General features: G+C 41.3%; 3 protein-coding genes and 1 long non-coding RNA gene across 5 annotated transcripts; 2 read left to right on the forward strand and 2 right to left on the reverse strand.

Annotated features, from left to right (window-relative positions):
* Positions 1-10,366: 10,366 nt before the first annotated feature.
* LOC307036861 lies at positions 10,367-14,295 on the reverse strand. The gene is made up of 4 exons (XR_013807496.1): positions 14,083-14,295; positions 12,321-12,434; positions 11,821-12,028; positions 10,367-11,187 (listed from the first exon to the last, which is right to left on the reverse strand). It is a non-coding gene; the product is annotated as an uncharacterized lncRNA (long non-coding RNA).
* A 926-nt stretch (positions 14,296-15,221) lies between these two features.
* On the forward strand, positions 15,222-22,574 carry LOC307037179 (uncharacterized protein). Of its 2 annotated transcripts, none has more exons than XM_079677957.1 (6): positions 15,222-15,337; positions 20,770-20,847; positions 21,429-21,488; positions 21,870-21,926; positions 22,090-22,227; positions 22,336-22,574. In XM_079677957.1, exons 1-6 carry the CDS (start codon positions 15,226-15,228, stop codon positions 22,428-22,430), a joined length of 540 nt encoding a protein of 179 aa, XP_079534083.1. In that variant the 5' UTR covers positions 15,222-15,225; the 3' UTR covers positions 22,431-22,574. The 2 variants fall into 2 exon arrangements, with proteins under 2 accessions (XP_079534083.1, XP_079534084.1); XM_079677958.1 differs by having other exon boundaries at positions 22,093-22,227.
* A 4,828-nt stretch (positions 22,575-27,402) lies between these two features.
* LOC307035770 (uncharacterized protein) lies at positions 27,403-57,587 on the forward strand. Its single transcript, XM_079675462.1, has 5 exons — positions 27,403-27,517; positions 41,442-41,539; positions 42,521-42,643; positions 42,749-43,039; positions 54,808-57,587. Exons 2-5 carry the CDS (start codon positions 41,516-41,518, stop codon positions 54,931-54,933), a joined length of 564 nt encoding a protein of 187 aa, XP_079531588.1. The 5' UTR covers positions 27,403-27,517; positions 41,442-41,515; the 3' UTR covers positions 54,934-57,587.
* Positions 47,004-53,021, reverse strand: LOC307035769 (uncharacterized protein). Its single transcript, XM_079675461.1, has 6 exons — positions 52,402-53,021; positions 51,414-52,039; positions 50,808-51,126; positions 50,298-50,352; positions 49,797-49,950; positions 47,004-47,607 (listed from the first exon to the last, which is right to left on the reverse strand). The coding sequence occupies exons 2-6, from the start codon at positions 51,422-51,424 to the stop codon at positions 47,481-47,483; spliced, it is 666 nt and encodes a 221-aa protein (XP_079531587.1). The 5' UTR covers positions 51,425-52,039; positions 52,402-53,021; the 3' UTR covers positions 47,004-47,480.
* Positions 57,588-72,089: the final 14,502 nt, after the last annotated feature.

Genomic DNA, 72,089 nt, shown 5'->3' on the forward strand with positions numbered 1-72,089 from the left:
CACGAAACCTGACAGGAACCACAATCTGACACACTGGCCCACCAATGAAGCCCTTCCCACGTGACCACCACTTTCTGACCAGCAATCCCCCTTGCAGCTGACAACCCCTGGTGACACCATTTCCATCCTCGGTGGAGCGAACCGCCTCAAAAAACGGACTGAGGGAGACATCCGCTTTCTGCTCCATCACCAACTCACTGCGGGATACCGACAACAAGTCAGGAATAATCACAGAATCTCTCGCACTGCCTCTTCACCCTGCTCAGATTCCTCCTGTGCACGGCTCACAGCCCGTGTCACAGAATCAGCCACAAACACTGCAGGAGAGCACTTGACCTTCTCCTCTGCCTTACCAATCACAGTATGTGACGATGACTGCATGGTAGGTGGTGGACCCTCAGCCCACACACGGCTGCCAGCCAGGCCGTTACCCAGGATCACGTCCACCCCACCAATCGGCATTACAGGGCGGACCCCCATGGCGACCTCACCCTGCACCAGACCTGAGTTAAGCACAACAGAATGCAGAGGAACAGACACAACATTCATTCCCATACCTCGCATCCGGACAAAATCCCCAGTTCCAGATTTGTCCGAAAACGGTAACACAGAGCTCAGAATGTATGAGTCATATGATACAGTGTCTCTCAAAATCTTTACCGGCACGCTTATATCACTTCCCATCAACGACACGTATCCGTTTGACAGAAACGCAGAGAAATCCGGTTCCTTCAACCCGCTAACCTGCTGATAGGGAGAGATGACAGGTAAGGGTACCACAGACACAGCACAAGCAGCAGAGTTAACCTGGCCTACATGGTTCCCCCTGCTAGCCTTAGCTTTGGGAAAGTCACCCTTCCAGTGCCCTCTCTCCCTGGAGAAATTACAGATTTCCGAATCACCCTGTGGCTGACCTCGCATCTCACGTTCACCCCAGTGTGGATTAGCTTTCTCTTCCCATCTCCCTGCTGCGCGATACATACCAGCTTCATCCTGGGCCCTGAAGTCACGACCGCCCCTGTGCGTTAGCACATAGTCATCTGCAAGAGCAGCAGCCTCTGCAGCAGTTTTCACCTTACGCTCGCTGATATAAACCGCAATGTGGCTGGGTACAGAATTTTTCAATTGCTCCAACACCATCAACTCACATAATGCGACATACGTATCCACTTTCAACGAGTTACACCACCTACCGGAGGAGGTAACCAGATCCCTGGCAAACTCCACATGAGTCTGCCTGCCAGACATCTGCCATGACCGAAACCTCTGCCCATAGGCCTCCGGGACCAACTCGTACGCCTTCAACACAGCAGTTTTAACCATCACATAGACTTTGCTGTCTGCCACCGTTAAAGCAGAATAAGCTTCCTGGGCCCTACCTGTTAGCAGACACTGCAGTAATAAGGTGATATTAGCCTTTGACCACTCTCTGCTCTCAGCCACCCGCTCAAATAAGGAGAAAAAGTGTATCTGGATCCCGCTCATTGAATTGAGGCACAACCCGCAGATTACCGGCAACGTCAAAAGGAGCAGCTCCACCAGGGAAATTAGAGGCCTGACTTGCACCACCAACAGGAAAACCCAACCTCCGCTCCTCTAACTCAAGCCTCTTAATTTCCAGCTGCAACACCAACATTCTCTCTCTCTGCTCAAAAGTTAGGTCCGTATCACGGCAGCCAGACATGTTGAAACGGTCTCTGCCAGTATCTACAGTATCTTTCCCCCCTTTGAAAACACCTTGCTCGAACAGATTTTCTCTAACAATCCCTCTTATGTTTTCCTTCATCCTTTTATCCCCAACATCGAAACGAAAATGTTCAGCAACACTAACCAGCTGCTCACGTGAGAAACCCTGCAGTAGCTCATCTGTAGGCGCCCTCAAAAACTCCTCCACACTGTCCATCATAGCACACTTTATGCACGTTAACGCTACTACACAGCCTTCACGCTACCGCAGCCTGTCCCTCTAACTGCCTCACAGTACCTGGCTAAACTCCCTGCTAGTCTTCAGGTGCTAGTTATGGCGGGTACTTACGCACTAAATACCGTAAGCTCGGCGAAGCGACCAGAAAACCGGCAACTTCACCTGCAGCCTCGGCGTGCTCCCGAGCTAATAGCTCTAACCACTTTCACACTGCACTAACAGCCCCCCCTACGACCTCCAAGGGAGACCGTACTATACCTAACAGGGACAGATTCCACGGTAACTAATACTGATACTGTGTTCGTACTCGCTGCCATACAATCCCTGTGCATTAAAACTGCAAAACACTCACCCCCGTAACGCTACTCCCAAACAATCAGCTGCACTCAATGACAACAGCAGCTGCGCAAAATCCGTCCCCACAACGGACATCCAGTTTGCACACATTTCCCAGGTCCAAAGCAACGAGCCCCCATCTGTTACAACCCGGCTCCTGGGCTGTAACATAAAGCAGGGAGGCGAGACGAGGGTTGTAAATAAAGAAGACGTTTATTTTAAATGCCACACAATGATCCAGCAGCACCAGTAACAGATCCCCGAAGCTGGCCCGGCGTGAGTGCCCAGAGGAGTGAGACAGACGTAACCGGCTGGGCTCCTCTTGAAGGCTTCCGGCCAGGTGTAGCTTATCAAGCTTCATGCAGCTCGTCCACAGGTGTAACTCATCAACAGCTGCAGCTGGAACCTGCAATCAAACACAAACACACACACACATCCAGACGGCACCCCACGCGGTGTGGAGGGGTCGTCACACAAGGCTTCACATCAGACCCGCGCTGGCCTTCTTCGCCCCCTTCCCATTCCCCACCGGCCCTGGTACCACATTGCGGTGGATTTTGTGACTGGTCTCCCACCATCAGACGGGAACGACACTATTCTGACCATCGTTGACCGTTTTTCTAAGGCTGTGCACTTTTTCCCCCTGCCTAAACTACCTTCTGCCCTCGAGACTGCCACTCTTCTCACTCAGCATGTTTTTAGGCTGCATGGTATCCCTCAAGATATTGTTTCAGACAGGGGTCCGCAGTTTTCCTCCCAAGTTTGGAAGGCCTTTTGCCGGGCATTGGGGGCGTCGGCCAGTTTGTCCTCTGGGTACCATCCCCAGACCAATGGCCAGACGGAGCGGGCAAATCAGGACCTGGGAACGGCTCTTCGTTGTGTTGCCTCTCGAAACCCAGCCTCATGGTCTCTTCATCTGCCATGGGTTGAGTACGCCCACAACTCTCTGGTGTGCTCTGCCACAGGTATGTCACCCTTTATGGCTTCCAACGGCTTCCAATCCCCCCTTTTCCCGGTTCAAGAGAGAGAGGTGGCGGTTCCCTCGGTACAGGGGCATCTTCGGCGAGCCCGCAGAGTGTGGCGTGAAGCCCGGGCAGCTCTTACCCGCACCTCCAATCGGAACCAGAGGCTGGCGGATCGTCACCGACGACCAGCTCCAGATTACCAACCGGGCCAGAAGGTTTGGCTTTCCTCCAGTGACCTCCCTCTTCAAACTGAGTCTCGGAAACTCACTCCCAGGTACATTGGACCTTATGAGATTGAACGTGTCATCAATCCTCGTGTGGTTAGGCTCAAGTTGCCTCTTGCCTTGAAGGTGCAACCCACTTTTCATGTGTCTCTCCTCAAGAGAGATTCCTGCAGCCCTCTTTGCCCTTCGACCGAACCCCCTCCACCCCCCCGGCTCATCGACAACCACCCGGCTTTTACTGTACGGAGGTTGCTGAACGTTCGAAGGCGGGCCGTGGATACCAGTATTTAGTGGATTGGGAGGGGTATGGGCCAAAGGAGCGACAATGGGTTTCTCGCTCGCTCATTTTGGACCCTAATCTCTTGAGAGACTTTTATGTCTGTTACCCGGATAGACCTGGTAGGCCGCCAGGAGGCGTCCTTTGAGGGGGGGGTACTGTTGTGTTTTGCTTGGGGTTTTTTGTTGTTGTGTTTTACTTGTTGTTTGCTCCTTTTACTCCTCACTACTCTGTCTTTCCGTCTCTGCAGGGCTGGTGTGTGACTGGGAGCGTGGCTGGTTTACTCCTGGCTGCAGATGAGGCACACCTGTCCTCACTCACATGATCAACCTGCTCTTTAAGAGCCTGGCCCTCACCTCACTTCTCTGCCAGAGAATTACATGCTGTTCCGTGGTCCGTAGTGCCTTTCTGCAGCCTGGAGTCTGTTGTTGTTTCACTTCGCAGTTTGTTTAGGAGTTCTTTTTGAGTTTTTGTCGGGAACGTTTTCCCGCAGCTTCGTTTTTGGACTTACTACGACCAGCTAGCTCCCTGTCGTCCGTACCTGCCTTGGACTACCTTTGTCTATTAAACACGTTGAAACTTTATTTTTGTCAGTCTCTGCTTTGGGGTCCAAGTAGTATCCAAACGTCACATTTATTTTGCAATGCTAACTTCCATTGTGGCCACAAAAATATGTCATCACTGCGCCACTCTTTGGACGTACACTGAAGCTTTTTTTTGCCACAGACCGATTGGTATTGGTCTGGCAGTATTATACAAAACACCCTGAAAAAAAATGAAATGTTTTCCTTTAATTTTCACTTTATTTTGGTTTGTTATTCTTCCTCTGAGAAGTCTCGCTCTGAGATCTGGTCTTACACCCACACCGTCGATGTCAGCGAACTAAACAGCCATGGCATTTAAAATCTTTAAGAGAACATTAATCGTAGCTTTTGTGTATCAACACAGCAATTTCTTACAACACCATTCCTCCTCTCTTAGACAAAAAGATCAAGTGAAAGGTAATGAAAAGCCTTTATTTCTCCAGGGTCCAATCCATAATGTTGCCAGACACTCATAACACTAAAACTGAGCCTGTCAGAGGCTAAAACACATTTTACTGGATGTTCATTGACAGTGCGATTAGATGCAGCTGTTTTTTTTGCAACTGTCAGCTACAGCGTTTGCACAATACTCCAATTTACCAATACCAATTTCCCCAAAATGTCCTAATTTGTCACTAAAACATGAAAAATAGGTTTGAAAATACCAACCCTTCAAAGATGAACTGCAGCGGTCAGACTGTATAACCACCACAGCCCCTGGTAGACCCCCACACACATAAAACATATTTTGTGCAATATATATACTATGTACACAATTCTACTAATTTGCACTTGCCAACATCTGTAATATACTGCAATATACTGTGTACATATATATTAGTAACTATAGTATTTAATACCTTCATCTTGCAGCTACTTTATTACTGCTACTTTATTACTTCTACTTGTTTCAATACTTTTTTTGTAATGCTGTTGCACAACTTTTTATACTTGGAATGTGTAATTATTATTTGATTGTACATTTTTAATATGTGTGCATGCCACTTTACTAAATATAGTTTTAATTGTGTCTCTATCTTCATGGTCTCGTTGCTTTAACGATGTACATTTCCCCTCTGTGAGACTAATAAAGGAATTCTGATTCTGATTCTGAACATTGCATTCAAATCTCTGCAGATATCAGATTCTGCGCTGTGACCTTTGAGGTGTCTGGTTCTGGGCTTCTCCTGCTGTCTCTCTGCAGGACGTTCGGTCATCGGGGACTTCAGTAATAGCCCTCAGTGTGTACTACAGAGAACAGGAAGCATGCTGACCATAATCATATTAGGCAGCACTTCGCTAAATAAAGCAAAAGGCCTTTCTCATCAAATCCACACAGCCACTAAGTGGGCCTTCGAGGCACCCCACTCAGGTGTGTGCGCGAGCGATAGTTTGATTAAATGAGTTTTTTTTAGTGTGTGCGTCTGTTTGTGTCGGAGGTGGAAATCAGAGAAAGAGAGAGAGAAATGCATTTTCCAGAGCTTATCAATTTTCTACAAAAGTGTCATTTATTGTTTTGTTTGGCCTATATTTGCGTAATATGTAACAGAAATGTAAGCAATGTATGTACAGGCACAGTATATAATGCATACATAGACAAACTCCCAGTCTATTAATAAACACCTCATCGCATTTTGAGTAGCATGTCCTTGCAGCCCGGCCGCTCAGGTTTGCTGTCCAAAGCTGTTTCAGACTGCAGGGAGTTTCTGCATGAGGGAAATCTGAGCTTGTTATAAAGAGAGAGAGGAGCTGTCCTAGAAATCCTCATGCTGTTTATTAGAATGTGGCTCTAGGGGTCCTTTCCAGGTAGCTATTCTTGGACAGCTCTGAGGTCAGCATATCAACAACTACAGGACCTCTACGGACCCTATCAGACTGACAGCTGTACAGCACACTATCTGCAGAAACCTCATACTTTTTGCATAGCAATGCAATATAGAAATGTTCCAATGGACACTTTAAAAATAGTCAAAAGAACTGTAAATCCCGGGAGCTTACACCATTTTTGCATGCCAACTTTTATAGAAATATTAAATATGGATTATCCTTGGTACACACCTAACCCTAAGAAACAGAAGGAAGAGTTTAATAAATGGCTTTTGATTAAAAAATGTCAAGAGGTCTACATGTCAAGATGGCTATTTTGCAAAATGAACAATACCAATACAAATCACGCGTTACAGGCCATCTCTGAGCTTGGTTATTACAACCAGCTTCGCCAAATATCTCAGTGGTTAGAGCTGGCGTCATTAAATGTCAGACAAAAATCTCACAGGGGGTTGTGTATTTTCTTACCGTTGTATTTGTTTTATTTTCAACCATTGGTCCCTCTCAATCAAATTATCCTTATTTATCAATGGTAGATTTAACCAGAAAGGTGGGCTGATTTGGATTCATTTTGGGATTCATTTTAAAGTTCTGGTGGACACAAAAATGTTAAGTTTGTACTAAATTGATTCAAAATCCTCAATAACATCAAAAGTCAACTCAAAATGGCCCAAATCGGCCAAGTCATTTTTTAGCTATCGCCTGCATATGCTAACGAATGCTAATTAATGCAACGTATGCTGATTGTGCAAATCACCAAACCAAGTTAGCATCCGTCAGTTTCTATGTGCTGGGGACCCGTACTATACATTTCTAACAAAAACATTTGGGATACTCAACATTCCCGGGGTCACTATGCTGGCAAGTATTTATCTTATACAGTAGTTATTGAGTTAGACCCTCCAGAAAAACGCGGGCAAAAATCCTTGATTATGCGGGCTAAATTCCTTGATTATGCGGGCTAAAATCCTTGATTATGCGATTAAACATGCAGGGTTTTTATGTGATTTTATGCTGTGAAATTGCGGGAAGTAGCGAAATATGCGGATAGTTGCAAAATATGCAAAATATGTGGGAAAAAAGAATAACAATTTTTTTAAATATTGGGCTGTCTTATTTATTCTCTCTCACACACAACCTGCCACTAACGTTAAACCCCTTTACTATTCAATTAAAGACATTCAGTGTTTATTTATTGAAAAAAGCAATTGGGCTATTTTAATCTCACATACACACACACTTCTCCGCCTCATTCTGTTTTCATTTACTCGTTCTTTATCTGACCAGCTTCAATCTTGTAGGCTACTCACTTCGTTTCTTGTAGCCCTCGAAAGGGTTTTGGAGGTTGATGCCTCGTGAACGTGAGTTGTTTGGCTTTCTTGTCCGCAGCAGCAGAAAGCATTTTCGAATGTTTGAATGAATCAAAGCGGGTCGTCACCGTCGATTTTCTCTTATGCTCCAACACACAGTTGCACGGGGTGCAGAATAGTTTCCCCCCACTTTTTGCCCGGTCTTTAGTAGAAATGTTCGTTGGTAAATGAGATGGATTAGATTTTTTCATCTTGGTATTTTCTCTATCGTGTGAGCTCCACACGTTCACTCTATACACAAGTTATTGAGCCGTTTCCGCTCTACATCCTGAACTCCTCCCTTCGATGCAATGCACTTCCGTTTTGGCGGACTGGGTTTGTTTTGCTAGCTAGCTCCGTTGTGCCGACAAAGCACTGATATCGCAGAGACAAAGAGGATATAACAATTACAACATGAAGAAAAGTGGTTCGGGAACTACGTGTGCGGTAGTTGGTTGCAATCACTCGAGAAAGCACCTGAACGAGTGGTTAGATAGAGAGTGCTAGGACCACAAACCAGCACCCAGCACCCAGCCATGTTGTTCATTAAATACAGATAAACACAACAAATACTGCATGCATTGTATTTTTTAATATTATATATGAATATTTTCATAGTGATGTAATTGTGTGGGCTGCTTTTATATTTTAATTTGTAATACCTGTTAGGATTAAACATGTGATCTTTCTTGTTGAAGCCATTTCTTTAGTTTCCTCTAAACAATTAATTAATTCAGTGTTATTTATGTACAGTATGAGCTTAATATGAATGATGAACTGTGTTAAAAGAAATTGTAGCACTCTAAGGAACATATGAAATGCAATAATGCAATAACAGTGCAATAATGAAATTAAATTACATCAAACTTTATTTTCACTCAAACAGTACAGGCACATATGATATATTGCACAGCATAAAGAGATCATGTAAATTGTGCATTATGTAAACAACAGACAACTGTTGGCAACTGTATTGCTATGGATTGAACGAAGTAGGAGCAAATTTTGCTGTACGTTATGCTGGGCCACGTCGTCATGTTATCCTCCCAGTTTTGCACTGAATTCGGGTGGGGGAGAGTAACGCCATCTCCAGTCAAAGAAGTAGAATCGTGTTCCCAAGCTAGCATCACTGTTAGCATCGAAATCGCTGTGTTTACACCAGTGCCCGTCTGACTGTTTACACCGGTTTACACCGACAGACGCTGTGCAAAAGACTTCCGGCGGAAATGAAGTGCATTTGTGTAGGGTTATGGCGCTACCCGTGGTTTGTCGCGTAAACTTGTCTATACAGTGTTGTTTACATTCTGTGATGCGCGAGCTGATGACGTCACGTCAAGACGAGTTAACTTTTTTCTTCTCAACTTTGTGTGGAAAAATGCGGGGATTATGCAGCCTTTTGATAAATATGCGGCCTTTTAAAGATCTGCACCATTTTGCTGATTATGCGGTAAATTCTGCGATCGCAGAATCGCGTTTTTCTGGAGGGTCTATTGAGTTTCTTGCAGCTTGCAGTAGAATGGGATGGTGGTAATGAGGACAAGGAATACAAAGCAGAGAGTACAGACAGCACAGTAGATGAAGATAAGCGTGGATGGCCTGAGTAACTCAATTCACACTGCCTGACTCCCTAATGAAACTATTAATTGAATAAATGGACAATGTTGTTTTGATCGCCATCTCAGTGGTCCATGAAATGAGTGACTCTACTGTATGTGTGTGTGTGTGTGTTTGAGTAAATCTGTGTCCTTGCACGCATTGGCTTGTGTGCAACCTCTTCTCTGTGTGTGTGTGTGTGTGTGTGTGTGTGTGTGTGTGTGTGTGTGTGTGTGTGTGTGTGTGTGTGTGTGTGTGTGTGTGTGTGTGTGTGTGTGTGTGTGTGTGTGTGTGTGTGTGTGTACACGTACTAAGCAATGTGGCTGAGTGACAGTGCGCCCCGTAAGCACATTTCCAACAGGCTAATTAAAGTTCCTCCGGAATAAGGCCAGGCTTATTAACATCTCAATGCAGCCACTAAAGCCTGCTCATAACCCAACGAGGATCAATGCTCTTCATTAGGGCCGGGCCGATACTGTTGCCCTGCCAGCAGACCCAGCACCTGATGAAGAATACAGGGGAACTGCAGAGAGAGAGAGAGAGAGAGAGAGAGAGAGAGAGAGAGAGAGAGAGAGAGAGAGAGAGAGAGAGAGAGAGAGAGAGAGGTGACTGGCAGTGTGTTTGTGTGTTCCTGTGACAATGTTTCGTTCTATTTTTATAGTTTCTTGGGGAGGAAATGGCCCTGGGGTAACACTTTACGGTAAGGGTACATGAATCATCATGAATTCATGCATGACTTAATGCATGAAAAAGCATGAATTAATTCATGTAGTACTCATGTAGTACTTCATGAACTATCAGTAATGTACAGGTATTAATGGTATCTCATGCATGACTTAATGCAGGAACAATACCTTAATTAATGCATCAACTAAGGTACTGTATCTCAATCATCATGACTTCTGAGTTATTAATGATGTTCATGTCTTCTTCATATAGATCTGCAGTTAAAGTGTCAGGCCAAAAAACGGACCAGTCACAGCAATTCCAAGTGTTGTAATCATGAGCAACTAAGCATGACTTTGTCATTACTTCATCATGTTTGTGCCCCTTCAAATAAAGTGGTGACCCGGTCGGTCGGTCGGTCATAGCAGTGCATGTATTCTGTTGAATTCAAAGTGTTGTAATCATGATTAACTAAGCATGACTTTGTCATTACTTCATCATGTTTGTGCCCCTTACACTGATAAATAACATACGATTAATGGTGGTATGAAATAGAATGTATTAAGCAATTCATGGGGTGGGTTGGAGAAATGGTAGTAAGGTCACTGAATTTACACAAAATGTACTGCAGATTTTACAATTTTGTTTATTCACCAAAAACTACTTTTATTTTGTAAAACAGAATATTAATTGAGTACCACAGGGACAGATGGGTGACACCAGAATCACTGGAGTGGGCTGTTATGCACTGGCAGGCCTGCCAAGCACAATTAGCACCATGTGACACAGAACAACAACAGTTTAACACATCTAGGAATATGGATTTTCATAACACAGAGCTGCGGTTCAAACAAGGAGTTGGGTACTTAAGTGTGAATTCTGTGAATGTCAAGTAAAGATCCATTGTCCTTGTTTTGGAGGATTGCTGAAGCTGTAGGCTCCTGCTAGCAAAACATCCATCTTCTTCATATCTGAAGTCAGTGAGCTCTTGGTGGTTCAATCAGGGAAACATGACCCGAATGTCCTCAGTAAACGGCCGAGAGGTCCTTCCTTATGCCTGTTTCCAAGCCAGTAAGTCCACTCTATAACTGCAAGATGTTCTTTCAAAAGTTTCTCAGTTCGGTTTCCCTTAAGCCGCCAAATTATTGATTTGTATGTTAACCATGCCCTCTCTATATGCTGAGTGTGGGCTCCAGTAACAGGATCAACAAACCACTTTGAATGGTTCACAGTGAAGTGTGAATAGCCCAAATTGGTGAGAGCACCCCTATACGCCCCCCACTCATCACTAATCATTACTGTCCCAGGGCGCACATGCTTCACCACCAACGGAAGTAGATGGTTGCGGGACCTCCTCTTCACCAGCTTCAATATAGATCTTCGAACTTTTCCTTTCACTCCAAGCATTCCAAAAAAGTGTTGGCTATTCTCCCACGACCATACTGTAAATACAAAAGGTCTCATTAAAACTTCACCATTAAAATGTCTGTTTTAGTTATACAGCTTGTTGTCATGAGTATACTATTTTTATTTATCACTAATTTGGCGATGGAAAACTATCACTTGCATGTAAATTCCTAACACAAAGAGTAGCTAATCACTTGCCTTTGAAATTTAGATTTTTTTATACCAGGCAAGGATAAAAATCGTATTTTTTCCGTCATTGCCTCTCCATTTTCTCTGTAATGGTAATATAGTTTAGTTTACTAACAATTGATTCATATTCCTTAGCTTCTTACCTTTAAAGTGAGACCAGATATATGCATATCATCCTTATCGTTGAGGAGCTATTCCTGATTCATTTTGGGTTCTTTTGGGCGTTTTTTCCAAGGGATAGGGTTAAAAAGTAGGACTTTAAGCCTCACAAGCACTACTACAAACACCTGCTAGCTTGAACGAAAATGTAGAATTATAAGTTTCAGTTTGGGCTTGGGTGGAATGCTACTGTTCCAAGATGACAGATTTTCATGGCATACTATACTATGCCTTTCTCATAAAATGTATAGAATAATATACTATGACTTTTTAATGACATACCAGATACTTTAGCCTTAATTTTTAGCCGAACTGTCTACCTTTCGTTTATGGCGAAAATTGCTCTCGTCAATGACAACAATCTCCCTTTCATCTCCTAGGCGTTGTCCAGTCCTTTTTTTGTGTCGCCTCATTGCATGTCTGCAGACTTTTCTTGCACAGGATGCCATCTTTGAGAGAGTTGTTGAGCTTTTCGCTATGCCATCTGTCTTCATATCAACCTGCCTCATTCGCAAGCCTTGTGAAAACCTGACAAGGAAGACCATTTACCTTTTTATTAAATGTTTCGTGTAATCACAACATAGGAATTATACAGACTAAAAAAAATGCAGTGGTTGGTTACCACCTTCACTCATTAAATAAACAGAAAGCACTATAGGGGTTCTTGTGCACCCTCCACTCACTGCTATCACATCTTAGAGCCATAAAGCCTCCTAAATGCAGTCATGATAGGCCTACAGACTTTTTAATATTGGATTGCAGTACAATCCCAGTAAAACCTATGATGGTATGGCTGATCTGAATGTATGATCTGGATTACCTGTAGAAGAATTTCATCCATGAAATTAAACTGCATCTTGAGTTCTCAAAGATAGATCCAGTTCTGATTGTTTTGGTTGTTTTTCTTCCCCTGTGGCTCTTACCTCGGCATACCCTGGACCAAAAATAAAACAGTTAACGTTCTATAATACAGTTAAATACTATATACAGTAGCCTATGTAGTTTGGCTATTGTGTAAACAAGTGTTCACAATTATAATGTGTCCAATAGTGTTTCAACTTTTGCATACTTTATTGTGTTATAGTCTTCCGTTAAAATTTGTAAAATGTCTTTTTTTTGGCCATCAATCTATAACCATTGTGTGACTAAGCAAAAAAATATTTAATCGATTTCAAATACTTTATGAAATCTGAACTGACTGCATGTCAAAAATGTGCCTGAACTCATCAGTTAATTATACGCATTGACTTGTGTGGGGATGTGTGGGTGCCATTAGTAAGAACGTTGCCTACTGGACTTTCAAAACCATGTAACCGTGGAAAATGTTCAATAACCTTTTGTAATGATCGGGCTTTATGCATAGCTACGATGCATATGTTACCACTAGGCGGCAGTATAACATCCATTGACATAGAAGGGAAAGCACTGTTAGTACGAAGTCCCTCCCCTTCCGGGGGAGCTCCATGGGACCTTATTTCGGAAAAGTTATGCATTGAAGTCAATGGAGAGAGAAAGATTATCTTTCGATCCCGTTTGAATTGTGCCACGAATTACACATATGATGTTTTTCAATTTAAAAGATGATTTTACAAGTCAAAAAAAAAATGTCACCGGTGTGATCATTCTATAATACATAATTTAAAACATAGTGCGAGGTGGTTGCTATGCAACAACAATAACAGCTAGCGAACATATTAAACAGACAGCATTCTCGTCGTTTAGGTGTTTTTTTTTTTCTGGAGATAGGCACTTCTCAAACCACTCCTCCATAGTTAGGCCATCCCGGAGGTCGAAGTTAACCTTAAATGTTTTCATGTTAAGCTTTGTTAGTTAGTTATTTTCATAACGGACGTAACGGTTGTAGCTTTTCTCATACGCGGAGGGATACTGACTTGTGAAAAGTAACTACAATTATACGCGGGATATACGCTCATTATCACGGCTAAGAAACATCAGATTGCTTGATTTAACTTCTCCCTTTTATAAATATATACTAACTGTGCTTGCCCCCCCCCCCCAAAAAAAAGTTGTAAATTAAACAAGTGAACCAAATAGTAACCGCCCTTACGGGACGCTTTAATAAGTAAAGCCAACGCACCCGCAAGGACACCTGGCCTCCTATTATCCAAGCGCGCACAGAAGAAATCTGAGAGCAGACATTTCACGAGCGCACAGAAGCAGCCTGAGTGCGAGGAGAAGGTTTTCAACTGGAACACAGGAGATTTGTCCAAGCAGCAATATATCTGAGTGCAAGCGTACAGTTTGAGCAGAAGCAGAGCAAATCTAAGTGCAAGCAGGCACTATTTGAGTGTGAGTACCAGGTTTGAGGGAAAGAAATCAAATCAAAAAAGTATGCTCTCAAATTTAAATATCACGCTTGTAGTGCCGATTAAAGGGAGTCGGAGGCGGTGTGTTTAGAATGGAGTTCCATTCTTTATTATCCATTAAACAACAACAGAGAATATACACGTCTGCTCTATCTGACAAGTTAGCAGGAATGACGAGCTAGAGCTAAGTGTCCCCACTAAAGGGTCCGTGTGGCAACACAATACAAAGGTATTTTGAATAAAGATAGGGAATACCTCTGTGACTTCATAGGGACGTCCATCAGCTCCTTTCTTCACAGTGGGTGTTTCTCAATCGCGAGTGAAGCTGCTACCGAGCCACTATTTCAAGCATACTACGTCATCGAGTGCCGCCAAAGTACTGTTCCAATCTCCAGCATACTTGGAAATCTACCGAGCCCAGCGTACTCCGTTTGGAGAAATATTGAGGCTGCACATGAGTAGACTCCGCGGTCTAAAATCCCCAGAATGCTTTGCGCATGGACACATTTCCCCAAATCTGTGGCGGAAGATGTAAGGCGGGGCCTCTCATATGACGCGCACCTGGACACTTGCTAGCCTGTTCCACTCTTTTTTTCTGAATGCCAGGAAGTATTCTTGACTCGCTTCTGAAGCAAGATGCTCGGCAGAAATGTGCTACCAAGCAAGCGTACTCGCGATTGAGAAACACCCAGTAACTCGCAGAGACTTGCTTCTTTAATTTAACCCTTCACATTCAAACAGAAACTGAATAGGCAGATTTAGAAGGATTTATTTGGAAATGTTATTTTGACTAAAATTAAATCAAGTTATTTTGGTAAAACTAATGAAAAATATAACAAGAAACATATTTAACTAAAAATATATATATATTTTAATGTTTTTAAATATTATTTTGTAAAATATCTTACCCCTGACGGCTCGCCACTGGTTAATACATACCATCTATAGACATCTATTGAGTTGTGTTTCTTCTTCAGCTTCATTGCGTTTTGACATAATCTGCATCTTCTTTTTTTCTTCAGAAGGTATTTTTTCTGTAGCTATTTAATTAACTTGGCTGTCCTCCTTTTAGTTGGCTCTCCTTCAGTTAAAGACACTATTTTACTTGCCAGGTTCATGTCTTAACGTCAGGTTTGCTGGTCTATTGTTGAAGCTCTGCAAGTATCAGTAACGTAAAGCCCGCGATGTCAGGGTCATGCAGCTAGGATGACCTTTTAGGAGCGCTTTTTTTTGTTTTCTCCTCCTACGCAGTGACTTGAAGGCATCATGCTTCCTAACAAAAACATCATTAAGGTTCTTAATGATATAAAACTATTTGGAGCGCCCTGTTCTCTGACAGTGGTATCATCCTGGGATAACACATTAGAAATCCAGGTTCCACCAGAACTCAACTTTGACATGTACCACGGAACAAAAAAAACTTCCACCGTTCTGCCGATTGCACCAGACACCGAGGAGGACAGTTGGAAGGAGGAGGAGGCACATGTGCAACCCGCGAACACACGTCGAGGTAAGACCGGAGAAAGCAACATGGAATCGTTAGCTCTGCGAAGAGGCAAGAGGAAGTGTTTAGAGGCCCAGTATGACACAGGTGAAATTGTTGGTTTGTAGAACATTTTAGTATTGACAATTTAGCGACTTACATGTACATTCCTACCACAAAAGAATCGATAAATAACGTAACGTTAGCAAGTACAAGCTAGCTATCTTAACAGTATGGCTAGCTTTCAGTAAATGAATGCTAATGGTTAACGTGGTTCTGTTAAAGGCTAATGTTAGCTATAAAAGGTTATTGTCATGCATTTGTAATGCCTGGCAGCCATCAATTACGTAAGGGATAATGTGCAGCGAGGTGGTCATTATGGGGAAAAAACATCCGACGCGAAGCCTGCTTATTACATGTGGCCATGTAATAAGCAGGCTGTCCCGCTTATTACATGTGGCCACATTCTCAACAAAGTAACGACACGACTCCCAATAATTATTGAAATGCTTTTATGGATTTAGAAAATGTTTTCATTGATTTTAAAAATAGTAGGCTATTATTGATGAATGCATCCGCTAAGAGAAAATAGTCCGTTGTTACTGTTTGAACTAGGTAGCAGTGGCAGGAACTGCTTCGATAGCGTTTTTGCTGAGCTTTTTGATTTCAGATTTGAAAACATCGTTGCTTGCTTTAAAGGTAGCACAATTCATTATGTCAAACCTTGGAAAGTATCTAGATATCCCTGCCTTAATGCCAAAGTAACTTGCAACTGAATATGTTTTGATGTCTATGTCTGGATTGTTGCGTAAAAAGGATGGTTTCTGCCCTGTTACTTCTCCGCTGTTTTCTTCTCCCAGTTTGAAAAGTGGGACAAACTGTACACAGTTCAATTGAACCGACTTCTTTCTGCAGATGTGAGCGTCCTTAACACAATAGTATGAAGCTGCAGCGTCGGAGGCTGCACCCGCACTCCCAGGACCGTAGACCCTAGTTGTCTTTGCAACATCGCCACCTAGCGGATTGGATGACCGCAAAAGTAGACATTGCAATGCAAAAGTAACAAACTTTTAATTTAGTTACACATGTTTTTATTATTATTATTATTATATTTATTTTCTATAAGGAGAAGGCGTGGGGTTAAATGTGTAATATAATATCATAGTATAATATTTAGTTTATCAATTTGATACCGCTTATGTTTCTCCAGTATCATAATTCTTATTGTATTACACGTTCGAAATGAATCAAATTAAATGTGTCTTTAAAGAGGTGCTAGATTACTGAAAAACAACTGTAAGTGTGTTTATACACCAGGCTGCAAAAGATAAACATGCAATTTCAATCTGCTGTTGTCGATTAGCTGAGGGCCTCTGTCGGGTTCACAGCGATGGCTTCTGTCGGGGGCACGCCGATGGCTTCTGTCGGGGGTACTGCATCTGCTGAAACTAAAGTAGAAAAACCCAATACCAGTCATACATATGTATTACACCCCAGCTCCTGGGCTGTAACATAAAGCAGGGAGGCGAAACGAGGGATAAGAACATAACAGTTGTTTATTTTTAACTAACAAAATAGTGCAAGCCACCAGCAACAGGTCCCCAAGCCTGGCACGGAGCGAGTGCCCAGAGGAGTGAACACCGATAATTTCACAGACAAACATAAATTAGGCCTAATTGTTAGATTCTGACACAACAGATTCTAACCTACAGAATAGGCCAACATAATAACTGACTAAAACAACTCATGCAATATTACAAAACATGGCAACATGTAAACAAAAAGGCTAACAGTTGGTTTTGCATCATAGGTTAACAGAAGACATTTAGCACGTATTGCTTGTATTGCTGTCCAATTGACACCTAGTTGGGCTTGCCAAAATCACGCTACAGTTTCATTAAACAAATAATCAAAATGCTAACGAAGCTAATGCTTTTGCTAATAATGCTTTTGCCGAAAGCTATAGGTAACGAATAATTGTTTTGTGTGCCTTTTAATACTGTTAGAAGCTATCATAAGCTAACATATGTTTGTTTGTATTGCCTTAAGACTATCATAGTTAATGTAAGCTAATCACACTTCATTTCAAGACACCAGAATTGTTATTAATATTAAACAAATACAACTTTAAAACAGTTCACATTACTCACACTCTCTGCGTTGCCGTTCATATTCATGTCTCCTGCTCGCTAGGTGGCGATGTTGCAAAACAACTAGGGTCTAGGGTCCTGTGAGTGCGGGTCTGGGATTGCAGCCTCCGACGCTGCAGCTTCATGCTACTCCCTTAACAACGGTCAATAAATCCTTGACAGCGGTCTGTCTGTTCTGGATTAACAACGTGTCACGTTGAATTGACCAATCAGAATCGAGTATTCAACTAAGCCATGTAATAAATAGCATTATTACATGGTTGAGTTGAATACTCGATTTGAAATGTAATTATATCTTAGATGTTATAACTTTCAGATACCTTTGGTTAATTTCATCCTTCAGTGACTCTGAACATGGGAATCCTGACTATCCTACAGATGTAGCGATTCATTTCAGACAGTTTGAAACGCGAGGGCCGTGATTGGTACGTGATCTGCCCTCGCTCAAGGGAAAACCTCCAGTTTGACTTGAGACCGCCCCCGTGATAGATAAATGTAATTATAATGAAGCCAGCTGCAATGGATCATTGATCCACCAGGGGGTAAAGTGGGGTTCCACACTGGAGCTCATGTGAAATAAAGTCAGATACAGTACGCTGGATGTACAGCGGAACTTTATTAAGATCCATATGTCACGGATATCATACTCTGTGCTAAATAAGAGACATGTAATCATTTACAAAACATCACCATGTTGTTATTTAACAAAATAATGTTGTTTAGTCGAAAAAAACGAACAGGAGGAAATGCAGCCCGGCTCTCGATTTTTAATCCTAATTTAATCATCATCTTCACCACGATCATTTATGTTTATGTTCGCCGAATTAACATGAAATCACAGACACATATGAATATACTGTATTCAACTTCATTAAAACGTTATTAACGTGTCTAAACTCAGTAATTCACAAAAAATATTTATATTTTAATGGAGCCTCGTCGGCAGATCAGGATCCCAAAGCGTGGCGGAGGGATCCTGATCTGCATGACGGGTACTATTTTCTCCATAAGGAACAAGTCGCTGCAAATTATCCCGCTTATTACACGGCCACATTCTCAACAAAGTAACGACATGACTCCCAGTATTAATTGAAATGCTTTTATGGATTTAGAAAATGTTTTTATTGATTTAAAAAATAGTTGTATGTATTGGTTTAAATTGACATGCATCCGCTAAGAAAAATAGTCCGTTGTTACCGCTTTTTAAACTGTCTGAATGAAACGGCACTTCTCAGCTGTGTATTTACACAACTAATGGCCCATCAACCACAGCTCTCTCCCCCCCTCCCCCCTTGATTTTTCTTCTCCGGCAGCTAAATTAATTGTAGGTTACCCTGAGTGACAAGCTTACAATTAGACACAACACTGTCATTGCAAGTGACCCTCAGTTAGTTGACTTTTATGTTCAACTGCTAAATTCGTTAATGATAAAAAAAGGGCTTCTACTGTACCTAATTACCTTAACACTAGAACCGCCAGAGGTTTTTGTATAGGCCTACCTAAACCCGTCAAATCCTGCTATTAGAAAGCAATTTTTAACAACATAGGGTGTTACATAACACACTTTCAGGAAAAGTCACGGACTGGGAGACTTTAATATTTTATTGAAAAAAAGTTACATTGCACACACACAACACACATCACACAAATTGACCCGATTGGCGGTTCTTAAATAAACTCACTAATTAATTAAACCAGTTCAATACGCATTATTATATTCTTATCATTCTTTATGAGCGCAGAAATAGTCTTAAAATCAGATCTGTTTTTTAAATGAAATCTGACGGCAGGCAGTTAACTCTGATCACCTCTGATAAATGCGCCGCACCTAATCGCTGGCCATTCAGCCACAGACACTGTTCGAAATGGAGGGGAGCTAGGAGGAGGTTGGCTCCCCCGAAGAGGGAGGGAGCTCCCCTGGAGGCCGATTTTGAGATAAATAGGGGGAGCCCAAAACAATCGTGCATATTTGTGTCACACAGATTAGAAATGTTGAGTTTCTGTAAATAACAGTTCTTGAAATAAATAATAGTTATTGTTCATTACAGTTTCTGAATATTTGTTTTATATTTGTGAATATGTCTGGACGTTGCCATCTGTACGTGGCGGCGCTGCATTCTTACTTACGTTACTATGGTTATGGCGGTGATGCCAGCGCGGTATTTGAAATGTTCATATTGATATTTTTTTAACTCTGGCTTTGTAATAAAAAATATGGCAAAACGAAAACAGCCAAGCATCACAGCTTTTGGATTCACAAGCAAAGAAGCGAAGGAGTCTAAAAATGACAACGTGAACGGAAAACAACTTTTAGTTGGCCGGCTGTAAGCTGCGTTAGGGTCGAGCTTGACAGCTCCACACCGAGGGAGAGTCCTGCCAATGCGGAGCCTGAAGAGGCTTCAACAACGGCCACATCCGCCGGCATAGTGACACCGTCTGTATTAGTAGAAGAGTGTTTTTATAGCAATTGATCGCATCCGCGCAGCTGCGCCAGTCAACAGAGCGTGCGTGTGACATATTTAGTAGCAGGATGTGCTCTGAAAAATAGGGCTCCCCAAAAGCAAATGGGTAATTCGAAAACTGACAGAGCTCCCTCTATACAAATCAAACTGTAGACGGTGTGAAAGCACCTATTGTTTTAAATAATGGTCGGAATGTGACCTGTGAGCCTTCTGAATTACCGTGGGACAGCACATTCTAAACTAAAATGTTCAATCAATAAAGTAACATCTTATCTTATCTTAATAATATCTTCATATTAATAATAATAATAAATCATACAGTATGTGTCCGAAAGGGAGCAGGAGGAAGCAAACACAAAAATATACAAAAAATATACTGCATATTAAAGCAAACGATTGTAAAGGTAAAAGTATGAGCATAACAAATAAAGAAGTGTAATGTAAACATTTACATTATAATTATGATTATTTAATATATAAAGACTATATATTATTGAATTACAAGATTAGATATACTTTAGTTGATCTAAAATATTGATGTGTTCAAATGCTCTTCAAAACAAAACACAAAGTCCATGAAACTTGTCTTTCTGTATTTGTGAATGGAGCGCCATCTCCTGGTTAAAACCTGAAATTGAAAATCTGGCAACGCCCTCTTGGAAAATATTGGGAGGGCTTAAAATTCCTCTATACTGGTCTTTGGCAGGTCGTAGGCAGGAAGCTGTAAGCTGGAGTCTGAAATTCAGTGCTCCATCTGTACTCCCACTCATTACATATAATAAACAATGATATGTGATATTCATAGTGACTTATTCTTGTGCTTTGTCTTGTCTAATCTTACACCCAGGCCTGTCTGTGCAACAGCCCCAACAAAAGAACAGGAAGTCGCAGAAAAAACATGCTAAGGCCAAGACGCCTGTAAAAGGTATCCTACATTGCTCCTACAGTGTTGTTTACAAATTTGACATAACATTAATACTTTACCTTTGAATTTTAGAGGTTCAAAGTATTAATGCTGCTTTAAGTCAGTTAAAGGGCCTAGCAAGCTGCAGGCTTGACAGAATAACTTCAAACAGTTGTCAAAGAAAAAGTTGTAATTGTGTATATTGTTTGTAATTAATCAACATTGATTTAATATAATCTTACTAGTAGTTTAAGTATTAATTTGTATTGTCTTTTTTGGGCAATCAGCTTTTAGTCATCAGTGTTTGGTTTGTTACAAGCACTGGATTTTAAGACATTGTTCTAAATGACTATTTACTGCTATTGATTTTTTAGTATCATCCTTTTAATCCGATGGACATTGCTATTGTGAAATTATTTCAGGTTTCCAAATGAAATCAACTCATATTTTATATATTAAAAAGAAACAAAAGCTGTGACTTTTACGATTGGATTATGCTTAGGATGAATTAATGATAGTAACCATGCAACAATGCAGTGTATGGTGCTCAAAATAAATGTCATATAATCTAACAATACATTTTCTCTAATATTACTACACAGCCCCCTCTGTGCATCAGCCTCCACACAACCGGGCAAATACATCGCCATGGGCTGAAAAGGGTATTTCTGGTTTATTATGTCATGAGTGCTGTATGTATTGCAAGATTCATTTTACTCCAGCCCTTACTGTAATTTTTTTAATGTAATGTTGACTTTTCTCAGCATTGTGTGTTGTGTTTTATGATAAATACTACTTAATAGTTGTTATAAATCACAATGAATCCCCAAACATAAAATGTTATCTGATAATAACAAAAAAAGGTGGTTGTATGTGATTGTAGTAATGGTTCTTATATCTCCCGATCCAAAATGTACCATTGACCTGGCTGCTACTTGGACATAAACATGCATGACTGGCACAAAAAGAACACTGACATCATCCGTAGAAAATATATAATCTCTCTAAAGTTGTCATTTTTATCTGTCATTCAAAATGTACAGTGCTTCCACCTCTGTCGGAGCATCCGGGAACCTCTGCAGAAAAGGCACAAGAATACGGTAGGCATGTGTTTCACAGCCAGCTACATTAATTCAAACAGTGCTCAGGTGTGGTTTTATACTGCTTTGATTATTTGCTATTTTGCTATTGGTTAAGGAGAGGGAGATTGTCAAAAGTTTAAAATGTAACAGTATTTAATTATGAGGCCTTCCTTTGTTTCAGAAGACCCCAGTCTACAGACAGCTCTGCAGGAGGCTCAGCAAATGATATACGGCCAAAATCAGGAGATTGCCACCTTGAGAGAACGGGTTAATATTCTAACGGAGGACCGTAATTTTCTCAGGGAGAGACTTAAAGAAGGTTAAACATGATTTGAGGAGATTACAAGTTTAGAAATGTACATATAAGTTGATTGTGATGAAACAATTGCTGTTATTTGGAAATAATTACTTTATTTGTTTTGTGTAGCTCTTACAGTCAGAAAGGAAAGGGGAGGCGAGCTAGCCACGAAGATCCCACCTGGAGATCAACCACCTGGACAGCGGAAAGAGGACTCGGATTAATCGGACCTTTCGTCATCTAGCGATTCATCCGAGTCTGAATCAAGTTCTGAATCATCTGAGGACAAGAAGCCCAAGAAGAAGTCCACGTCCAAGTCCAAGTCTAAGCGCAAGCTCAAGCGCAAATCGGACAAGAAAAAACGGAAACATTTGCGAGGTATGTACTGACTTTTTCAAAAACTCAAGTGATACAGTTGTCACTCCAAAATGAGGTTGGCTTAGCACTTAATCAATATTGATATAAAATAGAAAGACCCACAGAGATTACAGTAACATGTTATACCTATCCCCGACAAAGTCCTCAATAGTAGCCTGTCATTTCAAAGTATTACAAAAGTCACACAACTGCAGAGGGCAATTGTTTTTAAGAGAGATGTACTTGCTACTGTCCACCATAAGCAGGTGAAAGCCATTACCACAGAAGCTGAAAGATGCCTTACTTGTCAAGGTGTTGTGTCAATTTTGTTACAAATACATTACCTGCAAAAAGGGGATTGATTTATTTTCACTATAATTCCATCTATAAGTAACATCCTATCTGATGGGGGATCCTGGGACAACATCTTGAACCAAATGGGCATCCGTGGAATAATTTGTGTCAGTTTATGGGTGTTTGATGTGAAAAAGTTTGTTTGTCGGAAGTCTGCCATGGTAGCTGGATCTAAACCTCTCAGTCTCTCTTTCAAAGATTACAGTCGTCATGGACATACTGTATGTGTCCTTTTGCCTCTCACACATATGATCCTAGCCTGTGTATTTACTTGATTCCCACTAGCATCTATATGCACATATAGTGCAGTCAGCTAACAGATGGATCCTTTACCGCTCGACAGACACCCCACTCTGCTGGTATTTTATGAAAAGCGTGAAGACACAGTCCTCACTAATTTTTTTAATTACACAATGTTACAAAGTGGCATTTGTCATTCTAACAAAAATATTTGGTAAGCATACAGTACAAGCTCTGGCTTCCCATACACTTTTACCAGATAACAGTCAAGAGTATCATTTTGTAGTAACTCATTAAATTAAAGTGAATAAACCTGACAAAATGTAAAAATGAGAACCCTGCTAACTGCATTGATCCCGCACTTCATTTTATGGAGGTCATTTGAGTGCAGGAAGGTAGTTATAGTGTGGTCCTATAGGGTTTTCTTGAGTTGGACTTGTGTTGCGTTGAAACATTGCTAATGCAACTTAAGAAAGCTCTGACTCCAGTGTGCAGTTACCTTTCTATTGTATTCTTACTATTTCTGCACAATTTGTACTGTACTTGCTGTGCATAATTGGGTGCTAAAGTTGACTGAACTGTGTAAGAGTTTGATGATGTAGCAAATATGAAATTGTGAATCAATGTGCAGCACTGCCACTTTGATCAAGCTCATTTTGTGCTTTCTATTGTCTTACAGTGAAAACACCAGACCACTCCATTCACCGGTACAATATGGTACTGGAGATGGTAAAAAAGGAAGGCATCAGCAAAGCTGTTGCATACACCAGGCTTGGTGTGGATCGCAATACAATTGTGCATCAGGCGCCGATTGCTGAAATTGCCTTCGTAAACCCAGAGCTGTACAAAACCTTGAGGTCCAGCTTCAAGAGGAAAGACAGCATCAAAAGATTTGCTGAAACCTGTAGGGGCTTTTGCGAGCAGGAGCCTACAGCTTCAGCAATCCTCCAAAACAAGGACAATGGATCTTTACTTGACATTCACAGAATTCATGCTTAAGTACCCAACTCCTTGTTTGAACCGGAGCTCTGTGTTATGAAAATCCATATTCCTAGATGGGTTAAACTGTTGTTTTTCTGTGTAACATGGTGCTAATTGTGCTTGGCAGGCCTGCAAGTGCATAACAGCCCACTCCAGTGATTCTGGTGTCACCCATCTGTCCCTGTGGCACTCAATTAATATTCTGTTTTACAAAATAAAAGTATTTTTTGCTGAATAAACAAAATTGTAAAATCTGCAGTACATTTTGTGTAAATTCAATGACCTTACTACCATTTCTCCAACCCACCCCATGAATTGCTTAATACATTCTATACACAAGTTATTGAGCCGTTTCCGCTCTACATCCTGAACTCCTCCCTTCGATGCAATGCACTTCCGTTTTGGCGGACTGGGTTTGTTTTGCTAGCTAGCTCCGTTGTGCCGACAAAGCACTGATATCGCAGAGACAAAGAGGATATAAAAATTACAACATGAAGAAAAGTGGTTCGGGAACTACGTGTGCGGTAGTTGGTTGCAATCACTCGAGAAAGCACCTGAACGAGTGGTTAGATAGTGAGTGCTAGGACCACAAACCAGCACCCAGCACCCAGCCATGTTGTTCATTAAATACAGATAAACACAACAAATACTGCATGCATTGTATTTTTTAATATTATATATGAATATTTTCATAGTGATGTAATTGTGTGGGCTGCTTTTATATTTTAATTTGTAATACCTGTTAGGATTAAACATGTGATCTTTCTTGTTGAAGCCATTTCTTTAGTTTCCTCTCAACAATTAATTCATTCAGTGTTATTTATGTACAGTATGAGCTTAATATGAATGATGAACTGTGTTAAAAGAAATTGTAGCACTCTAAGGAACATATGAAATGCAATAATGCAATAACAGTGCAATAATGAAATTAAATTACATCAAACTTTATTTTCACTCAAACAGTACAGGCACATATGATATATTGCACAGCATAAAGAGATCATGTAAATGGTGCATTATGTAAACAACAGACAACTGTTGGCTCCTGTGGGCATGACCTAAATAAGGCAGTTTATTTTGGTTTTATGCTGGGCCACGTCGTCATGTTATCCTCCCAGTTTTGCACTGAATTCGGGTGGGGGAGAGTAACGCCATCTCCAGTCAAAGAAGTCGAATCGTGTTCCCAAGCTAGCATCACTGTTAGCATCGAAATCGCTGTGTTTACACCAGTGCCCGTCTGACTGTTTACATCGGTTTACACCGACAGACGCTGTGCAAAAGACTTCCGGCGGAAATGAAGTGCATTTGTGTAGTGTCATGGCGCTACCCGTGTTTTGGCGCGTAAACTTGTCTATTTCATACCACCATTAATCATATGTTATTTATCAGTGTAAACGATGGAACAGGTCACCACTTTATTTGAAGGGGCACAAACATGATGAAGTAATGACAAAGTCATGCTTAGTCAATCATGATTACAACACTTTGAATTCAACAGAATACATGCACTGCTATGACCGACCGACCGGGTCACCACTTTATTTGAAGGGGCACAAACATGATGAAGTAATGACAAAGTCATGCTTAGTTGCTCATGATTACAACACTTGGAATTGCTGTGACTGGTCTGTTTTTTGGCCTGACACTTTAACTGCAGATCTATATGAAGAAGACATGAACATCATTAATAACTCAGAAGTCATGAGGATTGAGATACCTTAGTTGATGCATTAATTAAGGTATTGTTCCTGCATTAAGTCATGCATGAGATACCATTAATACCTGTACATTACTGATAGTTCATGAAGTACTACATGAGTACTACATGAATTAATTCATGCTTTTTCATGCATTAAGTCATGCATGAATTCATGATGATTCATGTACCCTTACCGTAAAGTGTTACCATACAAGGAGAACCTAAACATGTGTTTGATTTATAGTTTCAAATTGAGTACTCTGTGTCCACTGACCACTGTGTAGGAGTCTTGCTATCTATTTGTATAAGCCCTACTTTTGCTAATTCTTCTCTTTGGTGTTGTGATGCTGTGTATTGACATTTAAAGTAGTAAGTCTGAGTTGTCAGATTTTTATGAGAACCTCCAGGGGATTGTAGCCTTTGCAGACCATTGACATGCACAACAACCGACAGAATACACTTCAGGAGAGAGAAAACCCGACATTCGGAATGAAAAGTTTAAGCACTTTGAAAAAATAAATCTCTCTCTCTCTCTCACCCCCCCTCCATTGTTTTTCTCTTTCCACTCCTGTACATACAATTAGTAATTCATTTTTAGGGAGAGCAGATTTACCGACATGCAGGCAGGAGCATATTTCCCGGGTTCCCCTGAAGGCGTCGTTGCTGACTCGTGTCATATTTACTGTGTAATTGATTTTTAAACACACCCGTCTCTCTCCATTCCCGCACGAATATTTTTTCCCCAGTTGCCCACAGCAATTGATCCATCCAATCTGACTGTGTACCTCTATAAACATCTCTTCATTATAAGATAAACATCATCATCTCGGCATTTCTGTCTTTCAATATATATTGGTTTCTCTACAGCCCCTCCCTTCTATCTGACAGGAAGACCTTATTGCACAAAGGGAGGGAGAGGATGAATATGGGTAGAGGGGGAAATAGAGGGCTTTAGGATTGAAGGATGAATGAGAAGAAAGCGTGCATGAAGAGGACAAAGGAGGGTGGATGACGAAATGGAGGGGGGACAAGAGGGATGTTTAAGTGTGCCTTAAACTAACTACAACTCTGAGGTGTTTTTAGCATGGATGTATAAAGAGAACTGATACAGCGTTGGAGGTGGTGACCCTCGAGAGCAAAAGTACCCTCATCTGGGCCCACAGAGCACCATCAGCGCCTTCTCGGCCATTCTAGGCTCAGTCAAATGAATGGAGAGGGAAAATAACTCTGGATTTGGCTTTTATTGCATTTTGAGACTTTTACAAAGCAAATACCGAAGTGTTAAAATCCCAGAGTACTGATGACCAGAGTAGAAATTGTTACACTTTGGAGTAGAATGGACATAAAGTACACTTCTCAGAGTGCACCAGAACCTCTCTTTGGTGTTGTTTCTTTGTGTGGTGTTAGTGTTGACTTGTGTAGTGTTTATTCTGGGATGATGGACTCCCTCAGAGTACTGTATATCTTTGCATTGAGTCTGTCTGGTCCGCATCAATCTTAGGTTTCGATTCGTCATCAGATAGGCCGCGCCTTCTCATTGGTTTAATGCAGCCTTGTGACTCTCGGCTTTTGAAAATATTCTCCAGGAAAAGCACGACTGTGACCGTTACAGATTGGTGCAAGAGTTATACATCCATGGATCGAACACGGCAACATTTCTCCGCAGGACTGTAACGTTAGGTAAGTAGACACCAAGTGAATAATTCTGAATATTCATATATTTCTTCTTGTTTTAATTTGTATAACTAAACAACTAAAAACGATAATGTTAGAAAGTAGAATATTTGTGATGTTATTTTAGTGGTAACGTTAGCCGTAGTCAATCAGATTAACGTTATTCTGACAACGAAAGATGTATTTCTTTGCTATTTTAGCTGCCGCTCCTGTGTTAATTGTTAGGCTTCATTCACACTGACTCAGGGGGGAAACCGCTCCTCTTTCCAATCATTCGACAGGGGGTAATGTTACGGAAGTGCCGCAGCGGCCTTGAATAAATGTTTTTTTAATCCATAATCAACTCTAGTCTGCAGGCACCGTTTGAAATAATGAGACCGTTAAAGTTAGCAGCAGTTAGCTTAACTACCGCCAATTTACGTTACTCATGTAGAATGAATAATTTCTAAGCTCTCGCCTCCCGCCCGATATAATGCTGTTAACAGTTAAGTCTAACTTTGCACTACATTTGGTACTGTACACAGGGTTCTTACACCTTTTCCAAAGTTAAATTCAAGCACTTTTCAAGCATTTTCAAGGTGCATTTTCAAGCTTTTCAAGCAGCGTACAGCTGTTGTAAATTACATATTTATATGCACATACTTATACTCAAATGATTATTTCCCTACCTCACATTAAATCAGATGTTCTTTATACTATAAACAACCAAATGTGTGTTTCGTAATAGCATTCTACATAAGGATGAACAATTAAAGATAAGAAAACAAAGTTTAATATTGTAAAATGAGTGACCCATATCATATATAGTAGACTGGGCATCCCATATAACCTGGCTGAGCCAATATAAAACAATCAGCCAACTAACTTTTCAATAAATTCTTTATTAACATTTTTAACATTTTTGAGGTCCTTTTAGGGTGGCAGTAAACATACGGCTCTCCAAGGTTAGGACAAAATCATTGAAACACAAAGCTGATATAAAAAAAAGCGTGTGCAGAGATCCTCTTTCTGTGTAAGAGTTTTGGAGGTTTCCAGGGAATTTTTTTCAGAATATGAAACTTTTATTGCCAAAATCTCCCGATAAATACATGTTTGAAGCTTGTAAAGGGAAGATGACAGCTCTCCCTCGCACTAATGCTTTTACGTAGCGATGCTCCCCCCTCCCTCCCGCTGACATTATGAATGTATGGCGTACAGTAATCATAGATAACACGGCAGGGTCCGTTACAGTTTGTTTTCATCTGATTTCAAATAAACAAAGTCTTGACTTTCAGAATATTAAAAATTAAATTAAATATGATAAATACAACTTTGAAGCTTGTAACGGCATAATTACAAGCGGAGAACGGAGTAACTTTACGTCAAAGCAGGCATAACAACAGCCGGTGTTTCTCGTGAGTGTTTTCCCCGGGAAACTAACACAATACACACAAAAGCAAAAATACACAAACACACACACACACAGGGTATATGCAGGAATCCTGAGGTCAAATTTAATACCTTTTAAGACCTTTTTTAAGACCCTTTCCATACATTTTAAGACCTCATCGCAATTTTGAGTTCTAACCGGTTACATTGGCTACACACTTTACCTCACATTTACTATATTGATTGTAAGATAGCACAACTAAACAGAGTGCAGACAGACTACTGAAGCCTCCTCTCCACATGAACTTCAACCTCTCTGTGAAGGTCAGGTTTAATGCAGTATGCTGCTTTGTTGCTTCTGTAGACTCTGTGCTCTTTCATTCCAGTAAAACTCCTCAGAAACCATTAGAAACCAGTATTTGACCAATAAACAAAACAATTGACAAAACTTTGAACTATGAAATATGTTAAACTTTTGGTGAGCTCCATATAGGAGCTCCCTCTCAAATACCCAGGGGTTAAATTGGGCTGGGGCTGTCCGGGGCTAAGCCCTGGCACATAGGACGATGCTCTGATGTCATCACCCTCACACATTTGTCATATGTTTACAAAAGACAATAGCAGATCTCTGTGACCGGATATAGTTTGGCTTAGACCCCGGCCCCACGAGGACGCATACGGTAAAACGCATACGCAAACGCAAAAAAGTCTTCCGTTCACACGCATTCGATTCATTAATGTGTCCGTTCACACTAGACCGCTGGAAATGCTGGAAACGCTGTAGTACATATGTCAGGCCTGTAAGTGGCGCTGCTGCCGGCACAAAATACACCAAAAGCAGCGAAGAAGACCCCGGAGCATGGTTGCCATGGTTGCCCTTCTGTTTATTCTCCGCGGTGGACGGCGTGTTCTCCTGTTGTTTATCTCTCAGGTAGTCCACCAGCAGATGAAAAACACCCACCTCTCGGCCTCTTCCAAGGAACGAGGGAACCGTGCGGCAGAGTTTCCGTTAAAAAAAATGTTCCGCCGGTCAACATGTCTGTTAAAGTTTAAATCTTCCGTACAAAATTAGAAAAGTGCCGATCTGAAGTCTTCTTTGTTATTTATTGAGCTTTAAAACAAATTGATAACGACTCTGTTCTCTGTATAATAATATTTAATAAACGGTGCCTGCCTCTCTTTTCCTCCCCCTCTTCTGACAGCCCAGCAGCAGCAGGAGACGTGGGGAGAGGGAGGCGGGCTATTTCATCGTTATCAGAAAATGATCATATAGGGCTTACACACGGAGCCGTTGGACCCCCAGAGCGTTGCCTATGCCGGTCTACCCACCTTGGGACCCCACCTTGGGACCCCCCCCACAGATCGGAGCAAGGCAACGAAACTTAAAATAAGAAGCAGCATTTTTACGGCGCGCTATGCATGGGGCCGCCTTGAGGGGGTTTCCCGACATGTCGTTTCAGTAAATTAAAGGGTGTTTCATGTTGTCGTTGCTGTGGGACTTCTTAATACCTTGGAAAATGCCGTTTAATACTTTTTAATAGCCTTAATTTTCGCTAAATTGATTTATCAACTTTTAATACTTTTTAAGACCCCGCAGACACCCTGACACACTCGCGAGCTTCCCCCAGACCAGTAATACAAACGAAAATATGTTTCCTCCGTTAGAAAGCTAGGAATATCCTCTTTCCAACAGTGTATAACTCAAAATGTGTCTTCTGGTCAATATGACTGATTTCGATTGAGCAAGTTTAGGCACGAAAAATACTACCAGTAGAAATGCATTGCTTTTATGTGCTTCATCCTCTGAAAACCACAGGATGGCGACTGTCGCAAATACTGACATAGGTACGCTCCTTTTTATTATTGTCACCTGTATAAGCAATTATCCCACATCGAGTTCGCTAACGTTACTAGTGTTAAATATGTTCTTTATTCTCGCGTCCAGGAGAGAAGCTTTAAAATGAGACTAAATGGAGTCTCTGAAAAGATTCAAATGGGATACTTTAATTAAAAAAGGCGCGGTAGTGTTACAGACAGAATATTGTTCCGGCAGAAAACAGCTGTGATCTGGCTCTCCTGAGCAAGAAGAGAAGAGAATGGATCTCTCCTCCGGCGCTGTTATATATCCTCTGCTGGCTCCTCCCCGCCAGCCGGCTCACCTCGTCTCCAATGTCCGTTATTGCATTTAAACAGAGGATAGGTTCTTTTCACATTCAATATATGCTTAACACGCCGTTTCTCCTCATATTCTCTTTCATCACTTTTCATTTAACACATTCTAAACGCTGTAATCAATACTCTAAACAATACTTCTCGGCTCGTTTGGTTTCCGGTCATTCCGGATGTTGTCACATGCTACTCTCGTCTGTAAACAATAATGTATTCAAATAAACTGTACTTTCATTTAATATTCAACATGGTAGTATCTCGACATCTATCGTTGTAGTGTTAAATCAGTAGGTTTCGGTTTTCACCACACCACGTCATTTCGCTTCTCAATTCACCTCTTTAGGAATTCGTAAATTAGCCACATGCTAAATGCTAACCGTAGATGAAGGATTTTCAGAATAAAAGCTTAACTGCTTGTGCACAAGAATTTCTGGTTTTTCAGTATAAAAGAGCGTTTAAACTGACGGTATGTTTAAGCTACATTATACCATCAAAACATTGATTTTCATTTCTAACAGTCCCTCCTTACACACCTAAAAGGTGTGTTTAATACTGAAATCAATGAGTTCTTCATCTGAACTTTGCATATTACATATCTCATATTAACAAACATACAATCAAATGGAATGGTTTTACAGCCGGCTTTACAAAAATACAAAATAAATTCTTGTCTGTGTTCAAACATAAAAGTTTTCCCTTGTGCATAACTTCTAGTGTTTACATTAAATATCATTCTTCAAAATAGCAGCAATGGCTTGGTATCAGAACATTTCTTCGTCCCTCCTTTCACAGAAACCGTTCTCATACCACGCTCAGTGTTAAGGCACTTGTTTTTACAAAGTGAAAAGAAACAAACCATTTTAGAATAGCAATGATTTTTACAACATGAGATCCACCATATTAGAATAGTATAAAGAATAAAATAAAATATCTTGGATTGGCAAAGTAAATTGAAAAATAAAAATAAACTATCTTGGAATAGTGTAAAGTAAATTGACATGGATTCTCATCTCCGAACATCCATATCATTTAAACTAACTCATCATTGTCATCCACATCTGTATACGGGGTGGGTCGTCTTGTTCTGCTAGCATTTGTAACTGTCTCCTGAGAAATTTACCCTCCCTCCTTTCATACCATTTAAGGTATGAAAGTAATATGTTCTCTAGAAGGGGCCGTTGTACGTTCTACTCTGGGGTACGGCATTCTAGACAGTCATTTCTGGGAGAAGATTTTGGTCAGTTACAACAGTTGTAGAGTTTCATCACTTAAAAGTTCCTACTCAGTACCTTTGGGTGGTCTGTTCTAATGCAGTGATAAAGTCCCTGAAATGGTGTGAAAACTTGTGGAATATCAATAACTCATTATACTAATTCATTTTCAATTCTGGTCTACTTAAATAGCTATGCTAACCCCTTTTACAGTGTGTGGAACCTTGGGTGCCCGAGCATGTGATAATTACTCCCTCCTTTAACAAGGATTTTAAAAACAGAAGTCATTTCATTAATGGTTTGTAGTTTAATTCAGGAATTTACATTAATGGCAGATATGTTTCTCCTTTAAATAACATCTCTAAATGTCAGGTCATCTGGTGAATGGATGACCATTAGGAGCTGGTGGCGCTTGTCTTTTAAAACTCATACTCTGGTGCCGTGCGCTCCCTCTGAAGCTGCAAGTAAGATTTAAAACATCTGCAGGGTGGGTTGAGCGACCCCTTCTCCCTAAACGATGTTTGTTGTCACAAATATGCACCATCACAATGAGTGATACAAGGCCATGCATGTATTGCTCCCAACTACATTAGTTTTAAAAAAAAATTAAACTTTGCTTTCGCTCTTTGCCCAGTGTCATTTTAAAACTCTACATCTTGGACGAAAAACAAATGTTATTTCCACCTTAATCTTCCCTCTTGAGGTAATAACCATGCTACAATGGAGAAATCAATACTCTAGATTGGAATACCATCTTTGGCTTGGTACTAGCTCTACCTTTAACATTTTCCATACAAATAAAGATTTGTCTGCTTTTATAGAGTGGTTACTAAAACCATTCCTTTAAACTGTAGGTCTATACTGTAACAAATTAAATCTTCCCCAAATTCACACATGAATAAAAAACTCTTAAAGAATAATTTGTTCATATGATGAAAAGATTGAATAATATGTTCTACCCTCAGTGTGTTTTTAGGGTTATTTAATAGTTTCCTCTTTTTTCTTTATAAATTCACCAATTGATTAATTCATGGCTAATAAATCTTTTTCTTTACGTATTTCTCGTTGGTGAATAAGTGTGTTTATGTGTAAACTCACAAACTCCCGTTTTCCTTCTCTCCCCCTCTGGTTGTCAAGCCACGACCCCCTCACATTCTGCCGGACCATGCCAACTCCTCCGTTCTTTCCTCTCCTCCGTCCACCTTCTCCTCAGTCCATCTGCTCTTGGATCCTTCCGCTGTAACTCTTTTCAGTGTCCCATCTGCTTTGCTTTTCATCTCCTCCTTTACAGTCTCTACTGGTTGCTTGGAGGGCGTATTCCGCTCTCATGTCCCACACTCTGCTCTTGTGCCCAAATCATGTGGCTCAGCTTGGAACTTCATGTCCTGTGGGGGACCGATGAGAGTGTGCCTTTTTATGTCACCTGGTTTTGGTTCTGGATGCCTCAGGTGGAGATAGTTCTGGATGCAGCGTTGGAGTTGTTGGTTCAGCTCTGGTTCTCTGTCTGTTCTATGGAGGAGGAGGAGGAGGAGTCTTCCGTGGTGAGGTCTTTTGTCTGCTTGGACGATGGGGTCGTAGCGTTCTGACAGGTGGAGAGAGAGAGAGAGAGATCTCGGGACGCATTATCTATAGTTAATTCTAACACACTGAGGTAAAATAAATCCAACCTTTTCCACTCTATTTTCCTAATCTTACTATCCATCTTAGTTGTTAAATGTCATCTAAACACAATTCATGTCTACTAATAATTTTACCATATCCCTAAACATTGCCTTCACCCACTGTAACATGTTTATTCCAATTAACTCTTTCAGGAAACCATTTTCTTCTATAAATTTAAATACCTACATGTTTCAAGCACCACATATTTCACACACTATAAAAGAACGTCTCCATATTTTCTCCATCACTTTAAATCTCACTGTTATTTCGAACCGTAGTAACTTTTGTGACTGGACATATCTGCAATGTCGCCACTATCTGCTGGGGAATCTTGTTCATAGAGTTTGTACGTACAAAGCTGTACTTGTGGGTTAGTAGCCTGTGTCTAACAATCATTTTCAATAATTGTGCTCAGGTCACCGATCGGTTGTTCATAGCTTAACAGGGGGTGTTTCTGGTACGGACTAAAACATGGATCCAGTGTATTTAGAGATTCCCCTAATCTGTAAATCCCCATCACTTACATATCCCAATCACTTAAACCCATCTCATCATTTGATACAAGAACTGCATATAAGGGGGTGAATCATCTTGATTATAACCGCCTCTTGTTTGGGACAGAGTATTTCTAACTCCTCCTCTTGTTGCTCAGCTGATCTTTTGGCTCTGGGGATAAGTGAAAGTCTCTGAAACCCAGCTGGAGTCTTGTTAGTGATGTGGGCATTCTATGAGTGAACTAATGGATCCATGTCTTACATAATATTGTACTCCCCTTCCAACCAGAAAAGTGCCAAGTGTAATGAGCACAATCAACAATGCTATTCTGACTCTTATCCCTAGGGGACCCCACAATTGGTTTGGCTTTGTTCTTGTCATCATCTCTATTTTATCCCTGGTTGTGTCCGTTACAGAATTTAAATAATGAGTACAAAAATAACATAACAAATTGGACTCTTTTTACAGATGTAAAACAAAAAATAAGTTTTCACATTAATGTACAATCTATAAAAATCTATAGACAATTTGTCTTTTGAGCTGTTTCTATCTTTATCTTATTTCTATTTATTGTTTTGTTCCAGCTCTGCCAAATCAGTCCTAACTCCCAATAATGTTCTGGAAGTTGCCAGTGAAGGGTGACAATGTGTGAGGTGGTGTCAATTTGCTCCTTTTTCTTTACCTTTAAACCGGAGCGCGTTTGAAGTTCGTTACAACTTTTCACGCTTCCGTCCACCGGGGATCAGCCCACTGTCTTTTGTGAACTTTCACCCTCACCCAATCACCTGGCCGAACAGGAGTCTCTTCTGATGTCTCGTCTGGTATCTCTGTAGTTTTCCTAGCCTGCTGTGTAGACAAAACTTGCATAATATTACTCAGAGTTCTGACATATTCATCCACTTCTATTTGTCTAATATCTAAAACTGGACCACTCCCTCCTTGGAGAAGGCCCGAGCTTCGGCATACCTCTTGTTGACTACATGTTATTATTTATTAACTACGTCACTGAAATCAACATATCTGTATAATCATGACACTCCCTCCTTTGAGCATAAAATGCTCAATTAATATTGCAATGATTACCCTATTCTGAACAGGACATGTAAAACCCATAACGTTGCATTAAATAAATATAACTTCTCCGTGTACCCACAAGGGGTACAAAAATATCGTATGATTTATGGTTTTCTGATGGTATAAATGCATATTCACTAAAAAAAAAAAATCAGCAATTAGCACTTCTAATAGTTTACTTGTTTCAATAATGGCTTTTGTAATGGTATTATGCATCATCGTTGCTGCGAAAAACAATACCCCTGGTGTCGCTAATGCGTCTCAATAATTCTAGGATTAGAGGATTGGTTGACACTGCTGAACTAACATATGATAAAATAATATTTCTCCAAACTGGAGGGAAAATATGAACTATTCTCTCAGAGAGTGACCTGCATGAAAGGCTGGTGCCCCTCACTCAAATGAGATATTGCCTTACACACTACACTATAAATCAGTAAAGTTACTCAAGAATAAATAAATAAAGACTGATTCTTGAAACTGTTGTAAAAACCCTACAACTTCTTCATCCAAGCTCTCAATCAGTGTTATGTTATTTAATCTGCAGCTCACGCCTTAAAACAGATACTTCAGACCGATTATAAAATTGTGTTTATGAGAAAAATGTAATCTGACTCCATAAATCAAATAATTGTTTGATTAAAAACTGCACTTCTGGCTAACAATAAATGAAGTTCCCCTTTAAACACAGCCCCGGTCTTCTGACGGGGTCCATCTATGTACTGGCTGGAAAATGTTGGGCCAGTCTCCGTCGCTCCGTCACTGTTCTCCCGCTAACAGTCACTCTCTAGTTCAGCTGGGTTCTTGTTGACTTCTTCACTGGTTTGAGACAAGCGACCCTATCGGACACCTCCCTTTGTAGCCAGACTTCACCACCACAGAATCGAGTTTCTGTTTTCAGGTCTGGACAGCTTCACGTCAGGTGTATCGCCCCCCCTTGCATATTTTGGGTGGAAGCCCGTCTTCTTGACCTCACTAGTTGTGTGGACACAATAGTTTTCTGTGTGGGGGAACAACATCACTCGTAATGTATTTTCCTTCTCACAATTACAAAAATAGTCTGCTAAATGTTCTACTCTGCTACTTCTAATCTGTGGATGCTCTGTGTAAATGCAATATTCTACTCACTATCTTTTAAATAACATTCAACCTCTCCCTCCTGTGGTGACATATGTGGCTCTATGTAGCTGGATTTCCAAATACTCTAGTGCTGAAGATGCATCACCTGATGGTCTGGTCCTCTAAGCTTCCTCAATGTTGTGGTTGATACCAGGCTGTCTGCGGCATTTGGTTCATGTTTGGAAATTCTGTACGTCTTTGACATCTCTGGGTTGCTTGGTATTTCATATCATGGTAAATGAGATGTTGTCTCCATTCTTCAATGGGTATAGCGTCTAATGCCACCACATCTCCCAGGCTTGCCTGCACTGATTGGGGAAGGGCGTTAATGACCGCGTTCTTCCACAGCATTACGACAGACGGTGAAACGTCATGTCGTTCTCCAGTGGAGTCCTCCCACACTCCTTCACATCTCTTCAGGAAGGCATACATGTCTTCCCCCGGTTCTTTTCTCAGGCTGTTGAGGGCATGTAAACTCCGTGTTGTTGGGTAGATGTGACGAATAGCAGCCCAATAATTCGACCTGATGTAGTTGAATGGAGTGTCATCTGGGTCATTTGTGCAATTGGCCTCGGAATCTATTGCTCTCACTTCAAGTCGTCTTTCAATCCGTCCGAGCAGGGCCCTCATGTCTCCCAAGCACAGGTGGTCCTGGGCTGTGTATCTCTTCAGATCATTCACCCACTTCTGACCTCCTTTCGTGAATGGAGGTAGCTTTGACACTAATGCTTCCATGTCCCTGTGAGTCCATGATTTGTATTGAAATCCTCCTCTTCCAGCCGCTATCAATGGCATGGAGGTATATGCACCGGTTCTTCGTTCTTCTTGTTCTCTCCGTTGTCTATCTGCCATCATGTCCTGGAATCTTACATCTTCTTGTCGTCTTTCCGCCAGAAGTTGTTGGTTTTTATCTTCCTCCCTTTGTCTTTCTGCAACAATGTCATTATGGGCTTCAACTGACTTTCGTCTCTCTTCAATAATGTCATTATGGGCTTCAACTGCCTTTCGTCTCTCTTCCATTCCTCTGTTGAGTTCCTTTTCCATTATTCTGCCGAGTTCTTCCACATGTAAGCTGTTTGTCAATCCTTGGCTGGCATCTTCCAGATGGAATACCAGACTTGCAACCATAGCTTTTCTTTTTTCAGCTCTGTTCATAGCAATGTTTACAGGTCCATACCAAGAGGGTTGTCCGGCTTTGATCCATGCGTTTTCCTGTTGTAGATATTCAGCATTCTCATGTTCAACTACAGCTTTTCTATGGGCTTCCGTTGGTCCAGGTTGATCATCTGCTGGAATCAATCCTCTCGTTTGCCACTGTTCTAACAGTTTCTCTATTTGGTTCCATGTCCTCTGTGTTTTACTTGAAACTGTTAAAGCATCGGATCTGATTTTTACCCTTTCCTTGATATCTGCAGTTGAGCCTGGCCCTGCGTCTAGTCTCAACTTAGTTTGTTTTGGTGACATGTTCTCTAATTATTTATGAACTTATCAAAGATGAAGCACTAATCTTCTGACTAGCACCTTCGTTGCTGTTTGTCCGAACTTTAACTTTTTTTTTTTTTTTTCTTGCTCAAGGTTTTATTATTTTTATAGATTTTTTTTTTTTTTAAGTTTAAGGTAAAATATTAATAAAGTTAATTAATATATAAAAAATATGCAAAATTAAAATATGAAATGTTAAAATAAAGTTGTACCGTGTATGGTTTTGACTTTGAAATATGAATTTGGTTCAAATTCACAATGTTATGGTGTTTCCGCTATTTGGGTAATAATTCTGTACTACCACCAGAGTGCGCTATTTTAAATTCCAGCTTAATCCACTAGGGAATAGCTGTTTCAAAACTGACTCGTTTTTAACAAGGAGAAACTTAGTTTCCTCAAAAATATCTTTAAAATAGGAAGAACATTACACTATGGTTAAACAACACAGCACATAACCGCCAAAACACATTTGCAAAGAAGAATATTCACAAAACCGCCAATACACATTTACCAGCAGAAGTACTTCCAATAGTTCTAACTCTAACAAGAAGTATGATGTTCTTTAGAAGATGGAATGCCTAGCCTCAGTGTGTTAAAGCAAACAGAGTACTTCAATTAGCATTTCATGAAATGGCGACTGCCGTGTGGCTCACCGTGAACATGAGGTCAAGACAAGATGGCAACTGGTTTTCCAACCTTTGACCTGAAGAACAAAGGGATTTGAGAAAACACCTGGAGTTGAAATTGGTGAGGTGATATTTTGTCTAGTAAATTCAACACACAACACTGTAGTTTAAAATAACATTTCTATTTAGTTTACAATGATAAATGGGCCTCATACCCTTACGTCATAGCCCTCTACCCATGTACGTAAATGTTTTGACTTTAAGAGCAAGTATGGTCATCTCTTCTGTTTAAACACGCTATTTATGGGACAAATAGGACGCTATCCAAACACAATCAGAAGAATATCGTCTATCTAACGCACGAATGTCGCACTTCCTGCCGTAATCCACAACGCAATGTCTTGAAAAACAGAAATAAAGTAACCACTGAAAGCTTCAAACTCCTCAGGCCTTTTCCTTGAAAAAGGACTTTTTTAAAACAGCCTCACACTGTTGTTACACAAAACACTCACTCCAATAACCTTAGCTTCAAACTTTGGCTGTGTCTTTGCCTCAAGCAGTCCCGACTGCTTAATGGCCTAAAACCATTCACGTAAAACGTAAAACGCAACAAAAGACACATATAGTGATTGGCCTCTAGCCGACATGTAATAACAGACAAACGAATAGCATGCAGGGTTAAATAGAAAAAAAGAAATTGAACTCACCCTGCCTGTAACAAAGCAACGCCACGTGGTAGGATACCAATGTTTATCAATTTAGGCTTGTTTTAACTTAAATTGCACAGCTATTTTCAGGATCCGCTGGCCGCCGTCAAACACACAGAACTAACATTGTCCTACATTAACTATTGAAGAATTCGATATAACAGGTTTCTCCTTACCTAGTTGATTTGAGCTCTCTGTGTGTTGAACGGATGCCAGCAGGTCCAGCAAGCAGCCCGCTGTAGTCTCTCCCGGTTTTGCGAGATCCCGGCTAGCTCGCCAATTGTTAAATATGTTCTTTATTCTCGCGTCCAGGAGAGAAGCTTTAAAATGAGACTAAATGGAGTCTCTGAAAAGATTCAAATGGGATACTTTAATTAAAAAAGGCGCGGTAGTGTTACAGACAGAATATTGTTCCGGCAGAAAACAGCTGTGATCTGGCTCTCCTGAGCAAGAAGAGAAGATAATGGATCTCTCCTCCGGCGCTGTTATATATCCTCTGCTGGCTCCTCCCCGCCAGCCGGCTCACCTCGTCTCCAATGTCCGTTATTGCATTTAAACAGAGGATAGGTTCTTTTCACATTCAATATATGCTTAACACGCCGTTTCTCCTCATATTCTCTTTCATCACTTTTCATTTAACACATTCTAAACGCTGTAATCAATACTCTAAACAATACTTCTCGGCTCGTTTGGTTTCCGGCCATTCCGGATGTTGTCACATGCTACTCTCGTCTGTAAACAATAATGTATTCAAATAAACTGTACTTTCATTTAATATTCAACATGGTAGTATCTCGACATCTATCGTTGTAGTGTTAAATCAGTAGGTTTCGGTTTTCACCACACCACGTCATTTCGCTTCTCAATTCACCTCTTTAGGAATTCTTAAATTAGCCACATGCTAAATGCTAACCGTAGATGAAGGATTTTCAGAATAAAAGCTTAACTGCTTGTGCACAAGAATTTCAGTTTTTTCAGTATAAAAGAGCGTTTAAACTGACGGTATGTTTAAGCTACATTATACCATCAAAACATTGATTTTAATTTCTAACACTAGCTTAAACAAACATAACATGCAACGTTAGCCTAATCCAAAATGCTCTACTACGGCTTACCTTTCATATGGCTCGTCAGCGCAGACTCTCCCATCGCGAATAATTGAAATTCTTTAAATTCTTTGTGGCAAACTGTGCAGAAGGTGAATCGTTGGGTTGATCCTCGTTTTAGCCACAGCTTGTATTTCTTTTCGGATAGCCAACGCTCGTTAAAACGGCAACCTCCTGGCATACTGTTATTCTCTCATTAGAATGTCCAGGTCACACAAAATAAAACACTTGCAGGTCGCGCGCATAGCGCGGGAAGGCCTGAGCGGAGCTGTTTTATGTAGAAGCGAAGCAACTAAGCTCGCTCCGACTTCTTTATTTTCTTTTAATCTAAAAACCGAACTATTCAGTCAGACAGCAATTTATTGTAAAAGTAAAGCATTTACAATTTCAAGCACTTTATCTCAAATCCAAGCACCATTCCCAAAATTCAAGCACTTTTCAAGTCATGAAAACACCTCGTAAAGATTCAAGCATTTTCAAGGATTTCAAGCACCCGTACGAACCCTGTGTACATGTGCAATTGACCAATTCCAGTTGTGGAGGAAGTTTCATATGATTTAGGTTAAGTAAAAGTACAAATACCACCCTGTCAATATACTATAAGTAAAAGGCCTGCACTTAAAACCTGACTTAAGTAAAAGTATGCGATTACAATCAGCTAAATGTACTTTAAGTATAAGTAAAAGCACTCATTGTGCATTGAAATTGTTCCTGTCAGTGTTTTACTTTATTTGGGATGCTTTTAGGTTTTATATTACTGCTGCATGAATGTCTATGTTACATTTGACTTCTGTTCATGGTAATGGCCGAGCTGATCTGATTTGCTATCAAATGTTTTTGTCAGTGTCTGACCCATCCAGCCAAATATGATGTACAGTGTACTTATATTTTTGTTTATTGTTATCTTACAGTCATCTCCAGCCTTCAGGAGTACTCTGGTCCAGTGGAGGCAACCCTACATCCTAGCAGTTGGGACCACAGCTCCATGAGTACTACATTGTGTTGGATGGTGAGCTCCTTCCCTGCAAGGCCAAGTCTTCCCTGTCAGTTTTGATGAACTTTTTAAAGCACATTATGTGTTTGGGATCTCCTACGACCAGGCCTTAAATGTGACCTGCTCTATCGAAATCAGTCGCATTAACCCGAAGACACATTTTGAGTTGTATATGTCGCCAGTAGGGATGGGATTTTTGTATGTTGAATGATGATGCGTTATATTTACTGTCTGTATATGTATTTTAAGCAGAAGTGGGGACAAATGTGTGTTTCCATTCATAAAAAGGGGTTAGCTGTCAGGTGGGCGGAGTATGCGTGTTGTCGCAGTTGGTGTGAATCAGCTGGATGAGGGCAGCGTGATTGGCTGCTGCCAATCAATGAGTCACAACCTTCCGAACGTCAGCCCATCTCACTATCCTTTAGACCACCACTACTTATGCCCCCAGGCCTCCACAAACCCAACCAGCTGCCATGCCTTCATGTTCCTTAGTACCCCCACCTGCCCAGGACAGCCAGGCATTATGGGACTCCCTGCGGGCAGAGCTCCAACAGGACCTTAAAGACCAGATGTTAACACTGGGCATGTCTCTCATGGAAGAGATGCGTGGTCAAATTGCTAACCTCTCTCTGGGGCCTGTTGACTCGACTGCACAGAGGCAAAACCCACAAGCAGGGCCCGCATTTCAGCCTAGGCCTCGTCAACCACCCCCGGGCACAGCCAGGACTCAGTTCCAGTGGGACCCTCAAGGTCGGCCAATCTGTTTAGAGTGTGGGTAGGCGGGCCACACCCGCCGGTTCTGTTCCAGACGACGCTCTGGACCTTCTGATTTTAGTCCCCTCGGTCGCTGCCGGGGAGGGGACCCAGACCACACCCTCAACAAAGCCTGCATTTATTGGTACCTATGTAATTGATGTAATTATAAGTGGTGAAAATATTCCTTGTATATTGGACACTGGTTCGTAAGTCACTCTGTTCAGTTATTCTCTGTTTCAGGAGAAGTTTGGGGAAAGATTGGTCCGAAGAGACATCCCCTGGCTCACTCTGAAGGCGGCAAATGGGCTTCAAATCTCATACATTGGATCTGCGCTTTTGGACTTTGAGGTCAATGGGGTGAAGGTAATGGGGAAGGGTGTGGTGGTGGTTGAAGATTCCTGCCTGCAACAGGAATGTGCCTTATTGGGGATGAATTTGATTGGGGACTGTTGGCAAACTATCTTCCAGGATGGTCACCAAGGAGAGGCGGCCTTCAGGTCAACACTGCCACTTGCGGTCAGCACAGCCTGGGGAAAGGCTTTTGCTGTTTGTCGACGAGTGGGCCGTGTTGGATCCCCCACCGAACTGCAGGGGGTTGCCAAACTGCCCCGTCAGTCCACTATGTTGGTTCCCCCAGAGACAGAAATGATTATCTGGACCCAGGTGCCCCAAGCAGTTGGCACCCCAGACTGCTGTGTTATGGTGGAAAATCTCCAGAATGATGACCAGGAGTGGCGGGTAGCGAGGACACTGAGCTGGGTAAGGAGTGGAAGAGTGCCGATAAGAGTGTGTAACCCCCATCCCTTCTCCATAGAGATCCCCCAGCGTCGTACCCTGGCTACAGTGTCCCAGGTGGATCCTCAGGCTGTGAAGACCGAGGAGGAGTTGGTGTTGACCCACACGGGGCCATCTGCGGTGGAGGTAGAGGTGAGGAGTATAAGCAGCACTCCAGTCCCGAATGCTACTGTACCTCCAGATCATCCGGCCCTGGCATTGCAGGGAGAGGACCTCAACCATAACGAGCAGCAGCGTTTAAGTGATCTACTTCGGAGGTGGACCAAGGTTTTTGCAGCCAATGAAGATGATTTTGGCCACACAAGTGCAGTCTTGCATCAGATCCCTACCGGTGATGCACCTCCAATCCGACAGAGACACAGGCCAGTTCCACCAACACTCTATGCTGAGTTATGAGCCCTACTGGAAGATATGTTGGAAAATGGGGTTGTAAGGGAAAGTTCCAGCCCCTGGGCAGCACCTGTAGTGTTGGTAAGGAAAAAGGATGGATCGTGGCGTTTTTGTGTAGATTACTGGAAACTTAATGCCATAACTCACAAAGATGCTTTTCCTTTGCGAAGAGTCGTAGAGTCGCTCACCCACCTCAAGGAGTCAGCTTGGTACTCCACCCTGGATCTGGCTAGCGGTTACTGGCAGGTTGCGGTGGACCCCCGAGACCAGGAGAAAACCGCCTTCACAACACCAGTGGGCCTCTTCCAGTTTGAGCTGATGCCGTTTGGTCTGTGCAATGCTCCAGCCACATTCCAGCGGCTCATGCAACGCTGTTTGGGATGGCAAGTAAATGACTTTCTATTGATATACCTGGATGATATCATTGTGTATTCTCCCTGCTTTGATAGTCATCTTAAGCACCTGGAACAAGTGTTTGAGAGACTACGCCAGCACGGCCTAAAGCTCCAGCCCCACAAATGTCACCTGTTCCAGAAGGAATTGAAGTACTTGGGACATGTGGTCAGTAAGAAAGGGGTGGCCACGGACCCAGAAAAAACTGCAGTTGTGCAGGAATGGCCGGTCCCCAAGACAGTCACTCAAGTCCGTTCTTTCTTGGGCTTTGCAGGCTACTACCACCGATTCATCCCTGCCTTTTCCCGGCTGGCAGCTCCCCTGAATTTTCTGCTTCGGGGTACTGTAGGGGTTAAATCAACAACAGTTAAGTGGTCTCAAGAGTGCCAGGGTGCGTTTGAGGAACTTAAGCGAGCTCTATTAAAGGCGCCTGTGTTGGCTTATGCAGATTTCAAATTACCCTTCCTGTTGTATACAGATGCCAGCTTGGATGGGCTGGGTGCAGTACTATCACAGGTTCAGCAGGGGAGGGAACGAGTGATTGCATATGCCAGCCCTAGTCTAAGCCCTAGAGAAAAGAATGACCAGAACTATGATTCTTTTAAGTTAGAGTTTCTGGCGCTATTTTGGGAAATCACAGAGAAGTTCAAACACTACTTGTGGGGCACAGAATTCACAGTGTTTACAGACAACAATCCCCTGGTACACCTGGGGACAGCCAACCTCGGGGCCATGGAACAGAGGTGGGCAGCCCAGCTGGCAAACTTCACCTTTTCAGTCAAGTATCGACCCGGTGTGGAAAACCGGAATGCAGATGTCTTGTCCCGGCTCCCAGGGGAAGTAGATGTCAAAGCAGTCTACAACGTGTCCAGAGCTCAGGGAGGTCTAAGAGTGAATGATCCACTAGCTGGAAAGGACTGTAATCCAGGGTCTTGGCTGGAGTGTCAACAGGGAGACCCAGAGTTGGAAAAGGTGAGACAATTGATAAACCGAGGGTTAAATGTGTCTCAGGTGCGACGGTCTGAGTTCCCCCAAGTGCACGGGTGGTTACAGACATGGGATCGGCTGGAACTTTGTGACGGAATCTTGGGGCGCTGCTTTCAGGAACCCGACACAGGCCAGCAGGCTTTCCAGTTGATTGTCCCAACCCAACATGCCTGGGAGCTGTGGGAAGATTACCACAAAGCGGCTGGACATGCCAACAGCGAAAAGGTCTCTAGTATCCTGCAGCGCAGATTCTACTGGCTGGGGACGGCTAAGGACATAAAGTCCTGGACAGTAGTATGCCCACAATGTGTGACAGGGAAGGCTGGTCCCAAGGTGAGGGCCCCTATTCAGCCCATTGTATCCAGTTACCCATGGGAGGTTGTAGCCCTGGACTATTTATCATTGGGACGGCCAACCGACACCCACCACAGGGTGTCCGCGGGGTCTTAAAAAGTATTAAAAGTTGATAAATCAATTTAGCGAAAATTAAGGCTATTAAAAAATATTAAACGGCATTTTCCAAGGTATTAAGAAGGTCCACAGCAACGACAACATGAAACAGTGAAACACCCTTTAATTTACTGAAACGACATGTCGGGAAACCCCCCAAGGCGGCCTCATGCATAGCGCGCGCCGTAAAATGCTGCTTATTATTTTAAGTTTCGTTGCCTTGCTCCGCTCTGTGGGGGGGGGGGGAAACTAAGCGACTACGGTAACGGGTCCCAAGGTGGGTAGACCGGCATACGCAACGCTCTGGGGGTCCAACGGCTCCGTGTGTAAGCCCTATATGATCATTTTCTGATAACGATGAAATAGCCCGCCTCCCTCTCCCCGCGTCTCCTGCTGCTGCTGGGCTGTCAGAAGAGGGGGAGGAAAAGAGGCAGGCACCGTTTATTAAATATTCTTATATTATTATACAGAGAACAGAGTCGTTATCAATTTGTTTGAAAGCTCAATAAATAACAAAGAAGACCTCTGACCGGCACTTTTCTAATTTTGTACGGAAGATTTAAACTTTAACGGACATGTTGACCGGCGGAACATTTTTTTTACGGAAACTGCCGCACGGTCCCCTCGTTCCTTGGAAGAGGCGGTGAGGTGGGTGTTTTTCATCTGCTGTGGACTACCGGAGAGATATACAGCAGGAGAACACGCCGTCCACCGCGGAGAATAAACAGAAGGGCAACCATGCTCCGGGGTCTTCTTCACTGCTTTTGGTGTATTTCGGGAGGCAGCAGCGCCACTTACAGGCCTCGTTTCCAGCATTTCCAGCGGTCTAGTGTGAACGGACACGTTAATGAATCGAATGCGTGTGAACGGAAGCCTTTTTTGCGCTTGCGTATGCGTCCTCGTGGGGCCGGGGTCTAAGCCAAACTATATCCGGTCACAGAGATCTGCTATTTTAAAGTAAAGTCAACACATATCGACCCTAAATACACTGTAAAAAAAAAATCCGTTGAAAAACGGACAAAGTGCTGGTAATTTGCTGCCAGGACATTGTCCGTTATTCTACAGACACTTCCGTCAACCCTTTAACGGATATTTCTGTAGATTAACAAGACTTTGTCTGTACCATATACGGACACTTCTGTCAACCTTATAACGGATATTTCTGTAGATTAACAAGACTTTGTCCGTAATATTTACGGACACTTCTGTTAATCCTAATACGGACAATTCCGTATTTTAACAGTCCTTAGTATGTACTATTTACAGACACTTCCGTTAATCCCAATATCTTTTTTTTTAAATCTTGGGATAAAAAATATATATATATCCTAATACTAAATAAATAACAATCATTACACTTTCAAGCAAACTGAATAAAGCACAATATATAGAAATTGAACAAAATGTATACCATTTTTTCCATACAAGTGCATTTATTTCCTTTTTGCTAATGTATAAAGTGCATTTAATGATGAAATGAAAAAACTGAACTTTTCTCCCACTGCTGTTGCACCCTACTGGCTCACCTGTCAGTGAGGAAGGAGGAGCCCCCTCCAGGAGGATGTAGCGACTCCGTCCTACACCTCCCACTCAACATTCCCCGCTGACAGGCACTGCCCCAACCTGTAGGAGAACATGCAGTGACAAATATCACCCTCCCAACTTCCCTCCCCCCGAACATGGGGGATTTGAACCCAAAGAATCTGTGGTGGTGGGCAATAATTTTACCCCTCGCTACCTGAGTGCCATACAAATGTTTTTTTTTTAAGACATTTCCATACAATTGTAAAACCCTAACATGAACATACATTCAAGTATGTAAAATAACAGCAACAATAACCTTTTTCTTAACACCATGATGTTAGAGGTCGGGCTGTGTGTACATGTGCGCCTCAAGATCAAATTAGTAGTTATAAATTCCTCCCAATGTTTGCCACTGCTGTTGCACCCTACTGGCTCACCTGTCAGTGAGGAAGGAGGAGCCCCCTCCAAGAGGATGTAGCAACTCCGTCCTACACCTCCCACTCAACATTCCCCGCTGACAGGCGCTGCCCCAACCTGTAGGAGAACATGCAGTGACAAATTAAAAAAAAGTAAACTTTTTTTTTTTTTAAGTGTGTGTGTGTTGGTATGTTTAGTCCAAAAGTCCAGTCCAAAAAGTTCGGTTTTGAGCTTTGAGGAAAGCTCACATGTGCCAGTCAAATTCCTTCAGCTCAGTCACGAGCTTCGACAGTTTTGGAGGAATGTGATGCTGTTTCTTCCCCTTCATCTCAGCCTTGGACCCTCGGTCAGGATTCATTCCAAAGAAAACTCTAAGGAAACAGAAATATGTTTAGCTGCACATGCAACTAAATGAATGAAACTGAACTAAAGAGTAACATGCAGACAAAGCTGAGATACTACTTGTAGTGTGGCTCTACAGGAGTGGAGCCGTCTAAAATAGCATACATTTGTTTTCTCCACCATGCCCGTGTGTGTGTTTCCATCTACAGCTAATGTTGCAAAATACTACTACTACAATAACACTTTGCTCCTGTAAGCTGAGCAACTCAGACAACGTGCTGTTAAAGTCTGCTCATCACCAACATACTATACTGGAAATCTCAGCATAACCCGTGCACCTGTGACTTGTGTGGATATACTGTACGTGCAATGAACGATCTCAGGGCACCGTTAACTCAGTGCATGAGTAGCACAGCTAGTAGTAGTCGCTAGTAGTCACGAGTGCTGAAAGAAGTTGTGACGATTGATAACAAACTTTTAATCTGAAATGTATGTCTAAAATTAATGAACAATGAGTAATGGTCTATTTTGTGACAAAAAAATATATAATTTACATGAGCCGTCAAAAATGGCCGGCGAGTCTGTTGTAAACAGTGCTGTCCGGGAAGATTGTTTCAATGACAGTGGGACCTCTTTCTGGTCCCTCTGAACCCGTTCTGGATCACCACTCCTCGGTGGTGGTAATAGGTTTGCATTTGAGAATACAAACATTATGCACCTTTACAATATGAATTAACAAAACTATTATTTTGTGCTGACAAACTAGGCTATATAGTGTATTTAGTGACTTTTCCTGTCATAATCACCACTGTGACATAGCCTACAGCAGCCTACTGTAGCAGCCTCTATATTTTATATGTAAAATGTCTTGGTATTTGCTACATTTATCGTGGAGTTGTGTGTTTGTTAAACATACATATACAATTTAGAGGTGACAGTGTGCGGTGTTATAGTTTGTTAAATGCACAGGTGAACATTTGACAGGAGGAGTTACTAAATCCACAATGGTTTTGGTTATTGGCTACATACTATAGGTGGATCATGTTTGTTTGTATTCTCATAATGCAGACCAATTCACATAATCACGATAGGCGAGTTGTGATCCAGTGCACAAAGACGGAGGTCCAGATTTCATTGCAGCAGCTTTACAGGCAACCAAGGTAAAGAGGGTTGATTTATTTGCATCGATTATGATTGTACACAGTCTATATACATTTTAGTCACAAAATAGATAACATAGTTGCTCAATTTTGATTTCACACATACAACCACTGCATTAAAACTGCATCTAAATTTGCTACTTTCAATATCGCAGTCTACTTGTCAGATTTCAGTCAATCTTAAGTGTGACACAACCACTAAGCTCATCTGCAACAAGAGCACAGGCGTCAAACGTTGAGTGGAGTGGTAACTGTGACACTCGGTGCAAATGTACACGTTACACAACAAGTATTAACATTGGGGCATGAATCCTGGTATGGATTTTGTTATATTAGTCACAAAAGCAGCTCACATAGAATAGCCTAAATGTGTGTCTTTGGTTAAAGAGATAGCTCAGAGATAGTTGTTAGGAATATTGTACATGTTTTCCCAATCACCCAGTGTCAGAGCCTAATAAATGCCAAATGCCTTAGGGCAGACCTTTTCTATGTACTTGGTGTAGTCTGAAGTTATATGAAAGAGCATGGGCCTTCAACAGGAAGCTGCAAAATGTGCTGCCTGTGTTATAGGAACATTTATTAAGTATTGAGGGTTTAAGTGATTATATGTTTGATAATACACATTAACATGAAACAAACAATAGAAAAGATCATGTGTAAGCAAACAAACTTTACACAACACTGGTGATAGTGCTGTCAAACAGGTCTATGAACTCTATGAAAAAGTTGAATCTGCAATACAATTTTAGGCAGTATTTGGGTCCCTGGTTCATCTCTCTCAGCTAAGGGGTCCTTGGACTGAACAACATTGAAGACCCCTGTCAAAGAGCAATGAATATCTTGGCTCGATTGTAGAGTGTCAATGGGATCAAAACATATAATATATATTATATTTAATAATCATGATCCCATAAGCATCCTGGAATTGAGCACAACTATGCTAGTAATCTAAGGGACGATGAGTGGATACCTTTTTACATGCTTTGTCTGGTGGGAAGCCCTCAGTCTCAGAATTTGAATACCCCAGCTTATACATTTCAAAACAATGAGCTGCTTACCTTTGCATGAATTCCAGGGTAAGAGACATCTCCTTTGGATATTCAATGTTGCAGACATAAAACAAGCAGAAAGCATAGCTCAGGGCCACAATGGGGGAGGTGATGTGGTCATTCACAACTTCCTGATCAACAGCAATCTGGAATAGATGGTCACCTTAAACATAGATCACAAAAACAATATGTATTAGTAATTTAAAAAAATAATAACGTACACACGTGCCAAATCTTCCATACTCAGCCCAAACACAGGTTATGGTAAGAACAAGCAACAAATACTTTGAAAAGGTATTCTACATTTAGTTTGTCAGACTTTACATACAAGTGTACTTAAATTTAAAGATTTTGGCCCTAATCAACATAGTTCTGAGCACCATTTACAAAACAAAATCAACCAACTCTATACCTTTTCATCACAACAAATCGTCTCATCAGTAAACCTAAGAACAAATGGAGAACATATCTCCAAGCTTGCTGGGATGCAAAAATGATTCAACTACAAACCTCTGATTAGGATGCATGGGGTACAGGGGAGGCTGAGTTCAGCATCTGCGGAGTACTGTTTTCGAAAAATAAAACAACAAAGATACACATATGAATGTGTTGATTTTATGTTTCCAATGTACGCAAACACACAGTCAGGCAGGCAAATAGACCATCTGCCAGCGTCTGTATCAGAGGCAACCATAGACAATAATGTTAATAGTAGTTATAAAAAAATATTGTTTACACAAACATAATCGATTAATGTTAGGATCAGAATCCTTTTCGGTCAGGGGGGGAAAGTCTGTCCTTACAAGACCTTGTTCTATTAGGGGACAGCATTTGGTCCTCCAAGACAGAGGAGCTCTGCCGGGATGGAAGTGTATAATTATATGAGGGATTTTCTCCTGGTCGGGAAAATAAATCAAGGATTTTACTGATTTCTTTTTATCTTCGTTTCCAGGAGAGATGGTTTACCAATTTCGATATTATCAGCAGCGCAAAGTGGGGTTTAAAATCCATAAAATGTACCTCATTTTTGCAGAAAAGGTGATCAGGGTTTTCCTTGAAGTATCTCACAATGCCACAGATCAGCTGTACTGGACCTTCACCCATCTTCATCCCTTTGGTGTCAAGGAAGTTGTTGATGCCCGGTTCTTTTTTGGAAAGCTCCTGTGCCAGCTTGTTTTGTAACGAAAAGCCAAGGAGTCTAGATGCATGATCAAACAGGTGAGCAGCTTCAAAAAGAAATGGCCACGCTTCCTTTAGGACCTTTACATTGGTTCCGTCGTTGATGGTTTCACGCTGGATGGGATATGTTTCAGCCATCAGTTTTCGAAACAGATGACTCCTAAAGATATGAGGCAACAGTTAATCAAACTAATAAATTCAATCAATAATAAAACAAATGATCAATATAAATACAGATAAATCAATTTCGGGTGAAAATAGCTGATATACAAGCGCACAACGAGTCCCATTGTGAACTTGTAGATCAGTTATTTTTTGTTAGTTATACAAAACCAATTTGAATTGATATACCAAAAATAAATCAAACTCAAATATTAGCCTCTCAATTACTCAATCAAAAAGTAATCCATACATACACAAGAACATAATGGATGGTTGGAGCCCTACCTGAGGATCATGGGTTTTGAAGGCACTTTTCAATTCATTTCGTTTTGACAGCAGTTCTGCTCTACTCTCAGTTCCCTTTACAGCAACATCCCACTCCACACATCCATAACGATCGGAATTTCTTGACTTTTTCTTCCGCTGAACTTCACCCTCTCCACCCTCTGCTCGCCTCTTTCCTGGGGTTGATGTTCTCTTAATATTTTCAACTCTGTTTTCTAGCTGGGTAAAGAGAGGACCACAACCATCTTTTGCAAACGGCATATTTCCAAAGGGCTCTGTCTGTTTGAAAGACAGAGGATATTGTCCTACAATGTTCTTGGCGATTTCCATCAGCTTGGATCTACCAGGTCTTCCAGGGTGTTTATGGAGGTAATCATCAACAACGATCCGAACCATCTGTAGTCTTTCTTTCGACTTTACCCATTTATTTTCACCCAACACATCCATGAGCTTTGAGGGCATTTTGTGCCATGGTATGGAATATGGCTCACAGGATGGGGAGTGGGCAGATGGGGTATGGGCAGGTGGTGCTTCAGGTGGTGTTGGGGACAGATCATCACTCTGTGGCAGAGGTGTAGATGTAGGGCCAGGGCCAGGGCTTCTGAACTGTGGTGCAGCTTGTGAATCTATGGATGACATACCCCATAAATTAACCACATCACCGATGCTACTAATTAATTAATACACTGGTTTTCAATGTCCGTTGGAGACCACCAGGGGTACAAATGGACCCTTAAGGGTCTGTGAATTTGTACAGACAGTATACAGGGTTGGGCAATATATTGATATATCATATGAGATTATTGAATAGGATTTTGGGTATCATATTGTGATACCTGTTGTGTTTTCCTGATTTTAAAGAATGAACTGAACTTACCCAACTGTTAACATTACATAGTCATAAATACATAATGGTGATATTTGATTTTGTCGGTGTTGTCCACCCCTCAGTACTGTGCAGATTAGGGTTACAAATAAAAAAACTTACCTCCTTGGAAAGCCTTAACGAGTCTTCTGCACTGAATGAGTGGCAGAGTGTCCTGAATGTCCGGGGCATCCACAAGGATCAGGTCATCTTCACATTGAACTCCTAATTCCACCAGTCTAGCCATGAGTGCATCCATCTTATCACTACTGAGCGATGGTATGGCTTTCTTAACCACATCTTTCACAAGCTCCATGTTGGCATGTGTTTAAGAGGAATGAGCAACCTCGCACCTCTCTGGTAAGAAGAAAGTGGATAATAATCATTAAGTTTGTCCAGATTTTGGCAGCTGTATTGACCGCAGTGTTTGGGGGGAAAACACTGTGCCAATGGAAGCTAACGGGAAGCTAACGTTAGCCCGCGTCCTTTTGCAATACTACTTTTAATCCAGATGTAACCACAACATAACACACACACCTTCAAATGTCAACGAAGCCTATCGAATATATATTAGTCGATATGATACTATTATAGCTGTATTGACCGCAGTGTTTGGGCGGAAAACACTGTACCAATGGAAGCTAACGGGAAGCTAACGTTAGCCCGCGGCCTTTTGCAATACTACTTTTAATCCAAATGTAACCACAACATAACACACACACACCTTCAAATGTCAACAAAGCCTATCGAATATATATTAGTCGATATGATACTATTATAGCTGTATTGACCGCAGTGTTTGGGGGGAAAACACTGTACCAATGGAAGCTAACGGGAAGCTAACGTTAGCCCGCGGCCTTTTGCAATACTACTTTTAATCCAAATGTAACCACAACATAACACACACACCTTCAAATGTCAACGAAGCCTATCGAATATATATTAGTCGATATGATACTATTATAGCTGTATTGACCGCAGTGTTTGGGGGGAAAACATTGTGCCAATGGAAGCTAACATTAGCCCGCTGCCTTTTACAATACTACTTTTAATCCAAATGTAACCACAACATAACACACACACCTTCAAATGTCAACAAAGCCTATCGAATATATATTAGTCGATATGATATTATTATAGCTGTATTGACCGCGGTGTTTGGGGGGAAAACACTGTGCCAATGGAAGCTAACGTTAGCCAGGTTGGAAAGATACTAATAAAACAACAACACACAAACCTGCGAAAATAAACTAACCATAAATACAAACTTTACCTATCAATTCAATGAACTGGCCAACTTTTGCACGGGGGGATACTGCTTAAGGACTATATTCTAACTGGGGCCAGTTAGAAGAGAGTTACCTGCCAGACGTACACGTAATAAAACAAATATTTAACATTAACACAAATGTTATGTTTACCATAAATGTCCTTTTTGATTAAGAAATGAGGTTCCATTCCCAAATTAAACACAATGAACCAACCTACCGAGCAGACTTTCAGGTTCACTTTCAGTGCGGGATTCCTGTAATGGCGGCCACAGATATTTTTTACCGTGCAAAAGCACCCACAATGCAATGCGCAACCAGTGTTGCCAGATTCTGTGAGGGACACAAACAAGCCACAAGGTCTAGAGAAAATAAGCCCAAAAGAAGTGAAGTGGGCCACATGAGCACTTTAAACCTATACAGCAACTATTAGAAAATAGCAGATCACAACGTGCCGCGACGCGACGCGTTGTGAGCTTGTAGACCTGCTATTTTCAAATAAAATCTTGGGGGAAACTTATAATAAGCAGACCTGGCAACGCTGTTTTCAACGGCAAAAGTAATGTAAAAGTCGATTACAGTACTTAAACAGTAAAATTTTACACCACATTGGCCATCATTTTACGGATTTTTCTTAGAGTGTATAGTCTATATTAAGAACGAAAAAAATCATAACATATATATATCCTTTTTTGTAAACATATGACAAATGTGTGAGGGTGATGACGTCAGAGCATCGTCCTATGTGCCAGGGCTTAGCCCCGGACAGCCCCAGCCCAATTTAACCCCCGGGTATTTGAGAGGGTGCTCCTATATGGCATTACCCCGCTGAAGCTCACCAAAGTTTAACATATTTCATAGTTCAAAGTTTTTGTCAATTGTTTTGTTTATTGGTCAAATACTGGTTTCTAATGGTTTCTGAGGAGTTTTACTGGAATGAAAGAACACAGAGTCTACAGAAGCAAAAAAGCAGCATACTGCATTAAACCTGACCTTCACAGAGAGGTTGAAGTTCATGTGGAAAGGAGGCTTCAGTAGTCTGTCTGCACTCTGTTTAGTTTTGCTATCTTACTATCAATATAGTAAATGTGAGGTAAAGTGTGTAGCCAATGTAACCGGTTAGAACTCAAAGTTGGAATGAGGTCTTAAAATGTATGGAAAGGGTCTTAAAAAAGGTCTTAAAAGGTATTAAATTTGACTTCAGGATTCCTGCATATACCCTGCACCAGTATATCCTGGTTATGACAGATCTGTTTTCCAGGTATGCTGTGGCAGTGCCCACCAAGGACCAGACAGCCCAGACGACGGCGAGACATTTGTGGACCGCTCTCATCCAGCCTTTCGGGTGCCCAGAACGGTTCTTGACGGACCGAGGAGGTGCCTTTGAGTCTGAGGTAATGCGACAGCTCTGTGAATTGTATGGCTGTACAAAGAGCCGCACTACCCCATACCATCCCCAGGGAAATGGGGCCTGTGAGCGTTTCAACAGAACTTTGCTGTCATTATTGGGCACACTGGGTGCAGAGGAGCAGGTACGGTGGAGGGAAAAGCTGCCAGCTTTAGTTCAGGCTTACAACAACACTGTACATTGTAGCACTAAATTGACTCCCTACTTTATACTGTTTGGCCGTCACGCCAGACTGCCTGTTGATCTGTGTGTAGGTGTTGTCCCCCCACAGAAAAAGGGAACAATTAATGGCTGGGTGAGAACACACCATCAGACACTGCTTGAAGCATATAGCCGGATACGAGCTCATACCAAGCAAAGGCAGAACTGAGACCAGGCACGGTATGATAAAAAGGCCCATGCTATCCCCTTGTTGCCCGGAGGGAGGGTGCTGATCAGGAACTTTAGACGGAGAGCCAGAGGCAAGTTGGAACCACATTGGGTGCCTTCTCCCTATGTTGTTGTCTCACAGGTACGGCCTGGCCATCCAGTGTATAGTATCCGGCCCCAAGGGAATGAAGGACCGATACGGACGATGCACCGCAACAACCTGCGTCCCTGCCCAGCAGGATTATGGACTGAATCTCAGGTGTGTCCTCAAGAAATTGATTCCCAGCCTAAACAGCCTGTATTCTTGTTGCCTTTTGCCCCTGTAGCTAGGTGGGATTCCCAGCCTACTCCAGTCATACCAGGCTTAGTCCCTGAGCCAGAGCACTTTAGGGAACTAGAGCAGGTCCCAGCTCAGTTGGACCCTGAGCCTCAATTGGAGGGTGGGCTTGTGCCAGGGGAAGGACAAGGCCCTGTGAGAAGGTCGCAGCGTCAACATTTTGGGGTGCCTCCACAAAGGTACCAGGTCTAAGGGGTAGTCGGGACAACCACCAATATCGGGGGGGGGGGGAAATGTCGCCAGTAGGGATGGGATTTTTGCATGTCAAATGATGATGCGTTATATTTACTGTGTGTATATGTATTTTAAGCAGAAGTGGGGACAAATGTGTGTTTTCATTCATAAAAAGGGGTTAGCTGTCAGGTGGGCGGACTATGTGTGCTGTCGCAGCTGGTGTGTATCAGCTGGATGAGGGCAGAGTGATTGGCTGCTGCCTGCCCAGCCTTCCATGGAGCCACGTGGATTGGCCGGTGGTTGCTTAACCTCTTAAGCACTGAGCCTGTTTTTCAGGTTTCAGGCTCCAAAATGCCACGAACACAGCAAAGACTATATCTTCACTTCTAAAAGGGGTACATTAATAATATTTTCTCTCAAAGCAAGGTTACATCTGTGAGTTGGATATAGACGTGTCAGAATCAATCTAGATGTTTTTATTTTAAACGAAATTCAGATGGAACATATTAAAAACATGTAAATTATAATGTGCGCCTAAAAAAAACAACATTACTTATAGTGAAAACCACCCTTGAATGATAGGTTAGTAGACTAAAAGCTTTAGGAATCCAAACTATAACATATAATAAGTACCCTGTATCAAGATTCATGAAAAACAAGTGAAATTTGACCTTTTTAGAGAGGTTTAGAAAAATAAAGTCCAGGCGGACTCACCTCTGGATAATTTGGGAACCATCGGTTCCATTTGACCTTTTTCACTGTAAAAATAATTGTATTACTTTGAATTATCACTATAGGTATTAATTCCATCCAAATACAACTGTTGTGAAAAAAGTAAATTAAATTAAATTAAAAAAACATACTCTGTTATCCTCTTAGGCCCCACAATGCTAACAGTGAGCCTCTGGATTAGCCCCGAGCGAAAAATGCTAACCTATTATGCACCGGAAATCACTCCTAGCTCCCTTATTACTTATCCCAGCTGCACATCCAACACATCGTTTATGATCGTAAAGACACATAATCTAACGGTGCCCACCTCAACACTGAAAGATACACACTTGCAACGTTATCAACAAAAACCTAAATCAAAAGAAGTGGCGCTAGGTAGCTACACAATGTTAACGTGGCTTACCTTTGTCTTTGTCTGGTCTAAACTGGTCTTCAATGGCATTAAAACGATAAAAACGATGATTTAGTTAATCCATAGGTTAATATCCAATGTGGCTGTGTCCCCTTTGAAATGTTCTGATAATCTATAAGCAATAAAACTGCAATTCCGTTATCTGCTGTCCGCTCTGTGCTACGTGCGCTCTGGGTCCTGCAATTCCTGCTTCCTTACGTAGTAAACAATAAGTAAAGTCTGCGGCGTAAAGTGCTTACGCCGGCTTGCATTCTTCATACTTTACGCAGGACCATATCTCTGGAACCCATTGGTCGATTTGGGTGATTTACACCTTTTTCTTAACCAAAATATCCAATAGAATCGAGGGGGAATTCCCAAATCCACGTAAACATTACCATAGAACTATATAATAGAGAAGCAAACAAAGCACTACCTGAAATTACAAGCCTGGACGGCAAAACCTTATACCCAGTATGAGGGCTCTCAAGTTTTGAACAGAGTTCAGAGTGAGATTTTGGCAACTTCTGGCTCCCCTCAAAGTTCCCATGAAGCCCTCGGTACCGCGAATGTCAACAGGGGGGGGGTGCTAGTGGAGTATGAAGCCCTCTGTATCGCGAATGTCAACGGGGGGGGGGGGGGGGGGGGTTGCTAGTGGAGTGCACGCGTCTCAAACAAGCTTAATTTGTTTACAAAATTGCGGCGCAACTTGGTGGGCGGTACCCTGGAAAGAGATCTCTGCGTGAGAAATACAAGGTGTGGCGTGTGAGCGTGTGAATGGAGTGAAATGCGTGTGTCTCACGCCAAATGCGTGAGACTTGAGAGCTCTGCAGTATATTGCCATAAATATGATGGTGGATTATCAGTAAAAAATTATACGTGACACAAAGGCATTGGATTAACCTTGAGCGGCGTTTTTATTCCGGTGGACACAACTTTTGATCACAAATCAAAAAAGGTAAGATGTAATTATTGTAATATTTTTGAAACCGGATGTTGTTTACTTTCTCTTTTCTGGCTGATAGCTCCGCAATTCGGGGTCCTACAGTGATGACATTACATGTGTGGAATCTGTGGAGTCTCAGCTTTAATCGTATATCTTGTTTGTGCAGTGACGATAAGTAGTAAGCGCATTGCTACCGTGAGTGCTGTGCAAAAGTCCGTTAGCATTAGTTAGCATTTTTCCGCTCCATGCTAATTCAAAGGCTTGGTATTACTCTTGTGTTTCTTTTAGCTAAAAATGGTTCATATTGTTAGTTAGCTGAGTTTCTTATTGTTAAAAGGGTATGGAACATTAATAGTTTCATAAATGTTAAGAAGCCCTGAGACATAGTCTCGTAAAAAAACTGTGGGGGGGGGTCCACCGGGGGGACACTCGTGCTTAAGAGGTTAAAGCGAGGACCCGGGACATTTACCGGGAGAGCCGGGAGAACGGAAAAGATGAAGCTACGAGGCGAAGAGGGAACGGGAAGCAAGGCTCTGGACGGATCAACGAGGAAGCGACCGTGAGGTGGAGGTCCATTGTGGAAGTTCTGCTGCACTGCGATTTGCTGTACGGCTGCCAGCCGCTGATCGACGGGTCGGTTGAAGGCAGCATTGTAACGTTCCCAAGTTCCTGTTTATTGCAACGCTCCCAAGTTCCTGTTTATTGCAACGCACTCAAGTTCCTGTTATTGCAACGCACTCAAGTTCCTGTTATTGCAACGCACTCAAATTCCTGATCATTGCAAAGTCCTCAAGTTCCTGTCTTTTGCACCGCGCGCTTGTTCCTATCAGAGCCAGTGCGCATCTGAGTCGGACGTGCTCCGAACTATTGGGAGACGCACGCCAAGTCTCCAGCTGCTGTCTTCCAACCAGATCCCTGGGTCGCTCAGTATTGGAACACGCTGCGCTTAAGGAAGGGTGAGAGAAATAACTTTGAACTCCTCTCGGTCTGAGGTGTTCCTGACCGAGAGCGGACCCATAATCATTTTAACTCGGGCCATGTCTTGGCAGGCTGTCACTGGTTAAATGAACAAAGGGAGTATGGAGTGCAAATAGTGCCACTCGTTGTCATTTGGCCACCAGTGCCAGTGACTGTTCCATTTTTACTCCTTAGCGGCCAGTGAGTGGGAGAGCATGTGCATTGTGTGATGTGTGTAGTGCTTTCTTTAAATAGACGTGTCATGTATCTAGTGACTCCCTGATAGAAGTTTCATTTGTGTAGTGATTCCCTAATAGAAGTGCCATGTGTTTGCGTTATTTGCATGCTTTTGTGATCTTTTACTGTTAGTTGTACTATTAATAGAGAGCCGCAGTGACGCGTCGTAAAACCCGGAAGTAAGTTAGCATTTTTAGCACTTCCGGTTCCTTCCTCAAAAAGCAATGCATTTTTTCCATAGGTTTTTGGAAAATAACTCGAAATAAGGTCTGTGGTTGACACAAATTTAAGAGGTAATTGACGTTTTGTTCTACGACATTAAATACATCAGCAGTGACCCCACTGGGGATTTTTGAAGAGTTTACGTGTCTGAAAAACGATGGTTGTTACCGAATGGCTGAATAGGGCTACAGAAATTGTCGAGGCCGTTGTACGTCATTACGCCGAACACGTAAACACTCCCGCTAAGTTTGTTTTCCCCTGTGTTCTGCTTAAAAGCAAGTACCTGCCTATCTTTAGTATCTGTATATCTATATCTGACCATTAGAATCTGTATTTTTGAAATTGTCGTTTTTAACACCGTAGTTTTACAAATTATAGAATAATTAATTACCAGTGTTTTCCAATTTTACTCGGCAGTTCGTTTCGTTGGCTAACGTTAGCTAAAGCTAGCGCTACTAGTTAGCTACGCAATGGTTTGTTGCTTTGCTCCGGGTTGCAGCCACAGGTCTTCGCATGAAACGTGCTTGTTCTATCGTTTCCCGGCCAATGTTTTCCAAAGGAGAGTGTGGATTCGTGCCATGAGGTAAGCTGACGTTACATTTTTGTCCATGTCACGGTGAAATGTAAATCATGGGTAGTGACTGTATCGCCGTTATAGAGATGGCGCTGCTGAAAAGACCGCAACACAAGTAAAGATAATGAATACATCCTATTAAAACCTGTGTGGCTTATATGATAAGTCTTATTAGTACAAGCAGCATAACGTTTCACCATTTAACTAAAGATTGTAGTCAGGGAAATCAGTTTGACATATTGAACTAATAACATGGTGTCTTCACAGGTCTCACTAAAAAATCTATTAGAAAGCTGCAGCTGATTCAGAACACCGCTGCTCGAGTCCTCACTAACACTAAGAAAGTGGATCACATCACTCCTGTTCTGAAGTCTTTACACTGGCTTCCTGTGTGTCAAAGAATATATTTCAAAAATACTGCTGCTGTTTATAAAGCACTGAATGGTTTAGGACCAAAATGCATTTCTGACCTCCTGCTAAATGATGAACCATCCAGATCTCTCAGGTCTTCAGGGACTGGTCAGCTTTCTGTCCCCAGAGTCAGAACTAAACATGGTAAAGCAGCGTACAGTTATTATGTTCCAAATATCTGGAACAAACTCCCAGAAACCTGCAGGTCCGCTGCAACTTACTACTTTTAAATCCAGGCTGAAGACTTTTCTTTTTGTCGCTGCTCTTAATTGAACTATTAATATCTTAGACTGCACTGTAACTTTTATCCATGTATTTTTTCTTTTAATGTTTATTTTATTAGCTTTTCTTTTTAATGACTGATTTTAAATGCCATTTTCTTAATGTCTTTCATTTTTTGTAAAGCACTTTGAATTGCCTTGTGTTGAAAAGTGCTATATAAATAAACTTGCCTTGCCTAATAAAGATTTCATGTGACACATAAAATTGATTTGTTGATGGGAATTAATGTGAATAAATTAACTCGGTCTTAAAAGGTTAACGGTACTCTTGCTATCACTACTCACCGACACTATAAACCTTTTCCCTCATGCTAGCCCTGACAACACCGGTAAGCACACCTTCATCTAGGCTGCACTGTAACGTGTCCTGACTTGTAGTGGTTCTCTCCTCTATCTACACTCTTCTTGTCATCTTTGTAAAATGATATCAGACTGGTAATTGACACAGCCATGACTTCTAGTTAAATTCAGTGTGGCTAAAATGAAAAGCTTTGTTAAAATATGCAAGCACGCGAAAGTCAAATTCAGCTTTATCCTCAAATATTCTACATGTGTTATACATCCAGAAATATCAAAATATCGTTTCCCACAGTGTGACATGTATACATAAAACAAAAAGGGCCTAGATAAACGTGGTATACATTAAACAAAACGGGCCTAGATAACCGGGGTATACAGTTTAAAATGTTAATATATTTAAAGTTTTCAAAGTGCAGTTTCAGTGCAAGTCAGTTGAAACGATCTTAAGTTGGCGTGACGTTGAACTCGTGCGACCCTGCTGCTGTACTGGCTTGTAGTTCGTTTATAGCATAACGTTAGCATTTTGCTTCTGCCGACTAGATTTATTATTCAAAAATTATAAAAGTAGGGTTGACATGTGGATATTATCCGGCTGAACAAAACGTGATCCATCTCTTAAATATGTGTCAACCACAGACCTTATTTCGAGCTATTTTCCAAAATCCTATGGAGAAATTGCATTGCGTCTTAGACGAAGGAACCGGAAGAAGTTTACTTCCGGGTTTAAGGACGCGTCACTGCGGCTCTCTATAGTCCCTCCGGCCAGCAGGGGGTGGAGTAGAGCAGTAACAGCCTGAACGACGGGGTGGTCTATAGGCACTGCATTACTTGGCCTTGATACATTTCCATGTGAGAAGCTTTGTTGATATGTTCCCTTACTGTTAACTTAATTTATAATAAAGATCATATTGTGTTACCTGATATCTGCCTGTTCCTCGTGTGTGTGGGTTAATTGGGGGATTAAAAGAACTGGTTGCCAGCAAGTGGGCCATTACATAGAGGGCTCACTCGCGACACCTTAAAATTACTGCTGGAAAGAGGATATTCCTAGCTTTCTAATGATATCAGGATTGTTTTTGTACTCCAAATATTAAGCGAAATATGTCACATTATATAATGACTGTCACTGAGTCATCATTTTGAGAAAAAGGCCTTCAAATTTTTTTCTTCTCTGGAGTCCATCAATCTGATTGATTATTAGCGGAGCAAATGATCAAAATACAACGGAGGGAAGATATTTTCGTTTGGATTACTGGTCTGGGGGAACTCGCGAGTGTGTGTGTGTGTATACGTGTGTGTGTGTGTTTTTGTCTTTTTGCGTTTGTGTGCATTGCGTTTGTTTCCCGGGGAAAACCCTCACAAGAAACACCGGCTGTTATGCCTGCTGTGACGTTACATTACTCCGTTCTCCGCTTGTAATTATGCCGTTACAAGCTTCAAAGTTGTATTTATCATCTGAATTTGCCGAAACAAGTTTAATATTCTGAAAGCCAAGACTTTCTTTATTTGAAATCAGATGAAAACAAACTGTAACTGACCCTGCCGTGTTATTTATGATTACTCTACGCTTACATTCATAATGTCAGCCGGAGGGAGGGGGGGCGGCGCTGCGGAAGAGCAGATTGCCTGTCATCTTCCCTTTACAAGCTTAAAGAATGTATTTATCGTGTGAGTTTGCAAATAAAAGTTTCATATTCTGAAAGCCAAGACTTTGTTTGTTTAAAATCAAACAAAACACCCGAACCCCGAAAAAATATTTTTTTACGCAAATCCACGTTTATTTTGAAATGAGCCGTTGTGAATTCCGACTGATTTCGATAGAGCGGGTCACAAATGGCATGTACACATTTTTGCAGACCACCATCTACAACATTGATGTAAACTGGTTGCCATGTACACTTTTAGATGTTCGGTCATCCTGCTCGGTGATTGTTAGTCTTTCAAAGCACTATTCTTGTCAGTTTACTTTGCAAATTAGCACTAGTGTATGGTATTCCACGTTGTCCATTTGTTGTAACAGGATTTTGGAATAAAGTGTTTACCCAGGCTCAAGAGGCCTAATGACCAAATGTACACACATTTCCACTTACAGATGTAGCACTTCATTTCAGACTCCAGTTTACAGCTTCCTGCCTAAGACCAGTATAGAGGAATGTTAAGCCCTCCCACTATTTTCCAAGAGGGCGTTGCCAGACTTTCAATTTCAGGTTTTAACCAGGAGATGGCGCTTCATTCACAAATACAGAAAGACAAGTTTCATGGACTTTCAGTTGTGTTTTGAAGAGCATTTGAACACATCAATATTTTAGATACTATACTAAAGTATATCTAATCTTGTAATTCAATAACATATAGTCTTTATATATTAAATAATCATAATAATAATGTAAATGTTTAGATTACACTTCTTTATTTGTTATGCTCATACTTTTACCTTTAGAATCGTTTGCTTTAATATGCAGTATATTTGTTGTATATTTTTGTGTTTGCTTCCTCCTGCTCCCTTTCGGACACATACTGTATGATTTATTATTATTATTAATATGAATATATTATTAAGATAAGATTAGATGTCTTTATTGATTGAACATTTTAGTTTAGAATGTGCTGTCTCACGGTAATTCAGAAGGCTCACAGGTCACATTCCGACCATTATTTAAAACAATAGTTGCTTTCACACCGTCTACAGTTTGATTTGTATAGAGGGAGCTCTGTGGCTGAATGGCCAGCGATTAGGTGCGGCGCATTTATCATAGGTGATCAGAGCTAACTGCCTGCCGTCAGATTTCATTTAAAAAACAGATCGGATTTTAAGACTATTTATGCGCTCATAAAGAATGATAAGAATAAATATAATGCGTATTGAACTAGTTTCATTAATTAGTGGGTTTATTTAACACTAGAACCACCAATCGGGTCAATTTGTGTGATGTGTGTTGTGTGTGTGCAATGTAACTTTTTTTCAATAAAATATTAAAGTCTCTCAGTCCGTGACTTTTCCTGAAAGTGTGTTATGGAGCACCCTATGTTGTTAAAAATTGCATTTTAATAGCGGGATTTGACGGGTTTAGGTAGGCCTATACAAAAACCTCTGGCGGTTCTAGTGTTAAGGTAATTAGGAATAGTAGAAGCCCTTTTTTATCAGTTACGAATTTAGCAGTTGAACATAAAAGTCACCTAACTGAGGGTCACTTGCAATGACAGTGTTGTGTCTACTGTAAGCTTGTCACTCAGAGTAACCTACAGTTAATTTCGCTGCTGGAGAAGAAAGATCAGGGGGGAGGGGGGGAGAGAGCTGTGGTTGATGGGCCATTAGTTGTGTAAATACACAGCTGAGAGCTGCCGTTTCATTCAGACTGTTTAAAAAACGATAACAACGGACTATTTTTCAAGATCAAGATCCCTCCGCTACGCTTTGGGATCCTGATCTGCCGACGAGGCTCCATTGAAATATAAATATTTGTAGTGAATTACTGAGTTTAGGCACGTTAATAACGTTTTAATGAAGTTGAATACAGTAAATTCATATTTGTCAGGGATTTCATGTCATTTCATGTAGATCTGCAATAAAAATATTTTTGGGGAATGGGGGGGTCTGGGACCCGGAGTAATCTGCGGCCGTGAGCTGTTATGTGCCATCACGACACGCATGGTGTTCTTTTTTTATATATTATAATGAAGTGCGAGCTGTGTGCTCGAGTCTTCCTGCCTGTCGGCTCTGCTCATGGATGTATAATAAGGCTCTGCTGCTCCAAGATGATGGTCTAGCTTCAGCAGCTTCATTACCTACGGGTGCGTTCGTTAATATTAACTGCGCGTCCGGAGTCACTGTGGCACAGACTGGACCGCTGGTGAAGAGCTGTTAGAAAGGCCGTTCAGGTGTTCAGAGCAGAGCTCCCTGTCGGAGCGGAAGAGCGTGATGTGAACTGAAAAGTTTTTCTGTGGCAATATTATTTAAGGAATCGTTGAGCTAGCTAGCTGGCATATATTGTCACTATCTGCTAACGTTAGCTTTAGCCTTCTATTTCTAATAGTTTTTTTCATAGGCTATAAACAGAGGTGGTATAAGTACATATATATATATTATATATATATATATATATATATATATATATATATATATATATTGTACTTGAGTAAAAGTAGAAGCACTCAGATCTTGTACTAGAATAAAAGTAGAAGTACTCAGATCTTGTACTTGAGTAAAAGTAGAAGCACTCAGGTCTTGTACTTGAGTAAAAGTAGAAGCACACAGATCTTGTAGAGTAAAAGTAGAAGTACTCAGATCTTGTTCTTGATTAAAAGTAGAAGTACTCAGGTCTTGTACTTGAGTAAAAGTAGAAGTACTCAGATCTTGTACTTGAGTAAAAGTAGAAGTACCAGAGTGTAGGAATACTCTGTTACAATAAAAGTCCTGCATTCAAAATGTTCCTCAAGTGAAAGTAGAAAAGTATTCTCATCAAAATATAGTGAAAGTAGCGACAGTAAAAGTAGTCCTTGTGCAGATTGGTCCATTTCAGAATAATATATATGATATGTTTTATAATGATTGATCATGAAAGTGTTCTCAAAGCTGGTAAAGGTGCAGCTAGTTTGAATGACTTTGTATACTGCAGGGTAGCTTGTGGATTTACTCCAGGTGGAACTAAAGTCTGATTTAACACTTGTTTATATTTCACATCATTCATCCACATCTGTAAAATAACTAAAGGTATTAAATACATGGAGTGGAGTAGAAGTAAACCATGTACCTCTGAACTGTAGTGGGGTAGAAGAACAAAGTAGCAAAACATTGAAATACTTAAATAAAGTACAAGTATCTCAAAATTGTGCCCAAGTATAGTACTTGTTGAGTTTATGAACTTAGTTACTTTACACCATGTGGCCATAAAGATAGAAAGACTAAGCCTTGCACAGAGGCATAAAAATACATTTTCAAAATGCTCAACAGTGCTTCCAAAATTATAAACTGACTGCTACACAATTAAAACAAATGCTTTTATATATTTCTATTAGATGTGACTCTTTGGCGTTTCTGTTATTATTAACACTGCTGCTTTAGTTGTTCTGACTGCTGAAATCCTCTGTTATTCCTCATTTTAAAGCCGATATTCCGTGGGGTGGGGGAGCCGGGGGCTCGGATCCTTGTCACCTTTGTCATACAGATGAGTTTGCATCCCAAAGCCTCAGTCACCTTAATTCATGTAATAAAAACATCTCAGGTCAGTAACACTCAAAGCTAAATGTGCAATACCATGTTCAGCTATGTTACTATTTATAATGTTATTGTTGTTACATCAGAAGATGTACATATTGGAATGATTTCTTAACTTACAGCTATTTTTTACAATGTGTGTTGGAGGGATTTATTAAATTACTATGAATATTGTCATTGTTGAAGGTTTTTAGAGAAGGATGAACTATAAGCCTGAATTACATAACATTTTATACCTAAAAACATAAAAGCCACAATAAATAAATCACAATTATTGTAGTTATTTTTACCTCCCGTATTGCTTTCAACCCACCAGCTTTTATGGTGTTGTTACGTCACTAACTGTAAGCTTGTCACATACAGTCTATGGTCACTCAGAGTTACCTACAGTTAATTTAGCTGCTGGAGAAGAAAGATCAGGGGGGGAGGGGGGAGAGAGCTGACGTTTCATTCACACTGTTTAAAAAACGGTAACAATGGACTATTTTTCTTAGCGGATGCATGTCAATTTAAATCGATACATACAACTAATTTTTAAATCAATAAAAACATTTTCTAAATCCATAAAAGCATTTAAATTAATATTGGGATTCATGTTGTTACTTTGTTGAGAATGTGGCCATGTAATAAGCGGGATAATTTGCAGCGACTTCTTCCTTATGGGGAAAAACACCCGTCATGCAGACCAAGATCCCTCCGCTGCGCGTTGGGGTCCTGATCTGCCGACGAGGATCCATTAAAATATAAATATTTTTAGTGAATTACTGAGTTTAGGCACTTTAATAACGTTTTAATGAAGTTGAATACAGTATATTCATATGTGTCAGTGATTTCATTTCAATTCGGCGAACATAAACATAAATGATCGTGGTGAAGATGATGATTAAATTAGGATTAAAAATCGAGAGCCGGGCTGCATTTCCTCCCGTTCGTTTTTTTCGACTAAACAACATTATTTTGTTAAATAACAACATGGTGATGTTTTGTAAATGATTACATGTCTCTTATTTAGCACAGAGTATGATATCCGTGACATATGGATCTTAACAAAGTTCCGCTGTACATCTAGCGTACTGTATCTGACTTTATTTCTCATGAGCTCCAGTGTGGAACCCCACTGCACCCCCTGGTGGATCAATGATCCATTGCAGCTGGCTTCATTATAATTACATTTATCTATCACGGGGGCGGTCTCAAGTCAAGCTGGAGGTTTTCCCTTTAGCGAGGGCAGATCACGTACCAATCACGGCCCTCGCGTTTCAAATTGTCTGAAATGAATCGCTACATCTGTATGACCAATGTATTTTGTGGGTTGTTTGATGTTGCTACTGATTAGATGTTATATTTAAAACACATCAAAATCACATTTTTTTAAATAAACATGTTTTCAAGAATCTAATGTCTACTTTATTTCCTGAAGTGTTAATGATTCAACCCAAAATTGTTTGTTTGGTGTACATCAGCTAAACAGCACTGAAACAGTGTGAAAAATGACCATGGAGTACATTTTCTCTCTCAAAGTGTTGAATAATCAGCTCTGCACAGTGACACTAAAACACTGACTAAGAGTACATTTAAACTCTCTGAGGGTTCTAGGCATACACTACACGTGTTGGAAAGCACTCAAACAGTGTCAAAAAAGTTATAGATATAGTGTATTTTTTTTACTCCCAAAGTGTTCAAATCTAACTCTTTATTTGGAGTTTATATTTTACTCTTTTGACAGTGTTCAGAGAACACCAAACTCTTGGACCTATATACACCCGAGCAGTGCTTAATTTGTAAATCATAAGGTGCCGGAACGCAAAGTACATATGACAGCTCAGGGATGACGAGACGCGTACAGGTCCCGGAACGTATACAGAAAAGGTGCTGAAAACAACATGAAAATGTCCACTTGCAACGCTGTGGGACTTACAAGCCTCAATTTCAAATAGTATCCATGGTATAAATGTTATGACGATAATTTATAATTTTTTAGGCTAGTACGCACAACATAGGCAAATGCCCACATCACCACAGGTGGGACTTCAGTATACAGCCAGCAATTAATTTCTCAACAGGTTTAACGTGTAAAAAAAATATTTATTAGGCCTATTCAAAGATTGGCACGGCGGCCTATTAATAGACAGTATGTTTGCTCACCATATTTAGTTGTTTAAAACACCCCACATCACGAGCATGTCCGGATTGTCCTCCATCTCTTTTTTTCTGCTTTTACTGCGTGTGTCTGTGGCAGTTCTGTGTCCTTTGGCCACCCAGGACCTCACGTACGGGACTGGATTGAATTTAGCCAGGGGGGGTCCAACAAGATTTAGGAAGAGTAAAGATGACATGGTAGATGTGAGCAAAGAGCTACGGTTGGGAGTGCAAATCAAGTTCATTTGAGAAAATCCGCGCTCACATTCAGCACTTGCAATGGGAATGCTGTTGACAGCAACAAGTAACTCCATCAGCTCATCGGGGGTGTCTTTACCATCTGAGTCTCTGTACGTTCTGTAGGCCCGTATGACTGCGCGCGGGTTGGCAATGTTGAAGCGCTGACACAGTGACTCGACCTCAGTCTCTCCATACAGCGCACCTGCGTCCTCGGGCCAGTATTGTGCGTAAAGCACCTTCAACTCCTCAATGAACTTGTTATATCCAGTTTTATCTGGCATCCGGCCTCCTTGAGATAACATACGGTCCTCCAAGTTCTTGGCCACAGTTAGAAAAAACTGACCTGTCGCTGGACGTCCCACACTCTTCTACGCTCAATGCGCTCTCCTCTCCTACTGAATCTTCCTGCTGTAAGCCAGCTGATGTCGCGGTTCCGCTCGCCTCTTGCTCCGGCTGTTGTACCGGGCTAGTTGATGCCAGGGTACCCACCCGTTGCTGTTGTTGGTCCACCTGGCTGACGGTAGCTGGCTCCTGTTCCGGCTGGCGGTGAACCTGACCCGCTGCCCGGGCTTGGCTAGCTGTCGGTTAGCTAGCTGGCTAGCTGTTGCGGCGCTAACCTCCTCCTGGTTTTGACCATCAACATGACCGCTGCAGCTGCCCTCGTCGCTGCTTGTGGAGGCTTTTCTGACTCGTTTTGAAGTGTCTTTTACCTCTTCCTTCTTTTTGAAGAAAGACAGTAAATTTAACTGTCTTTTTGACATGCTTGCATTGAATCACCGTTTCTTCCTCTCTGCGACGTGCTCCTCATGTGGCGAATTTCAAAAGTGAAAGACGTTTGTCCGTTGGTCCAGCTTTTCAGTGCGTCAACACAGATCTCCGACTCTTTCAAATCTTAATCTTAATAAACGACATTAAATTCTTGGGATTTTTTCTGTAAATTAATATCTGCATATTTTATTTCATTTTAACCATTTTTTATTTTTATTTTTTGTGAGAGGTACCGGATCTGCCCAAATAGGTGCCGGAACACAGGGTGGCCAAAATGAAGAGGTGCCGGATCCTGTTCCGGCAGGATCCGGCTCAAATTAACCACTGCACCCGAGACTGGTGTTAAATGTACTCTTATAGAGTACAATGTACACTCTGGTTTTTGCTGTGTAGGCTGCTGATTTAAATAAGGGCTATTCAAGTAAGTGTCTGTACTAGTTACAGCATTGAAAGTGTTCAGAGAACACCAAACTCTTGGACCTATATACACCCCGAGACTGGTGTTAAGTGTACTCTTTTAGAGTACAATGTACACTCTGGTTTTTGCTGTGTAGGCTGCTGATTTAAATAAGGGCTATTCAAGTAAGTGTCTGTACTAGTTACAGCATTTGATTTAGTTCAAGAAAAATGATCCTCTGATTTACAGGCAACTCTTCACCAAAATAAGTTAGTGGGAAAAAGTATTGTTGTGCTCCAGGACGTAATGAAAACAACATAGAAATGTATTTGCCCAGGCTACACCTGTGTCATGAACACCAGGCCAGTCCTTGGCAGAGTAATACTAATAAAACAAGGTAGACCGTCCCACTGACGCTCATATCACAGTGAATTAATTTTAACATAATAGTTACTGTGGGGAATATAATTAAAGCACAATACAGACTTTAAAAGTCAAAAAGAAGGTTAACATTTCAGTGGGTTTTACTATAGGTATCAGAATAGAGATCAGAGAAAGGAGCTCCGGGAATGAAAGGAAAGAAAAATGGTATAGGGGGAGGCAGGATCTACTGATTATGACAGAGGAGAGAAGAATGTCAAAGAAAAGAAACATGTGCATTTAAAATATCAGGGAGCAGAAGATGAGCGGAGGGCAGAGGGGTGAGCAGGAGACCAGAGAGAGAAGCCTTTTTTTCCTCGGGGGGGGGGGGTGCAGGGCTCTTCTAATCAATCCATTGTAAAATCAATGCTCTGTATAATTAGGGCAATCCAAGGGTAAAAAAAACACCCTGCTCTGCATTTTGCCTTCATCTGCACTCAGTCTTTGCTTTCTCCTGTATTAACACTTTCATCATAAACGGCTTCAGGTCAGTAACGTTATTCCAAATTGGCTGGAATAATTAAAAACCTCTAGGTCCTCGCTGTTTGACTTATCACAAAGTGCAATACCCTAAAAGGCAACAATACACCATCATAAACTTTAGCTAAGCTTATAAGCAGTCTGATGGTATATTTTAATAGTATTTAGCCCCGCTCCACCTTGTAAGGTTTCAGCATTAGAGTTTTTTTTGTTTATTGTTTTGTTTTTATTATTGTGGCCTTGCATTTTATTTTGATATTGACTCTACCCTCTCTTTTCAGGTGTCTACACTTCCTGTCGTTGTGTGTCACCTGCCAGCTTGATTGTGGTCTCCTGATCATGATTGTTTTCACCTGTGCCCCATTAAACGTTGTGTGTGCCCTGCTCTCCTTTTGTCTTTTGTCCGTTCGTCTTGTCTCAACACCAAGTCCATGTCTGTACTCCCTCGTGAATCATTGAGTAATTTAGTCAAACCTAGAGAACTTTTGAGTATCCTAGTTGATCCTAGAAACCTTTTACTTTAAAAAGTATTTTGTATAACTAGTTGAACCTAGAGAACTTTTGAGTATCCTAGTCGATCCTAGAAACCTTTTTACTTTGAGAAATCTTTTGTATCATAAAATATATTTTTGAAAGTCAAGAACGAATCGTGCATCTGAGTTCTTGTGAGTCCTTCGTGTCAGAACGAACCGACCTTACAAGATGGACTTAGCCGATTCAACAGCGTCAACTCCTGAACAACAACAAAAAGCCGGCGTTTTATCCAGTTTGTACACAACGATGGAGAAACTTAACGTGTCAACGATGAACCTTCCATGCAAACCAAAGTTAGCCATGGAGTGCCACAGGGCTCAGTGCTTGGACCTATTTTGTTCACACTATATATGCTTCCGTTAGGCAATATTATAAGGAATCATTCTGTAAACTTTCATTGTTATGCGGATGATACTCAACTATATTCATCAATCAAGCCTGATGAAATTAATCATCTAAATAAAATTCAAGACTGCCTCAAGGACTTAAAAACGTGGATGACCTTACATATTTTGATGTTAAACACGACCAAAACTGAAGTTATTGTACTTGGCCCGAAGAATCTACGAAACAAATTATCTAAAGATATACTAACTATGGATGGCATTAATTTGGCCTCCAGTGAGACTGTAAGGAATATTGGTGTTATATTTGATCAGGATTTATCCTTTAACACCCACATAAAATCAATTTCAAGGACTGCCTACTTCCATCTACGTAACATTGCAAAAATCAGGCATATCTTGCCTCAAAACGATGCAGAGAAACTAGTCCATGCATTTGTTACTTCAAGGCTGGATTATTGTAACTCCTTATTATCAGGGTGTACAAAGAAGTCAGTCAAGTCGCTTCAGTTGATTCAAAATGCTGCAGCTCGTGTACTAACCAGAGTTAGGAAAAGGGACCACATTACTCCTGTTCTGGCTGCCTTACACTGGCTCCCTATAGAACACAGGATATAATTTAAAATTCTTCTTCTCGCCTACAAAGCCCTTAATGGGCAGGGCGCCA

The sequence above is a fragment of the Notothenia rossii genome, assembly GCF_949606895.1.
Source record: "Notothenia rossii genome assembly, chromosome: 4".
NCBI lineage: Eukaryota > Metazoa > Chordata > Actinopteri > Perciformes > Nototheniidae > Notothenia > Notothenia rossii.

Bases quoted from the DNA above. Each gene is read 5' to 3' on its own strand.
- LOC307037179 (XM_079677957.1), top strand. From the start codon at position 15,226: ATGTACCACGGAACAAAAAAAACTTCCACCGTTCTGCCGATTGCACCA. The intron at 20,848-21,428 runs GTATCCTACATT...ATTACTACACAG, and splicing joins GGCCAAGACGCCTGTAAAAG to CCCCCTCTGTGCATCAGCCT. The intron at 21,927-22,089 runs GTAGGCATGTGT...CCTTTGTTTCAG, and splicing joins AGAAAAGGCACAAGAATACG to AAGACCCCAGTCTACAGACA.
- LOC307035770 (XM_079675462.1), top strand. From the start codon at position 41,516: ATGAGTACTACATTGTGTTGGATG. The intron at 41,540-42,520 runs GTGAGCTCCTTC...TCTCTGTTTCAG, and splicing joins GTACTACATTGTGTTGGATG to GAGAAGTTTGGGGAAAGATT. The intron at 43,040-54,807 runs GTAAGGAGTGGA...TCTGTTTTCCAG, and splicing joins TAGCGAGGACACTGAGCTGG to GTATGCTGTGGCAGTGCCCA.
- LOC307035769 (XM_079675461.1), bottom strand. The intron at 50,353-50,807 runs GTACATTTTATG...TTTCGAAAACAG, and splicing joins ACCTTTTCTGCAAAAATGAG to TACTCCGCAGATGCTGAACT. The intron at 47,608-49,796 runs GTAAGCAGCTCA...CTGTTTCCTTAG, and splicing joins ACCCTGGAATTCATGCAAAG to AGTTTTCTTTGGAATGAATC.